The following is a 70,600-nucleotide window of genomic DNA, read 5'->3' on the forward strand; positions in this document are numbered from 1 at the left end:
AGGGATACATGATACCAATATAAGTCACAGCATCCAAGAACAATGTCATCCTGTTCTCTCTGTTGGTTCAACTGTCACAACACATCCTCTGAATTTCAAATAAAAAAAATATTCATATCATTAAACATAATGTACACATATTATCAAGACCAAAGTAAGGACAACAGACTAGAGGACTATTTGATAGACATCTCCTGATCCATAGTTACAAGCAGAATTACAAGCTAATTAAAAGGAATATTTACAATATATTCAAATATGTATTATGAACTACTTAAAGACTTTTCAGGTACAGTTCAGTTCTTAGCATTGGATTTGAGGGAGGAGTACCCAAAAAATCATCAGTTTACTTGGGCACTCCATGTACCACTTGAACACTCTAACCTGAAAGTGTTGTGTTTGTTGAGATTGTCCATTGTTAGGAGTAAATGTAGCTATAATAGATACTCTGCAATAAATAGTGATCCTTGAGCAATACAAGTATACTGATCTGATGATACAGTAGGATCATATGATCCTGCTCCTGAATCTGCATCAAGAAGTAGAACCGTCAACTCTCTCTATATATCATTTACTGCAAGGAGGGGACATGATGATTGTCATGTAGCTAATGGCAGTATTATTATCAATACAACTGATAAGAACAGAGGTATCTTCATCCTCTTTTTATCAATAAAATATCACAAGAGAATTTATATCTAACCAAGATAAAATAAAAAAAAAAAAAGTATTAAGGGCCAGCTTGCTTAAATTAGATCTATATATTGCTATAATTCTATTATTATATTACCTTTAATAAGAGGTTATAGCATTCTACTTCAATTAGTACATATATCTATGTCAAAAATGTAGTCCCACCCACTTTATTATCTATCTTTTGTTTATTTATGTGTTAATGGTATACATTTAGTTATAACTAGTTATAACTACCTTCAACTGTTATAAGAATACTCGAGTTCTCATGTGCTGAGTTGGTATAGATTACTTTGCAGATATACGTTTCCACTGTCAGACTGAGTCACATTAGTTATATTCAATAGTAGAGGACTTGTATTTGAAGTAGTGATAATAACTCCATTACTATCTAAACACTGATAAGAGAGAAATATTACCACTAGCTTCAGATTTAACTAATAGATCATTTCCCATGTAATACTATCACTGATCCTGATGGTGTTATCACTGGAGAACCTAGTAAAGATATAATAATTTATAATAATGTTAATATTTGTATTACCTTGTGCTGTTATAATGTAGACAGCAGAGAGAGAACTAAGATGACAAACAGTGAGAGGACATATAGCTTGTTTACAGTAGAGAAAAATATGAAGTTTACAAGGACATTACGTAAGTAGTAGTTAAAATTAGTAATGATAACAGTAATATGATTACTTTTTGACAAAAAATAACTTTGGAATTGTAATCTATATAACCAATAATGGTTAAATCAACCAATTAATTTTACACTGTACTATATAATTGACAATTTATGTAATATAATAAATGACTTGGATGAGTACAGTGTGTATGTAAGATATGATGAATTCCACAGTAACATCCTTAGTCCACATTTATTTTGTCAAAGATTAAACTAAGTCTTTAAAGTTCTAATAATTAGCTACATATGAATAGTCAAATTTTATAGTATATTAATTATCAATCAAAACAATATGTTACTTCTTTTGTATCAAATAATTTTGCCACAGTAACCTTTGAATTTACACAGACTTGTATTGTATATATTGGTCAATCATTTTATAGTGAATTAAATATTTATTGTAAATTAAATAATACAGCTAGACGTATGGAATACGAACTACGACAAAAATGGGCGTCAAATTCTGCATATTCAAAATTCACGATTTTATCAGTAAGCATGACAAAATAAGTGTAACTAAGTTTAACCAAATACTAACTATTTCAAATTGTTACAAAATAACACCAAGGAAAGAAGGACAATACTGCAGAAGAAACTAATAATAATATGAAATCTAGACATATTATTTAAAATATATAGTTGAACAAATTTTTCAATTAATTCTGTTCCTCTTCTTCTCTTTGTAGTTCTTCCTTTTATTCACATCCTCAGGAAATGACTTAGTAAAGGTTGTCTCAGATAATGCACTACTTTTTATCTCTACCTCTCTAGTCTCTACAATCAAGACATCTATAGGAGAGCTTAGAGGCTTTTGTTTATAAGATTGAAGAGTTACGTTACTGTCATAACTCGATTTTCCCAAAGAATTGCCTCCAGAATTAGTTGCTCCAATATCATATCGCTTTTTGTGTTACAAGAAAATGTTGATGAAGAAAATTGACTGATATCTTTGCCTGTGACATTAAAAACCCATTGTTTCCAAGTGTTTCTTACTTCCTTTGAACGAAGACAGTGCATTATGAAAATAAAACAGACCATGAAAAGCAGTCAAGATCACAAAACAATGCAGCAAACAAGTCTCGTATTGTCTTATTGGTATGGATATCTTGAGTAGCAAACAATCCAATACCCATCCCAAACCAAACAAAACTGACAATGTTGTAACTATAATGAAGCTGTTGTAAAAGAAAGATTTTTTGCTTTTATCTTTCTTTATTTAGAAACAGACTGAAGACTCTTTCGTATAAGAGAAAACAACAATAATAAAAAACACTACCCAATTAAAAATGTAGATGATCAGAAATGGAAATTATTGTACCAATATAGTATGGTACATTGAAAGCTCGACAACTATAAAAATATAGAATGTAATCACATTTTATACAATGAACTTACAAATGATCACTCAAGTAGTTTTTGTAATTGGGAGCAAAGCAGAAACATACAATAAAGAATGGAGTAACTAGAAAATAATACATCTTGATATTAGTGAATCATATTTTGACAATGACTCACTCCAAGATAAAATGGTAGCCTTCAAAAACAAAGTGATGAATTTTCTACCAAGAACAATCACTAAATTCATGTACAGATTGATAGCCTCTGCAGCCATCACCATGAATGTCACTAGGAAAAAATACTGTAACACTGCTCCTGTAACAGCACAGAGAACTGGAACATCTCGACTGTGAACAGCAAAAATAAATGTAATGTAAAGACCCATTAAAGCAAACATAAATTAAGGAGAAGTTGTCCATGATCAGAAGTACGAATTTCCCTATAAGAACAAAGCATGACACACATATCAACAAATTTGTAGCTATAATAATATTTTACTTGTTAGAGAGATATGAGACAACAGTTATTGTCATACAAACCAGGGATACAATGATACCAATATAAGTCACAGCATCCAAGAATAATGTCAATCCTGTTCTCTCTGTTGGTTCAACTGTCACTCACAGACACATCCTGATTTTAAATAAATATTTATATCATTAAAGCAAACAATTGTTACCAATAATATAGCAAAGCTTGTGAGATGATTACATTCACAGAGAACTTCTGTTTCATTGTTGGTAATATTATGACATCCTTTACTTGACCAATCTCCATATCCATCTATTGTAACAATTAAAATTATTATATATAAATCATATTTACCATCTAAAGATTGATTCCAAAATGAACACTGAGGAGATGAACCATTTATATTCTAAAGTCGTATAAAGCAACTAATATAAACACATAGAAAGTCCTATACTCACTGGATTGATCATGAAACTAAGACCCACAGGAGGATTAAGTCCCCTGATAGTATCTGTCCCTACTACAGCAGCTGAGAAAATAATGCTGCCAACCTCTTGGAAGTTGTCCACTCTCCTCAGGAATAATGAGTCAGTGATGAATACTGAATGAGTGATTCTAGTATTATTAGTGATGTTTGGAATTCCATTTAGCAAATTTCTGGGTAGATTTATAGCTGCAGTTGATTGCTGATTAGATCCTCCAAATGTCAGATCATTCGAATTAAGGCTTTGGTTATTGTTAGAAAAGTCTCCAAAATTTACACTGAATGTTTGACCAGATTGTTTAAATTCTTCAATGTCTACTTGTTGCAAAGATACAGCAAATGATTTTTGAGAAATTACAACAGGTTCTGATGTATTAGTAAGTGGTATATTCTCCACAACTGATTCAATAGCTTCCAATATCCTACAAAATATGTACTAGTATTTACTTGAAATAACAAACTAACTTAGCTGATGTGTTAGAGGTTTCTTGACTGGTTTGTAATGTATCTTGATTGACATCTAATATATTGTCAACAACTTCTAAAAATGTTGTAGTTAACTTTAAAGGTGATATAAAAACAGGTACTGTCATGTTGATTAAAAGAATTCCTTACTGTAATATTACCAGATACACCTTCAGTAGCTGTCACCAGTACACTCACACTTGCTGTTACTTCAGTTGATCCTAAAACATCACTGTTACTTGTAAGATTCTCCAAACGTACTATTCTCTCAGCTACAGGAAGCTAAAGAGGTAAATAAATAATAACTTTATCTGTATTTGCATCCAAAGAACAAACATTTCTTAGCTGACATATTTCTCTTGCTAAGTCACTGAAATTACAAGCTGCTATATTTCCTTTAGACCATTCAGCACCTCTGGTAAAGTCTCCTCCACAATATCGACTAGCTTGTAATATTTGTCCTCCTGAACTCCCATTTCCACAAGGACAGCTCACAACAGCTTCTCCTCCAATATTAGTTTCAGGCCAGAGGAGAATAAGTTCAAGATCTTTCTTGCCAGAATGTGATGGTATAACAGTATTGTCAGGAGGACAGCCATCTAAAAAACAAAGTAATAAACACATATAACTTTAAATTTGTTTTACCAAATCTGTCTACTTCAGCTATTGAAATATTGACACTAAGTTGTCTGCCTAGCATAGCCATTTGATGTTGTACTCCATCCCTGAGCTTTTCAGAAGCTCCATTCTTTGTTAACAAAGTAATAACTATAGAAATAGTATGGACTTGTGCAGTATAACTAAATATTGTCTGATATAATATTTAGTATAAAAATTAGATATACTGACTTCAAGTTACTACCATTAAAAATTTGAATGAAGAAAAATGAGGTGTTTGAGGTATTGCTCAGTTGACTACCAGTAAGATAATTGTTACTCTAAATAATAAATAAAAATGATTATAACATTTGTGATACATCAACTACCTTGTCAATAAGATCAGAGATCCTATCAGATATACTCAAATTACTTTTCTCATAAAAGTCATCTGGTAGTTCTATTTTAGCTTCATATTGAACAACATCTGGATTAAAATAAATAGTGGACATCATAAAATAAAATATTTCATACCTGTGATATTTAGAAGTACTCTTGAAGACACTGTAAATACATTTTTACCATCTATTATACTTCTAGCTTCACAGTGGTAAAATCCTCGATCACTTAAATCCAATTCAGAAAATAACAACACAGAGGGATCACTATTGTCATTTGGAATTAACACATCATCTTTATACCATAGAATAGTAGGAATAGGAGAACCAGTAGCTTTACATGTGAGGTTAGTAGTGGAGTAGAGATTCCCTGAAGTATTTTTTAGGAGGCTGTGTAATTTGTGGTGGAACTGATACCACTACAACTGTATTGAAATATATAAACTTGATATTAACATCATTCATAACTTACCTTGTTCACAATTGATACCAGTGTATCCATCATTACAATCACATAAATATCCATTACTCAAACTATGACATTTACCATTTTTACCACATGGAGAACTCAAACAATAATTGGTTGGTGGAGCTAAAAGAAATCTTTAATAATAAATATTCAACAACAGCTAATCACTTACGTTCTATTACTTGTAATGTAAATGGTGTTGTTAATACAACTCCTAAAATTAGCTTCATTATCAGCTCGACAAGAATAGCTACCATTATCATTTCCTTTCAAGTCCATAATTTCTAGCATATTTGTACGCTGTAGAACTTCAGGGATAATGTTTGAACGAAAACCATTGGTCTGCTCGGATGATATAATTTTAAATCTACTAGTGCATTTAATAAAAGTTGACCATTTTTCCTCCATACAATAGTAGGTCGTGGAAGACCATCTGCAGTACAGTTGAACACAACATTTTGTCCTTTTATTTTTATTACAGTCCCTCCAGTATTGTTCCATAAAGCAGCTGTAACTAAATCATTAAGGATATATTGAATTAATGCTACAGTTTTAGACTTACCATATACATCCAGAACAATTGTTGCTTCACTAATGCCTGCTTCATTTTGCGCTAACATTTTATACAATCCTCTATTACTCAACTGAACATTGGAGATTATTAGAGAAAGACGATCTTCAGAGAGAAGCTCAGAGTTTAACGGAATTAAGTAACTCAGAATCCAATAGTTTGACTTGCCATTGTATGTTATCTATTTTCACTTTTTGGGAAATCATCAGTGATAGTAAATGAAATAGTAACAGATTCATTAAGTAATCCAATGACTTTATTTGACACTGGTTGTACAGTAGGTGGTACTAAATAAAGAAAAGATGATGTCATTATTTATTATCAAAAATAATATATAGTACCTTGAACTGTTATAAAGCTTGTTGTATTCTTTTGATTGGATTAAGTTTGGTATACCATTAGATGCATTACAAATATAGTTCCCTTCATCTGTTTTTTCTATATACTTATTTATCTTCAATGTAGACACAACTGTAGTATCATTGATAGAACTAGTTATAGTTATTTTGTTGGTTCTATTATCAGTTTCTTCCTTATCAGCATTGTTCTGAGATCTTGACCATGTCACTTGAGGAAACAGGTTGACCAGAAAGGTACAAGACAATTGGACAGTGTCTGATTGATTTTTAGTGATGTTCACAAAGCCCTTTTCAAGAGATGGAGGACCTAATTTATAACAAATAATAACATTGTTTGTATAACAAAACTTTAGACTTACTTAAAATATATACCCTTCCAGATGAGATGATGGATTTCACTTCAACTAAATCATTACTTGCATTGCAGTGATATATTCCTGAGTCATTATGAGAAATATCACTCAATATGAGGTAGCTTGTAACTTGATGAGCTGTCACATTATCATTAATAATAGTAATACGGCCAGGGAATATGATGATATTGGGTATTCAGTATTCTTTCTCCAGGTCACACTAGGTCTAGGAACACCGTAAGCAGTACAATTGATACTCACATTCCCACCATGAATACCAATGTTCTCATTGGTATAACATTAATAAGAAATGGAGATACTATTAAAAATAGATATTATAAATTTTATGCATTTAAAATGTAAAGTTACCTTGAACTTTTAACTCAATTGTCCCACTTACAGATCTGTATACATTAGATGCAGTACAATCATAATCTCCAGTATCATTAAGTCTACATTCAGTATTGTTAAGACTCCATTTGTAATAATATACTTAACGTATATATTTGTTATATTACTACCCACGAAATATCCAGTGTACAGTAGGAGGAGGGTTACCACTAGCACTACAGTTTAGAACAACAGTGTCATCATTCATTACTGCTAACAAAGGTGTTTTGGATTAATAGTAAGATCTTTAAAACAAAAATAATAAATAACAATCATAATGAACATTACCTATTGATGGTGATGGAGTTATAACTATAAAAAAAAAAGAAACAGCTCATAAAAAGAAAATTCAATATTTTAATTTTGATGAGTTGAAGACATTATAGATCTTTCTTAAATAAAGAATGGCTAGTAGAAAGTATTAAACATACTACTCACTGGAGTACCTAGTAAAGACATCATAACATAACAATATTCATTATGACTGCTCAAATTAAGATTAGGGAATATAACTTATTAAAAATTCCTAGATTTGTATTTTCCATAACATGTGCTCACTTTAGTAACTTATCAGTAACAAACTCAAAAAACAAAGTGTATGTAGTAATAATAAACAACTTACCAGTACAATTAGTACCCATATATCCAGTACCACTGCAATTACCTGTGTAATATTATGGCAGATAACAATATACAATGATCCGACCATTTTGACAAGGTATAATCTCGTTGACAGATATCAGTCAGAGTCACATTCCATTACATGTAGCATTAGCAACCTTCACCAGACCCCAGGTATAGTTACAGACATATATAGTATAGAATCAATGTATTATTTAGATATAAATTACTTACCACATGTAAAGTTAGTATTGACACTGGCAACGTAGTTTAGTTGGACATGATGTAGTACACATATTCTCAAGACCAAAGTAAGGACAACAGACTATGGATTATTTGATAAAAATCTTCCTGACCAAAGTTACAAGCAGAATTACAAGCTATATCAAAAGGAATATTCCAATATATTTAAATATATATTATTACTTACATAAACAATGGTTAGAATCAAGCACCAATAGTTCAGGTACACATTAAAACATTCATTCTTAACATTGGATTTGCGGGAGGAGTACCAAAACCATCATTAGGTTTACTGCACTACATGTACCACTTGAACACTGTAACTGAAAGTGTTCTGTTTGTGAAGATTGGTCCATTGTTAGGAGGTAATGTAGCTCTATAATAGATACTCTACGATATGTATCTCTAGTTGAATCCTTGAGCAAGACAATTATACTGATGTGATGATACTGTAGGATCGATATTGTCCTTGGCGGATTTTCCAGAGGCCTGAGCCCAGTGCATCGATGTGAGCCTGAGCCCAGTGGATCGCGGAGCCTGAGCCCAGTGCATAAGGGGGCAACAGATAGATGTCTATCAATCCACTCTCTATATACATCTATTTTAGGGAGAGGACAAGATGGTTTGTCCAGTAGCTAATGGCGGCATTACTATTAGTACAACTGATAAGAACAGAGGTATTCTTCATCACTCTGCTTGAATAGGTAGAGGCACTTCAGTAAAGAACCTTGCTGAAAAGTTATTATCTTAATTAATTAATTTAGTTATTAAAATAACTAACTGTGTGATACAACAACTTGATTTATATCTTACTTTGCTTGTAGAAATTTGCTTATTTATGGATGAATATGATTTGGGTCTTTTGGGCTCTCCAACGAGAGAAGTCACTATTTGAATGTGACCACTAGTGTAAATCTCTCGCGCGGAGTAATGGTGAAATTCAACAAATGATTCAATGAAACTGAGCCTGATTTCTTCCTCTCACCAACAGTCAACCTGTGAGAAAAGAAAATACATATATAATAAAATTCAAAGATGATCAACTATTATTCACTGACCGAGATAAAATCATGCACATAAATAAAAACGGGTGTAAACTTGACTGTCATTAATTATTAACTTATTCATATGACACAGTTCTCTGATTATTACGAAGTGATACACATAAATACAGTTACAAACGACCATGCTACACTGAGTGCATTTTAAATCCCTCCAAGACAAAGTTTGTCATGTCATCATGTTTCAACAACAAGAGCCTATCATTACAACTACACCACTCCTTCTGAAGAAGGGCAATTTTATGCAACATTATAACAATTCAATAGTTATAAATTACGAAACTGTTATTGTTAATTTATTATTGAAATTTTTTATATATGTGATAAATTTTTAGGTAAAGAGAAGGAAAATGGATTAGAAATGAATGTTGAGCAGAAAAACCTAGTTACTATAATAGCTTTATATTATTAATAAATACCCATAGCAACAATATAAAATGAGGGATAGTTCCCTCATTGCTTGCTTCTAATCCACTCCTTTAACTACATCTAGATGACATTTGAAAACTTATTTAATAATATCTACCTTGTTCTATATTCCTGTAGGTGCACTACACTCTATTTATACATTATTAATATTATTATATAAAATATTGTGTTAACTTACCATACAATGCTTGAGAATCAACACCACGATTTTCAGGTACACATGCAAAACAATCTCTTCTTTCCATTGGATTTGAGGGGAGGGATACTAAAACCATCATTAGTTACTGCACTCCATGTACCAACTTGAACACTGTAACTGAAGTGTTGTGTTTGTTGAGATTGTCCATGTTGTTAGGAGGTAAATGTAGCAATAAAGATACTCTATGATATGTATCTCTAGTTGATCCTTGAGCAACGACAAGTATTCTGATGTTTTGATGATTAGTAGGGATCAAATGATCTCGACCCTCCTGAATCTATATCAAGAAGTAGAAATGTCAACTCCTTCTCTCTATATCATTTACTGTACATAGAAAGCGGACATTGACTAAGTAGCTAATGGTAGTATGAGGACTATCAGTACAACTGTACGTGTTATGAATGGAGGTATCTTTACCACTCTACTTCAATGAAAAGCACTTAAGTTTAAGTAAAGATCTCATTGAAAACTTATTAATATAACTAAAACTGCTGTTATAGCAAGTAGATATGGTCATTTGCAAAATACTATATAGTTACTTATTAATTCTTTAAATTAATAATATAGATCTATATGGAATTGTCTGTCACGTCAGTCTGAGGGACAGACATCACCTTTGCTGCCAAAAGGGTCTAAAGGATCAATTTTAATATGACGTGCTAGAATGGTCCTGCACTAAGATCAACTTTTGGGTTAGAACCACTTTTGTCATGACATGTTTCATAATCAATACTTACTAACTCATAATTCTCACAAAGTTCAAAATTCTTAGCCACTGGCTATAATAAACATATCTATAGTTTTCATTCATTCAGTTTTTTTAGTAAGATTTAGTAATCACTTCAGTCATCATTCATGAAGATCAATCTTTAAAGTCTGAAAACTCACTCTTACAATATCAAATGTAACAATGAGGTTAGCAAGTTAATATGTCCCTTTGCTACAAAATACAAATCAAAACAAAACAATAACTATAACTATATATAATATATAAAAGTACTACTGAAATATAACAAAGCTTAAAACTTTACAACTAATAATCAACATGTTGTTACAAGCTAGCTAAGCCATTTAGTTATGGACTAATTTTTTCAAATAATTTTTGTCCTCCTCTTCTCTGCGCAGTTTTTTCTTTTTCATCCACTTCAATCATCAGGAAAGGACTTAGTAAATGTTGTCACACCAAATGCATCACTTTCTATCTTCACTTCTCTATTCTCTATAGTCCAAGCTCATCTACGAAGTACTCTGAGCTGTTTGTTCACAAGATTTGAAGAGTTTCACTTTCTCCAGATCTTGATTGTTTCTTTAAGGTTGTATCATCATAAGTAGATTTTCCTGAAGAAAAAGATTTAAGAGGTACTCCAGAATTATCTGTTCCACTATGATATCGTTTCTGGTGTTTACGAGGAAGTTTGATGAAGAAATTGACTGACTATCTTTGCCTGTGACATTAAAAACCCATTGTTCCAAGTGTTTCTTACTTCCTTTGAACGAAGACAGTGCATTATGAAAATGAACAAACCATTGAAAAGCCAGTCAAGATCACAAACAATGCAGCACACAAGTCTTGTACTGTCTTATTGGTATGGGATGTCTTGAGTAGCAAACAGCCCAATACCCCATCCCAAACCAAACAAAATTGACAATGTTGTAACTATACTAAGCTGGTTGATAAAAGAAGATTTTTTTGTCTTTGTCTTTCTGTGATTTAGAATCAGACTGAAGACTCTTTCGTATAAGAGAACAACAATAATAAAAAACACTACCAATAAAAATGTAGATGATCAGAAATGGAATTATTGTACCAAATAGTATGGTACATTAAAAGCACGACAACTATAAAATTAATAGAATGTAATCACATTTTATAACAATGAACTTACAAATGAGCACTCAAGTAGTTTTTGTAATTGGGAGGCAAAGCAGACAATACAATAAAGATGGAGTAACTAGAAGATATACATCTTGATATTAATGAATCATTTGATGATGACTCACTCCAAGATAAAATGGTAGCCTTCAAAACAAAGCGATTAATTTTTCTACAAGAACAATCACTAAATTCATGTACAGGTTGATAGCCCTCTGCAGCCATTACCATGAATGTCACCAGGAAAAATATTGTAACACTGCTCCTGTAACAGCACAGAGACCTGGAACATCTCGACTGTGAACAGCAAAAATAAATTTAATTAAAAGACCATTAAAGCAAACATAATTACTGAGAAGTTGTCCATGATCAGAAGTACGAAGTGTTCCTATAAGAAACAAAGCATTGGACACACATATCAACAAATTTGTAGCTATAATAAATATTTTACTTGTTAGAGAGATATGAGACAACAGTTATTGTCATATACAAACCAGGGATACAATGATACCAATATAAGTCACGTATCCAAGAACAATGTCAATCCTGTTCTCTCTGTTGGTTCAATTGTCACAGACACATCCTAATTTCAAAGAAATATTTATATCATTAAACGAACAAATTGTTACCAATAATATAGCAAAGCCTTGTAGATGATTACATTCACAGAGAACTTCCTTTTCATTGTTGGTAAATTATGACACCCCTTACTTGACCAATCTCCAAATCCATCTATTGTAACAATTAAAATTATATATATAAATTATATTTACCATCTAAAGATTGATTCCAAAATGAACACTGAGGAGATGAACCATTTATATTCTAAAGTTAAGAAAGCAACTAATAAACACATAGAAAGTCCTATACTCACTGGATGATCAGAAAAACTAAGACCCCAGAGAGGATATTCCCTAATGGTTATCTGTCCCTACTACAGCAGCTGATAAAATAATGCTGCCACCTCTTGAAGTTATCCACTCTCCTCAGGAATAAGGAGTCAGGATGAATACTGCAATGAGTGATTCTAGTATTATTGTGATTTTGGAAGTCCATTTAGTAAATTTTGGGTAGATTGATAGCGCAGTTGATTGCTGATTAGATCCTCCAAATGTCAGATCATTGGAATTAAGGCTTTTGTTTTATTATTAGAAAAGTCTCCAAAATTTACACTGAATGTTTGACCAGATGTGTTTAAATTCTTCAATGTTCTACGATGTGCACAGATACAACAAAAGACTTCAGAAAATTATAACAGGCTCTGGTATTGGTAAGCGGTAATATTCTCAACAACTGATTCAATAGCTTCCAATATCCTACAAAATATATACTAGTATTTAATTGAAATAACAAACTAACTTAGCTTGATGGTCTTAGGGTTTCTTGACTAGTTTGTAATGTATCTTGATGTGACATCTAATATATTGTCCACTACTTCCAAAATGTTGTAGTTAACTATAAATGTGATAACAAAAATACATCAATAATTTGTTACTGTGAGATTTCCTGATACTCCCTCTGTGGCAGTTAAGAGTACGCTAACACTGCTTGTTACTTCAGTTTTCCTAAGAGGGTTGTTGTTACTTGTAAGTCTCTTTAGCCCTACCACTCTATCGAGACAGGAAAGCTGTGAAAAAAGTTAGTATATTTTTAATTTGATATTAATGGACAAGGAACAAACATTTCTCAGCTGACATATTTCTCTTGCTAAGTCACTGAAATTACAAGCTACTATATTTCCTTTAGACCATTCAGCACCTCTGGTAAAGTCTCCCTCACAATATCGACTAGCGTGTATATTTGTCCTCCTGAACTCCATTTCCACAGGACAGCTCACAACAGCTTTCTCCTCAATATTAGTTTCAGGGCCAGAAAAGAATAAGTTCAAGATCTTTCTTGCCAGAATGGATGGTATGATAGTTTTGTCAGGAGGACAGCCATCTTAAAGGAAACACAAATAATCAAAAAATATAATTAAAATTTGTTTTTACCAAATCTGTCTACATTCAGCTACTGAAATATTGACACTAGTTGTCTGCTAGCATAGCCATTTGAGGTTTGTACTCCAACCCTGAGTTGTTGTTCAGATGCTCCACTCTTTGTTACCAAAGTATACAATAGGAATAGTATGGACTTGTGCAGTATAACTAAATATTGTCTGTATAGAATTTATAGAAAAGCAAATGGATGGACTGACCTAAAGTCTATACTAGCATTCAAAATTTGAATGAAGAAAAATGAGGTGTTTGAGGTATTGCTCATTGACTACCAGTAGAGAATGTATTACTCTAAATAATAAATAAAATGATATCAACATTTGTAATACATCAACTACCTTGTCAATAAGATCAGAGATCCTATCAGATATACTCAAATTCCTTTTCTCATAAAAAGTTCATCTGGTAGTTCTATTTAGCTTCATACTGAACAAACATCTGATTAAAATAAATAGTGGACATCATAAAATAAATATTTCATACATGTTGATATTAGAAGTAACTCTTGAAGACACTGTAAATACATTTTTTCCATTAATTATACTTCTAGCTTTCAACGTGTGGTAAAATCCTCATCACTTCAAATCCAATTCAAGAATAACAACACAGAGGGATCACTATTGTCATTGGGAATTACACACATCATCTTTATAACATAGAATAGTAGGAATAGGAGATCCAGTAGCTTTACATGTGAGGTTAGTAGTGGAGTAGAGATTCCCTGAAGTATTTTTAGGAGGTTGTGTAATTTGTGGTGGAACTGATACCACTACAACTGTATTGAAAAATATAAACTTTATATTACAATCATTTATAACTTGCCTTGTTCACAATTGATACCCGTGTATCCATATTACAATCACATAAATATCCATTACTCAAACTACGACATTTACCATTTTTACCACATGGAGAACTCAAACACTAATTGGTTGGTGGAGCTAAAAGAATCTTTAATAATAAATATTTAACAACAGCTAATCACTTACATTCTATTACTTGTATGTAAATGGTGTTGTTAATACAACTCCGCTAAATTAGCTTCATTATCAGCTCGACAAGAATAGCTACCATTATCATTTCCTTTCAAATCCATAATTTCTAGCAAACTGTATGTTTGTAGAACTTCAGGAATAATGTTTGAACGACGAAAACCATTGGTTGCTCTGATGATATAATTTTTAATCTAGTAGTGTTCAATAAAAGTTGACCATTTTTCCTCCAACAATAGTAGGTCGTGGAAGACCATCAGCAGTACAGTTTAACACAACATTTTGTCCTTTTTATTTTTATTACAGTCCCTCATAGTATTGTTCCATAAAGCAGTTGTAACTAAAATCATTGAGAATATATTAAATTAATGCTAGACTTACCATATTACCATCCAAACAACTGTTGCTTCACTAATGCCTGCTTCATTTTGTGCTAACATTTTTATACAATCCTCTATTAATGAACTGAACATTGGAGATTGCAAGAGAAAGACGATCCGATGAAGTAGAGTTAATGAGAATAAATGTCTCATTACCCAATGGCTTGAATTGCCATTGTATGTTATATTACTTTCACTTTTGGAAATCATCATCAGTGAATGTAAATGAAATAGTAACAGATTCATTAAAGTAATCCAATGACTCTGTTAGATACTGGTTTGTACAGTAGGTGGTACTAAATAAAGAAAAGATGTCATTATTTTATCAAAAATAATATATAGAACCTTGAACTGTTATAAAGGCTTTGTTGTATTCTTGTGATTGGATCAAGTTTGGTATGCCATTAGATGCATTACAAATATAGTTCCCTTCATCTGTTTTTTCTACCATCATTTATCTTCAATGTAGACACAACTGTAGTATCATTGATAGAACTAGTGACAGTTATTTTGTTGGTTTCTATTATCAAGTTCTTCCTTGTCAACATTGTTCTGAGATCTTGACCATGTCACTTGAGGAACAGGTGACCAGAAAAGGTACAAGACAATTGGACAATGTCTGATTGATTTTTAGTGATGTTCACAAAGCCCTTTACAAGAGATGGAGGACCTAATTTATAATAAAAAAATAACATTGTTGCATAAAAAATCTTTAGAATGTCAAATGTCTTATTTGATTGAACATTAATAAAAAATGGAGGTACTGTTAAATATAAAGCTTATAAATTTTAGGCTTTTAAAGTTTGGAGTTACCTTAACCTTTAACTCAATTGTGCCCTCACAGATCTGTATACGTTAGATGCAGTACAATGATATAATTTCCAGCATCATTAAGTCCAATATTCAGTATTGTTAAGACTCCATTAGTAATAATATACTTAACAGTATCATTTGTTATGTTACTACCATGAAATATCCAGTGTACAGTAGGAGGAGGGTTACCCACTAGCACTACAGTTAAAAAAACAGCAGTATCACCATTTATTACTGCTAGCAAAGGTGTGGATTAATAGTGAGAATCTTTGAAAGAAAAATAAATAAATAAACATAATAAAATAGAAAAAATAACTTTTCCCTAGCACAAGGGATCAATGGATTGATAGAACTATATACAACAATAATCAGTGAACAATATAACATTACCAGGTGATGGAGAAGGAGATGGAGATATAGCTACAAAAAAAAGAATCAGTAAATGGAATTAATAATCAATTAGTATACCTTTTGAAGAGGTGGTAGGAAAAACTGATGCTGTCATGATATCACTAACATTGTATACACTGTATTTGTAAAGGAAGAAAAGACTATATACAAAGATTTAAGATTGGTCTATTATTACCTTGAACTGATGACAATGTGACATATGTAGAAGATATTATTATTGTTGAGCTATCTTTAATTGATGTAAGTATAACTGAAGTAGCATTGTCACCTCCTCTGTTTTTAACTGTTAGTGAAGATGATGGTTCTAACAATTCTGATGATAATGATGTAGAATATCTATTTAGTTAGTGAAGATCGACACAGAGAAGTTGTTGTCACAGTTTTGATAGTAAAGTAGATGTAGAATTAACAGTTAGGTGAAGAAGATGGCTCTGATGACAAATTAAGGAAGTGGTACTGACAGTAGCTGTTGGGATTAATGTTTTGATAGGTGATGGAATATATGTTGAAAAGATACTCTCAGTAGTACCTATTGAAGAAGATGGTGCTGGAGTACTCATGATAATGGCAGATGATGAAGTAGTGGTAGTATTTCGTGAAGAAGATGACTCTAACAATGTAGAAGATAGTGAAATACTTTTTTTTTGAAGAGATAGTATCCACAAACATTAGTGAAGATGGCTCAAGAGAAGTCACTAATAGAGTTGATGAAGTAATAACAACAGTAGTTAAGGAAGAAGATAGCTCTGATGATAATTTAAGAGGGTGTATCAACAGTAGATGACAACTTCAACATTTAGTTGATGATGAAATGATATATGATGAATATGCACTAACAAGTGAAGAAGACGACTCTGACATAATGTCAAGGAAGTAGTGACAAAACTAATGAAGAAGATATAACAAAAGTCTCTAATACAGCATGATGTTAACATGGAGGTTGAATTAATAGTTAGATGAGGTTCTAACAACTCAGATAGTGATGATGAGGCTGTTAAAACATTAGCTAGTGAAGAAGAAGGCATGGGTAACCGGGGAAGATATTAATGGAACTGATGATAAAATAAATGTGTGCTATTGACAGTAGTTGATAATGGTGGAAGATATGTTGAAGAGGTAGAAGAAGGCATGTAAGAAATCTCTGATATAGCTGGCGATAAGGGTAGAAGTTGTATCAACAGCAGCAGGTTTTTATTGAAGATGGCTCTGATGTTAAAGTGGTAACTTTAACAGTAGTCGATGAGCCAATGATTCAGGTAATGGCAGAAAAAATATGATGAAGAGGCCATAGCTAGATGAAGAAGATGACAAAGGAAGTTGTCATTACATCTGATGATGGTATAGTGGTTTTATCAACAGTAGTTACTAATGAAGGAGATGGTAAAGTATACACTGAAGTAGTTGATGATTTTAGTGAAGACATTGCAAATGTTAATGCAACAGTTGTGTCAAAAGTCACCTCAGCATTGAAGTAACAGATGATGCAGTCAAAACTGTTGTTTATTGACTCTATAGGTATGATTATATAAAGAAGGAGGTCAGTAAATATTGCAGTAGTGTTATATGTTATCTACGCTTACTTTCTTTTTATATCAACAGGAGGAGATGGGTTATATCTGAAAAAAACAAAGTCTAATGAATAAAAATAACACACCTTCATTATACCTTCATATCCATAGGGAATCATGTTCCGTCCTCCAGTATAGTATAACCAAGAAAAAAAGATGAACCAAATATCAGTGGACAGAGTCTGCCATTTGGACCTTGATAATGACATTGTTAATAATCACTTGAAAGAGAAATAACCAGCTAATACATAACCAACTACCCTACTGCATCATCACTATTAATTCTAGTCCATGTTTCAGAACCAAGTGATACACTATTTAATAGTACTTGAAAGAGAAGAATCAAAGTTTGATGAAATAACAGCCAAATTCATGTATTTGTAGATGACAACAATGTGATAGCAGGAAAATACTGTACTAGCCACATAATGTTGGAAAGGAGAAACAATCACTACACCAGGATCACTAGAAATAAAACCTCCACCAGGATTAAACCTTGGCCCAAAGAAACTGTGCTACAAGAATTGGATTATTTGCATAAAATATGACAAAATCTTTCGACCAGTGATCAGTTGTGATGCTGTACCATCTTCCTGTAGTGATGATATCTCATATGTGATGTTTGATTTGACAAGATATATTGATGTGGTATTATGTTGTGAACTGACAAACTTCAAAAGATAGCTTGGCTTAGAAAAGGACTTACAAGGAAGGAATTACCCCAAGATGCTGATGGAGGTATTGCTCAACAAGAAAGTCGCAGGCAATGTTCCTGGAGTCGGTACTTCACCACATGTGTGTCCTTAAGTAGACAGCAATTGGTTTGTTTGAATGACTTTTGAGCCTGTTTAAATTATTTGGCGATTCAATTAAAAGTGTTTGAAGATAACTCAGTTGAATAGTTATAGAATTTCCACTTGTTATTGTCGTATCAATACCAGTGGGGCTCAGATCATGAGGGACAATTATATTAACTGTAGGAGTTTTTATAGTGATAATAGTATCATTGTTAGCAGATACAAGGAGAAGAGTACTAAATGAACCAACAGTATTACTACCAGTGGAAATAGCATAGTAAATGTATTCATTCACTGGATATCTCCACATAGGATAAACTCTGATAGACACCTGCTGTTCTACCACCACCACCGTCATAACCGTCACCAGCAACAAAGACTGATATTTTGCTACGTGATCCTGTAGACACTATGATACCTTTCTCTCGTCTGTCCTACTATCAACAAAATTACTTAAATCCAAATTGACAGTTTTTGGTATATTAGAAGTAACTGAGCCACTGATATAGTTCCTGCTAAGTTTTTGATTGTAAAAGTGACTGGTTCGTTTTCCACAGTAGTAATAATAAGTGAAAGACTCTTTTTGTCTTTAAAAGGTAATGCTCCAATAATATGAGAACTTGCTGATGTACTCCAGCCATCTAAAAATTGAAGACAACATATGTAATGATTGATATATTACACGACAATACCTCCAACTATTATGACAATACTTGAGTTATCAGTTGCTGAGTTAGCATAGATCACTTTGCAGATATATGTTCCACTGTCAGACTGAGTCACACTAGTTTAAATTCAATAGTAGAGGACTTGTATTTGAAGTAGTGATAACAACTCCATTACTATCTACCACTGATAGGAGAGAATATTACCACTAGCTTCACATTTAACTAATAGATCATTGCCATGTAATACTATCACTGATCCTAATGGTGTTATCAGTGGACGACCTAGTACAAAAATGATAATTCATTTATATAATAATAATACTATCACAACATTTCTAGAGATCACATGATCTATGTAGGCTAGTACATGAATTTATTTACAATATAATTTTATGAATATTACTGTCAGATTGGAATATGATGTCAAACATTACCAATTGATGGTGATGGTGATGGAGTTATAACTATAAAGAAAAATAGCATTAAATTAATAATGGTTTCATTATACCTTCGTATCCATAGGGAATCATGTTCAGTCCTCCAGTATATGTATAACCAAGAAAAAAAGATGAAACCAAATATCAGTGGACAGAGTCTGCCATTTGGATCTTGATAACTTACATTGTTAATATTACTGAAAGAGAATAACCAGTTAATACATAACCAACCTACACTACTGCCATCATCACTATTAATTCTAGTCCATGTTTCAGAACCAAGTGATACACCATTTAATAGTACTTGGGAAGAATTGAAGTTTTGATGAAAAATAACAGCCAAATTCATGTATTTTGTAGACGACAACAAAGTGATAGCAGGAAATACAGTACTAGTCACATAATGTTGGAAAGGAGGAACAATCACTACACCAGGATCACTAGAAATAAAACCTCCACACAGGATTAAACCCTGGCCCAAAGAAAACTGTGCTACAAGAATAGGATATTATTTGCATAAATATGACAAATCTTTCGACCAGTGATCAGTTGTGATGCTGTACCATCTTCCTGTAGTGATGATATCTCATATGTGATGTTTGATTGACAAGATATATTGATGTTGGTATTATGTTGTGAACTGACAAACTTCAACAGATAGCTTGACTTAGAAAAAGGACTTACAAGGAAGGAATTACCCCAAGATGCTGATGGAGGTATTTGCTCAACAAGAAAGTCGCAGGCAAATGTTCCTGGAGTCGGTGCTTCACCACATGTGTGTCCTGAGTAGACAGCAATTGGTTTGTTTGAAATGACTTTTGAACCTGTTAAATTATTTGGCGAGTCAATTAAAAGTGTTTGAAGATAACCCAGTTGAATAGTTATAGAGGATTTTTCCACTTGTTATTGTCGTATCAATACCAGTGGGGCTCAGATCATGAGGGACAATTATATTAACTGTAGGAGTTTAGTTTATAGTGATAATAGTATCGTTGTTAGCAGATACAAGGAGAAGAGTACTAAATGAAACCAACAGTATTACTACCAGTGGAAATAGCATAGTAAATGTATTCATTCACTGGATATCTCCACATAGGATAACTCTGATAGACACCTGCTGTTCTACCACCACCACCGTCATAACCGTCACCAGCAACAAAGACTGATATTTTGCTACGTGATCCTGTAGACACTATGATACCTTTCTCTCGGTCTGTCCTACTATCAACAAAAATTACTTAAATCCAAATTGACAGTTTTGGGTATATTAGAAGTAACTGAGCCACTTGATATAGTTCCTGCTAAGTTTTTGATTGTAAAAGTGACTGGTTCGTTTTCCACAGTAGTAATAATAAGTGAAAGACTCTTTTTGTCTTTAAAAGGTAATGCTCCATAATATGAGAACTTGCTGATGTACTCCAGCCATCTAAATTGAAGACAACATATGTAATGATTGATATATTACACGACAATACCTCCAACTATTATGACAATACTTGAGTTATCAGTTGCTGAGTTAGCATAGATTACTTTGCAGATATATGTTTCCACTGTCAGACTGAGTCACACTAGTTAATTCAATAGTAGAGGACTTGTATTTGAAGTAGTGATAACAACTCCATACTATCTAACCACTGATAGGAGAGAATATTACCACTAGCTTCACATTTTAACTAATAGATCATTGCCATATAATACTATCACTGATCCTGATGGTGTTATCACTGGAGGACCTAGTAAAGATATAGTACAGTTATAATAATGTTAATATTTGTATTACCTTGTGATGTTACTAATGTAGACAGCAAGAGAGAATTAAGATGACAATAGAGAGAGACATCACTGTTACAATGTAATAACACAATTGTTTTTTTATAAATCCAAACAAGGTATGAATATTATTATTATTACGTTAATATCTATTATTGTGAATGGACGAATAATTATAAATATGATGCATGATGACTTGAAGATTAAAGGGATAAATTAAAACTGAAACAATTATTCTTTTTTGTAACAATATCATTAAAAATAAAATTAATAAGAGTTAGTAAACACAAGATTGTATAAAGTTCACTTAGAATGGACTATCAGTCATATTTGGAGAGGGCGGACTAACTGGTGTAGGACTGCGGACACTTTTAAATTTATCAATAAGTTTCTTATTGAAAAAAGGCATCAGATCTGGTTCACATTGTTTTCCTCTCTTCCATCCTCCATTAGGGGTACCTCCTGGTGATCTAAGAGATAAGTAGTCATAAACAAAAAACTAATTTCATCTATCAATCCATTCGGTTCTCTATCTGTCCATCATTCCATCTATCTATCCATCTATCTATTACTTCCATTGATGTAAATTTAGTAATACAGTAATGGGTTAATAACATCAACAAATCTCTATTATAGAAAATATCCCAACTACATTCTCTAAACAGTCATGTTATCTTTACAAGTAAACAACAATAGCTCCTACATATTAAGCTAAGTGTGTCCATTAGTAACAGGACTAGATTTATGGCACCTGTTCTTCGCTTGTTTTGTCGCAGACGATTACGTGGACCTGAGCTGGCTAATTGCCTAATGAGCTCTTGATAATGATTATGACTAAAATATAAATAAAAACAGAGTATTAATAATAATAATAATAATAATAATAATAATAAAGGATATATTACTGACTTGTGGGAATTTTCTGACATGATAAGATGAATTTTAGATTTTGTGTTAAGAGTCTTCCTCTAACAAATTATGAATGATGTAATTTAAATAATTAATTAAAAGAGGAAAATATTTAATTAAATAAAATAATTATTTTAAAATAATATCTATTATCCAAATAATATAAAAGTAATATAATTATATTGCAATTATATTATCAAGGAATTTGGGGGTATATGTACATAATGGACAGTCCCTGAAAGATTGTTATAATTATTATAGTTGTTAAAATATAAGAATTAAAATCTATTATGCTTTGATGCTTAGTAACCACAACTGTTTACACACTGTTACATTTAATCAAAACTATTAATTTAAAAACTCCCCCATAAAAGTAGTATGTCATTAATGGAGATTGAAATGACAAACAAGTGTGTCATTGATGAACTCACAGTTAAGGAGATGCATGTAATGGGACGTGGTTAAAGGATGCAGGTGGATTAACAGGAGGGGGTGGAGGGGGAGGAGAGGAGGGAGAGGAGCTAGAAGAGGAGATGACATGGATGATTCTAGGAGAGCTCTTTTCCGTTTCTCAGCTAGACGAGCTGAAAATCGTCGTCCTTCAAGCATATAAAGTAGATAACATATGGACATAGTGTTAATGACATGTGTCTTTTTATTGACATGTACATGTAAATAATACCCATATATGTACTGATGACATATATGTACATGTACCTTGTTGAGAGTATGTGAAGACATTCATTATGTCACTTTTAACTTTATCTAACTCCTTGTTGCATTCTTCTTTACTGGGGTGTTAAAAAACTACTGTCCTCACCAGCAAAATAACTGATCAATTTAAACCTATCAATAACATACATTCCAATTAATACCCATTTCTCTGTGTACATACTTTAACATACGATACCAGTCCTGTGCTTTCTGCTTCCTCCTTCTTACGTCTTTTTACAACTTTATAATATTCATCAGGATTTTCATTGAGATGAGCGATCAACTCTGGCCAGAGCTTCCTGGGTACAAGCTGACGTCTCTTCTTCGTATTCTTCCTCAGTTAACCGACTACAATACGTAGATCTTAGAGGATGGGCTCATCATATTCATCCAAAGTACCAGCCATCTTGAATATTTGAAACTTCCCGTAACCACGCTTATGTCATGTGAAGGTCATGTGATAGTCACATTTAGAATATGTCGGACAAGTGTCCTTGTCCTTATTAAGCGTCTTGTGTCGTACCAGCTGTAACTGCAGTTATCTTCCCTCGGGGAACTGAATCATTCGCTTTACTTTATCTCTGTGGACTTGCAAGTCTCAGGGCACATTAAAAGTGAGAAATCTCCTGGAATTTCAAGTATTTGATTGAGATTCCATATTGCCACTGGATTGTGTAACAATTTTCAAATTGCAGACTCGACCTTACTAGTTATTCTCTTGATATATTCGCCTCTTATCACCCACTAACTGAAGAAATTCCTGACAATTTAGTATCATTGATTTGTAACTTAACGTTAAACATTTAGAAAAAATAGAGATTTTACTAATCATCTGTTCGTAAGAACAATTCAAAATTTCTTTGCTTTCAAACTCTCGTCATTCCAATCAACTTACTACAGAGAACGTTATAATTTTTTCGTCGTCTTTATCAAATAGTAGCAATCATGGCTCTCCTGTTTTAACCTCGAAATGCATCTACAAGCAATCGGAGTTGGCAAGCAACCAAGAGGAAGCTGCCCGCTCTCTTACAAGGAAACAAGACTTTCAACCGAAACGACTCACAAACTGAAATGTCTGGACGGAAGGATCGTGGTGGGATGGTATTAGAAGTTCCACATCATTTCTCAACAGGTGATCCATTGTCACCTTCATCAGGGAAAACAACTTAAAAGCAAAGGTCAGTCTTGTTTAAGTACAAGTTTATAAGCTAGGCAATAATAAAACAGTATGAAAACATATTACATTGATCTCTAGTACCTATTACTGTAACACTAATACTACAGTTATTCACTTGACATCATAAACTAACTTTGTTAAGTGTGTTTTGGGAATACATGTTCTTGTATCGTTAGCATTAGTGGATTTTAAACTATACCTTTATTAATAACTAGTAGGAAATTACTATTAAATTTCCTTTACCTATTGTTATTATATTAGACTACAGAGGGTATAGGTAATAAACAATTGGAAAAGAGATCGACTACATTGCCTCAGCAGAGTTCATCTCATTACACATCTCCAAGAAGTGGTAAATACTCAAAATCCACTTACTCTGAAGGACGGCGTCCATCAAATCAACGACCACCAGTTGTCTCAAAGGAGAGATTTTGATGATGATTTACTACATAGAAAAAGAAGTAAGTAAAATGATAATATGTTGGAATAGGGTCTGGAGCATCTGCTCTAGTTAAGGGTCTGGCCAGGGCTAGCAATGGAAATAATGATATTTTAAAAAGTATCGTAGTGTTACTACATAATCAAATTATGTAGTAATAATATATTATACTAGTTTTTTGTAAATTATAACAATTTAAATTATTTTAATATTATGTATTGCACTCCTTCAGAAGGAGTGGCTGTAGTTGTAATGAAAGCTCTTGTTTTGAAGTTTTGAAACATGATGATGTGATAACTTTTTGGTCTTGAGGAATTTAAAATGCACTCAGTGTGGTCATTGTAACAGTATATGTCTATCAAATGGTAATGAATAGACTAAAGAGAGAACTATATAATATGAATAATTTTAAAATTAATAAGATTCATGAGTTGCTTTTACGTGCATGGTTTTATCTCATCAGTGAATAGTAGTTAATTACCTTTGAATTTTATTATATATGTATCTTTTTCTCTCACAGTTGACTGTTAGTGAGAGGAAGAGATCAGGCTCAATTTTCATTGAATCACTTTTGTTGAATTTCACCATTACTCCACGCGAGAGATACACTAGTGGTCACATTGGTGGTAGTTCGAATGGTGACTTCTCTCGTCGGAGAGGAAAGAAACATCATGATTTCAATAAAGAACAATTTTTACAAGCCAAGTAAGACATAAAGTTTTAATATAGGACAACTTGTATTAAGGATGCCCTCTATATCAGGACACTTGTTGTAATCTTATATCTAGTATAGGTACTTGTACATGTTCCTCTTACATGTATGTACACTTTTTTTAGCTGTCAGTTTATTGTAAGAGAGGGAGCTGGAGACTACAGTGTCTATTGTAATGATCCTGATCTATTGGGTTGACTGGGAATGCATTGAACAAGTTGTAAGTAATTATATGACGTATTAACTCTCTCTTTACTTTAAATTATAGCGACTGTTCTGTCATGAGATCCCATCTTGTCCTATTGTTTATATGCTCCCTCTGCTGGTATGTTGTGGTGGTCTGAAATGAAGCATAGTTTAAATATTTCTCTCTATTAGCTAAAATCACTCGTTGTGGACATGTGTACTGTTCATCGTGTATTTTACACTACCTAGCCTTAGTAAGTACCACTGTTACTTGTTATGTCATTTCTCTCTCTGTCTTTCCATTTCTGCCTCTCTCTCTCTCTCTCACACACACACACACACACACACACATACTCAGAGTGACAAAAAGTGGCGCAAATGTCCCATTTGTTATGAATCTATTTATAAGAAAGACTTGAAAAGGTAATGAGAACATATGATACAAATAGTTAAACACAGTCTATTATTAATATTGTTATAGTGTTACAACTATGGCTACTAGACTTTATGATGACAAAGATATCATCACCATGAAGCTAATGGTACGATACAAGGTAAGCCATGCCTCCTAATCACATGACATTTCAAAACTCATACAGGATGCTACTTTTGCCTTGCCTAAGACTGAATGGACTGAGGAGACTGGAAGTCTTATACCACCTTTAAATGGTATTATACAAACTCAACAACTTGGTTACTATAGTTGTATATAGGTGGAGAATACTGCCACTTTGCAAAGCTTTTGTCTGCTTTCTCCATCTCAGATAAAGACAGATATTATTGATAGAGAACGCACTCTACTGCTTCAACAACTTGCTCAACTCTCACCTGATGAAGTACATTTAAATGTACACCATCTTCGTTGATATATTTAATGTTATTTTATAGGAATCGAGAGATGTTTTGTAGAGGCTGCTCTGGAAGACTTGAAGACTAGAGAAGATAATATACAACAAAATGAAACAATCAAACAAGGAGATGAAGGTAACTTGTACATGTAACGGGATTCAAGTCCAACTAATTAAAGGGTTATACTCATTAACTAATGTCGTTAATAGTGATGTACCCTTATAGAATTGCCCCAACTATTACAATCTTTGCACCTTTTATTCACACCATTACTCATATAATATAGAATGGGTGATTATTCCGGGTGCTATATCAAATCACAGTGATGATATAAAGAGGGCTATAATCTTTGTATATTTTAGTATATCCCTGTATTCCTTTGCTGAGACATTGTATATCCTTTAGTTACTGAGTCACCATCCCAAGATGAAGTCTCACCCTCATCTAATTATAAAGTCTGAGTGTCTGTGATGACTCATACATATCGGGAGAGTTTCAACCTACTTTCTCTGAAGATGAAGATGAGAGTGTTTTTAAGAGTAAGCCGGATGTAAGTAAAGTTGTTTATTGTATTACTAGTGAACTATGTTGTATAATATTTAGTCTTCACTGTTGTCAGTTGATGTCCCAGTTTATCGCCATGTCAACAGTTTGAGTAGTATTTCATCTGAAGGGGAAATAGAAGAGAATGAAAGTGATTGTCTAATCTCCCTCTCCCTTTCTGCATCTAAACGTATTGTTATATACATAATATCACTTACTATGTGTTATATAACAAGCATTAGATGCTAAAGTAATAAATGTAGGTGACAATAGAGTTTGATGTCCTCTAACATATGGACTCTATACGAGCTTACAGACACCATACTTAATTCTATGTGGCATATTTCTATGAAATGAACCTTTTAACATATTGCACTTATTTATTATTATGTTCATCTCTTATAGTGTTATTTCAGTATCAGGCTCACCTCAATATACTACAGAATATGTCCATTTCTATCAATGTAAGATCACTTACTTTAGTAGAGAAATATCATATTGTCCACTATAGCTTCCGATGGACAGCATCTATATCTACACCCTATCAACACTAAATGCTTATTAAAGGTATGATCACAAACTTCTAGAAATCGATATCATTAATATTTTTATAAAGGAGTATGGGTCTTGGGATAACTGTCCCAGTACTATTACCCGCACGTATTGTGGAGATAGAGCACTATTCAATGACAGAGGTTAGTATATGGCCTTCTATCTACATGTATAATTGTTATTCCATTGATCTCTAGGATGAGAGAAGACGACATCGATTTCTTGGACATTTGCCATTAACTTGTGAATTTGGTCTCTGTGAATTGGATTTAACACCACCTGATATTTCTTATCAAACTCTGGAAGATTTGCCGTAAATTCAATGTAGTATTCTCAGTACATAATTTGTTGTTTTATTTTTGATACCTTAAGATCAACTGCAGAAACGTAAACAAAAGCGACAGAAGAAAAGAAGAGAAGAGAAACGAAGGGAAAAGAAAGCTGATAGACAGGATTACTGTAAGTCTCTATAAAACAAACATTCTAGCAGTCATTTCTCTTACTGTATAGTGTCTGCAGATTCTATCTCACTGCCTCCCAATCCAGCAGACATTAGTCCCTGAACATCTTCATAACTTTCCTCTCCATGGCATCCCTCACCTCCTTTGCCATCTCCTCTAAGACCTCTCAATCCAAATGCCAAGAGCTTTGTCCCTGATAAGACAACCAGTTAAAGACGATGGAGTGAGAAAGAGAACAATAGATACAATGTCTCCAAGTGCAAGTCCATCTTTTGCTCAAGCTCTGGTCTCAGGAGAGAAAAAGACGCCTGTTTCTAAGCCATCTCGTAGTATTAGAAGCACAGGTTTGTTTTGTGTGAGGTATTTATTTATGTTACTAATGACTTAACTATAGGGCTTGTGAAATCACCCCCAGTCTTTTTGCCAGGAGACGACAAAGAGGATGAGAACTATAAGTGCCTTCATTTCAAGATGCTTTTTCTGATGCTTTCCATACAGCTTCTCAATCTGTAAAAGCTGCCACTCAAAGTAAGTGATAAACTACACACAGTTTGATAAAATATTTGTTTTAATACCATTAGATCCTGGAGGTAAACCTGGAGGAAGTAAACAGCAAAGAAAGGTTGCAAAAAATTGGTATTGTTTTCCACTGGAGGTCAGCGCAGGATATGACAAAATTCCCACTTTTGAAACGCCCCCAAAAAAACTAAATAAATAAATACAACCTATAGAAAATAATGCCTTCCACAGTTAGACTATTATTAAAAAAGATAGCATGTAATTCTCTATGTATAATATGGCCGTAGTATCATCAAAACACAGCTCATCATTTGATTAAAGGTATAGTACAAAGAACAATATATTCTAATTCCTCATATTGTTAGTTTTATTATCTTTGTTTTAATTTTAGTATTTGTTAGCCTACTTAATTGAACACCTTTAAATGATAAAGTAGGATTTTAAATTTCTTTTGTTTTTTTTCCGTATAATCAATAAACAATTACTTCAATACAATTTCCATAAAACTTAATCGTTGATCTTTAGAACCACAGATCATTAAATTTGTATAAAATCTGGTGCTTTTTGATGAAGTGAATGTTACACTCTGAACTGTAGCAGTATGAAAATTGAGTGCTGCTAATGGTTTCCCTTTCTTTACAGCCAAATACCCTATCCTAAAGAACAGAGACAATTTTAAATTGAAGTAGTTCTCAAAAGAATGCTTTTCATTTGCACCTGTCTACCCAACCAGGGAAGAAAATAATAATACAGGCTCCTTAGTTTGTCTTTACTATATACAAATTTTAAAACTATATGATTAGTTGGGTGCTGCTGAGTTATTTTATTTTCTTACCGTCCGTCCCATCCTCCTGAGCACATAATGCGACCATCATGTCTAATGCTGACTGAAGCTACACCACTATTCCTCAAAGCAACACTATATTTTGTTTGAAGTATCCTCTGAAAAAATGATGATTGTTATAATTGCTTTAGCATACTTCTTGACTGAGTTGAAATGTTTCAAGTGTTTTTAAGGTGATCCACATACACCATGATTTCTTTCATTATCATAATCCAAACACATTACTGAAGTACTACTTCATTACAAAATCTTGTTAATCTATGACAGACCTGGCTCTGAGAACATTTTTAGAGAGCTTAATTCCTTGTCTGGCATTCTCACATCCCAACTACAAGACTACCATCTTCACATCCTGCTAACACTTGTACTGTTTAGTGGAAGTGTTGATAATACTTCTGACACACATCACCATTCCTTTATGGAAAACATACAACATGTTTCAATTATTAAAAAAATTGAAATATCGAAACCTTTAGTCTTTGGCTCTTTAACAGAAAGAGATCCATTTGTTGACCAGTTGAAATGTTAAAAATGTTTACCTATATAATATAAAGAATTATTAATGATGTCATTCCTATATATACCTTCCCATGTTCATTATCAGCAAGTGCTATAGTGGATGTGCCTATAATGATAGTGTAAAGTACTCATTACAAAATAGCAACAACTTATGAGTACTCACCATCTTGTGATGTGTTAGCAGAGTGAAATTACAGAAACTAGGATCTGGCGTTTCAAAATGATTCTTTGCTGCTTCAGTCTTGACATCCCAAACAGTCACTTTTCCTTGCCTACCTAGCCTATATAATGTTGTGTACATATTCCATGTAAATGTATTGTGACTTACGATATGATGTCCTTAGTGCCGATGTCATCTGGAACTGCTTCGACAGCAACTATACCAATGTCACAATTTTGTTTCCAAATTTCACGTTTCATCTCTAAGTCCCAGACTCCAAGAACACCACTTGATGTTCTGAAAATTAGAGATCATTTTGCATTGATGATTTTATGATGTAATTTACCCCATCAAAACAGTGTTTGCCACTGTCGAGATCAGCATATTGGACACAAGATATTTCTCCTGCACATGGGCGTATAGTGAAAATGGGGTCAGGAGAAGGAGGAGATTGGAAAGAGGATTAGATGAAGTGGATTGAGCCATTTAACATTACATGATGTAGGTGTGTCTAAAGTTAAATAAATTCATTGCTTGCGATCTCGCGTATCTGTCTAGCACGCTATGGTGCGATAGCTCAGCTGATTCTTTTAACCATAAAAATTTAACTTATTATATTACTGTTTGTACAATATTGTTATATGCGGTTTTATGTACAGACATTCCTATGATTATGAGCTGACAAAACACAGCAGATAATCACCGTGAAGATTGGCAACCATGTTACTTCTTGGTTGGACTCTGTTGGTAGCAATTACTCTTTCATTAATAGGTGCTTTACTATTTTATAAAAGAAGATACCAAAAAGTAAAAAAAGAGGTATAAAACTCTTGTAACTATGATTTAATGAAGATAATATTATTCCTATCTATCATAAAATAGTACCATCACGTCATTCCTGCTCCAGACCACTATGATATAGTTACAGAGATAGCAATAGTTGGAGCTGGTATTCTTGGCTCATCTCTGGCAGCTACATTAGCCAGAGATGACGAAAGTGACATACTTGAAAGAGACCTCTCAGAACCTGACAGAATTGTAGGAGAGCTATTGCAACCAGGAGGATTTAGAGCATTAAAGAAACTTGGACTAGATGGTATGTATTGATAGTTGAACCAAAATGCCCTAACAGGCCTATTAAATGATCAACCAACAACTTCTAAAATGTATTCCAATTGAATTCAGAATTAATATTGTGCCTTTGTGTATCTGAACTAAAGTAGGCCTTGATCCATCTCATAGTTAATACTTTTCTTCTACTAAATTATTTTCATTATTAATTTATTGACAGACTCCCTTGAGGGAACTGACTACCATATTGTACATGGCTATGTGGTACATGATAATTACTCCAATACACATGTACAATTAAGTTACCCAATAAATGCGGAGAAACAAATTGAAACAGGACGATCTTTCCATCATGGTCGATTTGTAATGGGGGCTAAGAAAACAAGCAAAGAATGAAACCAAGTAAGGCAGGCGGACATTGATACAATGTGTCATTGTTCTCAAGTGTCACAGTGGTTGAAGGAACGTGTGCCATTTATTAGAAGACACAATGGTGTCATTAATGGAGTTCAATACAAGACAAAGAGAATGGATTAACAAAAGTTAGAAATACTTGTTAATAATATATTTGTTCATATAAATATCTTCTCACTATAACAGACAGTGAAGGCAGATCTTACTGTTGTTGCTGATGGTTGCTTTTCCAAATTTCGTAAAGATCTCGTTACTCCATCAGTGTCAGTGTGGTCCCAATTTTGTTGGAGTCATTATGCATAATGTCCCACAGTTTGCACCTGGTCATGCTGAGATTGTTTTAGGAAATAGTGGTCCTATTTTAATATATCAAATATCTAGTACCTGTACTCGAATCCTAGTTGACGTTCCTAGTAAATTTGCCCTCTAACCTCAAGGATTATATGGTGGAAAAAGTTGCTCCACAACTACCAGGTTGATTGTTTTATTCATGAAAATATTATATATATATATATATATATATATATATATATATATATATATATATGCTCCTAATATAGACTACATTTGTGGACCATTTTTAAAAGCAGTGGAAAATGATCGTCTACGCAGCATGCCAAATAGTTTTCTGCCTCCACTACCTAATCTGAACCAGGTTATTGTAATGCTGTCTCTTTAATCATTGTTACTTTTTGGTCTTTAGGTGTTATTATACTAGGTGATGCTTTTAATATGAGACACCCACTTACTGGAGCTGGGATGAGTGTAGCTCTAAATGATGTTCTTCTCCTTCGTCAAATATTTCGTAATATATCACATCTTACTGATCAGTCAGTTATTAGAATATACGCACCTTCTTTGTTTCATATATGTGTCTTTTTATGATCTAGTGATCAGTTTCAAAATGCTTTCAATAGCTTTCAGATTAAGAGGAAATGTTCTCATTCTTTTGTGATAAATATATTAGCACAGGCACTCTATGCTTTGTTTGCTTCTCCTGAAGGTAAGTCTGATTTACTAGATGTCACTGTATTGCTTATTGTCAAAGCTCTGATGTAAATGATACAATGTGTTGTATTGTAGGTCATATGAATGATTTGAGACAGGCTTGTTTTGAATATTTCAAGTTAGGAGGTTTGGCTGTCTCAGGGCCAGTGGGTCCCTATCTGCGTGAGTAGCAAATATGTCTTGATCCTTTGAAGTATATCATTATGTTTGCAGATTGAAACTTACCCATCTGTACTTCTTGGACATTTCTATGTTGTTGCTTTCTTTGCAATATACCGTACATCAAAAAACACCTTCTGTCATTTCGACCTGATAAAGCATTATATAAATCAATGATGATATTTATATCTGCTAGTAGATTAATACTTCCTTTAATATTCTCAGAAGTAAATCATTTATATACTTTTAACAGATAATTATTATTATTCTTTTTTTATTAATATTCATTATCTAAAATTACTATGACAACGATTCATAAATAACAATCATAGCACACTCATGGATCAAGGAGACGTGAGAATAGAGAACCTTAGTCTCGAGCAATTAAGACCACCATCACTGAAACTACTGACCAACCTTGCTCAAGACATTTGCTGTCACCAGTAAGGCAGGGGAAACTACCTCCTTTGTGTAATGATAGTGGCCAGCCACATCATCCTGCAGTCGGAGTAACCTTGCTGCAACAGAGCAAAGAAGATGTTGAAGAAGCTATGAAGCATTTACTTACTGAGGTATCTCCATTGTTTACAATCACGAATTATGCTATCTTGTAGGCTCAATCAGTAGAAGGTCAAATTCAGAGAGGAATTTGAGACACCTATGGCAGAGAAGTAAGCTACAGTGTGCTCTTCTATCAATCACTATGTAGACTGTTAGCTCAGAGATATTAGTATCATATATTTTATACTACAGTGCAAGATTTTTAGAACATCGTACTAGTGAAATGGAAACACAATTGGCTGGTTTAAAGGGAGAATTAGATGAAGCTAAAGGCAGAATTACTCATCTTACAAACCAGGAGGCTGTCCTTGTACAACAAAATGCTAAAACTAGCATGCAATTGTCTAAAGAAGAGAAGAAAAGGTCAGTTCAGTTGCAATTATTGATTGTGATTTGTAAGGATTGTTGTAGAAAAGAGTTGGAAAGTGTTATGACAGATTTGAGAGGTCAGCTTGAGAACAGCGAGGGAGAACTGACCAAATTGAAGTGTCATATTAAAGAGAGGAAAAGGCACAAAAGACAGAAATTGAAAAGCTACAATGAATTACAGGAAAAATCAAGTACATTAAAAGAATACCAAACAAAAGTGAGTGAATAATGAACTCAACTGTTTATTAATGTTAGAGGGGCTTCAGTTGTTGACCCAGCTCTGCCTCTTCTCTCTTAGTGTTTTTTGTAAACATTGTTAACAGTACCATCAATTCCCATTTCACTTTCATCATAGATTAGTAAATTAACCGATAAGATTAATCATTTATCAAAAGATTTAACCAGTGAAAAAACAGCCTCTGAAAAACATCACAACAACAACAACAGATCAACTATCACAACAAACCTCAGAAAAATCGTAAACTTGCTCTTGAAAATATCCAAACTAAAGGTGATATAAACTCATCAAGATATCAATGTTAAACTAGTTGTATATAATAGGGTCAATTAGCATCTACTAATGCTACACTAGCTAATGTTAAGGAAGAGAGAAAGAAGCTTGAAAACAGAGTTAAAAGCTCAGCAACAAGATCACGAACTGACTCTAACTCGCTTGACCAAAAAACACACAACAATAGTACAAGAAATGGAGAGCCAAGTCAGTGAAATATGTACTGCTATATAATAATTGAGGTCTCTAATATAGATTGCTTCATTAAAAAAAGAGCTTGAAGATTTGAAAAGCAAATATATTTAGAAACAGGTATGAAAAGTTTTTTTAAAAATGGTTTTTGACTATCACAATACAAATAGAGTCACTTAAAAAGCAACTCATGGAGACATGTAAAGCATTAGCAGATGCTGTAGCTAAAACAGACCAAAATGATGACTATATTGAAGCTAGAATAAAATTTCTTCAACATCAGGTAACCAGTAATGTATAATATCTATTAACTGACAATGTATTGTTGTGATGGTCACAGAATAGACAAGAAAAATGAAACTTAAATCCCCCCACAAAATCATCTTGACATCTTAGATAATTTACAAAACTTAATGTAATAATTATTGTTATTGATAGAAATTTTAAACTGATTTTTCAATACACACAATGAAATTAAAATAAATAGAGTTGTTGATAAAAAAAAAACAAAATGGATTACACACTTAATTTTACATGTACACACAAATATCTTGTTTTATTGCTCCAGATCAGCATAATTCCCTGGACTCAAAATACGGTGAGGTATATCATCACCATTTATTGTCGAATGGAGCAAAGATAGTCTTTCACCTTTGTTGTGGTGGTGTCTTTGGAAAGAGTAGCAATTCTTCATGTATACTGTTAACAAATATATTACATATAATGTCACACATAGTACTGGTAAATATGCTATGATTCCAGCCAATAATGTTGGAGGGCTGTAAGAGCTACCACTCTTTGGTACAGTATAGTAAACAGAGAAGACAACATTGAACAGCATAGTAGCCAATATGAAGCAGTCTATTATATTATATATATTTTTTTTGTATGGTCTAACTACAGCTACAATGAGCCAAACTGCAACAACCAGTACAATGTCAATGAATCGTTCTTTAAGTGTGTCTTCAGATAAAAAGGTCAGGATGACTATGAGAATTCGTAAAATAAAAATATAATCCAGCAAACCATCGACAATCTAGTGTGTGGCCTTGTACCATCTTTGAAAGCTCCATGAAAATTGTCCATTAGAGCTATAACACACTGCTTTCTCATTCTCAACTTTTCTAACACCTTTTGAAACATGGAGAATTGATATAACAAGAAAAACAGTGGTGGAGGTATAACAAAAGAAACAAAATTAGCAGAGCCATAATAAAGAAAGGTTGATGCTCTTTACTTAAGAAAGGAATTGACGGATCAATAAGAAGTGAAGGACCAATAGATACACCTTTACTGTTAAAAGGATATATAGGAATAAGCAAATAGATAGTCACACAAACCAGCTTAGCATAGGCAATAATCAAGAAAGCAGCAAATACATCAACAACAGAGCGTTGACTATTCCAGCTACGTCTTAACTTAGCAAAGCATCTTTTAAAAGGCGTCCACAATAAGACTACTAAACAGCAGTTTCTAGCATGAAGCTCAATGACACATGCACACACAGCTATGAACAGAATAGGATAAAGAACTGTAACATATTGTAATGAAAATACATGGATGATTTTCAATTTAGGATGAATGCAAATGTTTGAAAAGGGCAAAATTTGAAAGTCAAGATTCCACATGCTAAAAGGAAATATTAATAAATCATCAAGTGTCTCCTTATTCCCAAGGGAATCTTTAAAGACTTGTTCAAAATGAGGGAAAGTGCTTGGTAATGTTAGCGTTTGACAGTACATATGTAAGTTCCAATGGAACCGTGAGTTATATGATATTGAACACCAAAAGAACTAAAAAAAAGAGAGTTAGTATTCCAAAATTAGCTGCTAAATACTTGATCCATCCATTCTGAGTAGGACATGGAATACATTCGTATAGAGTTGATGTGATATCAATACCATATCCTTCTCGGCATTCTCCACAGAAGTAACCTTTTCTGTTGGACTTGTCACAGAATAGCAATTGAAGCCCAGACAAATTTTGTGGAATGATATTGTTATAATAGTAATTAAAGTTGGCTGCTGCATAAAGGCTGACACTAACCACAAACTCTTTGGATACATTATTAAAAGTCATGACAAGTGATGAAAGCAGCTTTGCCTGCATGTTATCAAGACATACCAAGTATCCTTTAAAATTGTTTATACATTGGCACTGAAGTGCTCTTATTGGTGAATCAATTAAAGTTTCTTCAAATCCAGGAGGACAAGGCAGGAATGTCACATTTATATGGACAGGTATTACTTGTGGAGCCTGAGTTTCAACTTGTAATATTATGGGATATGTTTTGTTTTTGAAGTTGGCACATTTATATATGATTACCTTGTTATCGGAAATGTAACGAGAGCTTGGATCAAGAACTGCTCTAGTGTCTTGAAGAGAAGCAATTAATGGTGTTGTGTTAGTTTATATTTCTGTCAAAACCATCATGTATGACAATTGGCAACAATACTTCCTTCCTGGATAGACAAAAATTTCCAAATTGCTGTTATTCAAGTTACATGTCTTATATTAGCAGGTCCAGTCATGATTTCATCCTTACAAGAGCTTTGATTGTATACCCAAGCATCAGTACAGAAAAAAGATTCGTTTTGTGACATGCATTGAGAGATGGAGTCTGCATAGATGGGTTTTTTCTGATGCCTTGCAAGATTGTTTGAAGAGTAAACATTAAAAGTAAATGAAACTGATGTTATCAACAATGAAACAATCACTGTGGTGATAATACTGCAAGTTTTGTTCCCCAATGTAGTAGCAAAACAGCACCACACCTTATTGTAAGCAAAATTTTCAATAAAAAAACAGTTCAGCATTGTTATAGATGACAACATATCCTGTATTGAAAAGGGCAATTGCGCCACCACTGTGCCCGACATTTTTAGTGAAGTTCACATTGAAGTTGGGTTGAAGTAGACAGATGTAGCTGAGATAGCCAATGCTGTCCCATTATTTCTGTAAAATATGACAGTGCCTTCAAAGGTAACTGGTACACCTCGAGTGTATACTGCTCCCCAACTCAAGACAGACAGCATTTCTTGAGGTGCCACATTGCTGCAAAAAGTCGTGTTGATAATTTTCAAACTTAGACTTGTATCATGTGTTAAAAACTTTTCAATAGTGACATGAATGGCTGAGCCACTTTTTGCTATGTTTTCAGTAAAATTACTGTTCTTAACTATAACTTTGTCAGAGTTTTTAACATACCCTGCATGGCCTGAAATAGATAAACCTCCTCCAGTTGTGGCTATATTTTTTGTAAAAGAGACATTATCAAAAATAACTGTGTTGTTTGTGTGTTCAATGCCACCCTCATTAAATACAACCATTGCTCCACCTCCTGTGCTTCCTTGCTGTAAAAATGTTTTTTTCTATTTATCTGGGCATCAAAATTTGCCTCTGAAATCACAGCAAAATTATCTTTTGCATGACCTTCATATCTTAAAAATAACCCACCTCCATAATAAGCACCATTGGATGAAAAATTTACTCGATTAACACTTATTTGGACAAATTTGCTCCGTACTGTTATGTGTATACCGCCACCACCACTAGTACTGGTACTAGCACTATAGTTACACTTAGGTATCCAAATCTGATTGTGGACCAACGTACAATCTTCAATCATAATTGTTAATGTGTTGTTTGTATAACAATAAATATACCACCAACATTACTAATATTACAGTTAGAATTGTTATAAAAAGAAGAGTTCTTATTTCTAATATGCCAGATACATTGAAGAAACTCACTCCAATGATTGTGAATTGCTAATTTGAATGTGTTTGAGAAGGACATTAGAGCAATTAACAAAATGTAAGCTACTAAGCTGGAAAATATTTTTGCCATTGTCAAAAATATAAAGAAAATTAGTACAATTGGAAAAATTGAGGTTTGCTAATGTTATATTACTGGAGTTTGCAAAAAATTAAACCATTTGCAACCACACAAGAAATCTTAGTAGCAAATCCATTTGTGCTATTCCCAATGACAGCAAAATTATGGAGATTATATAGAAAATTATAGGATTGTGTACTAGTAGCATTAGGATGCTGATCCTCGGTAACAATAACACTTACATTTGTTGAGCTGCCATTCTTGGCACATTCGAGTCCAGTAACAATATCTACACAAGATCGCTTACTACCAGAGCAACAGCAGGAACTATTTCTCACTCCACCCTTGCTCGAAATAACTATGGAACAATGCGCCTCTGGAAACTCTGGAAAACACATCGCAACCATCAAAATAGATAACTTGAAGTACTGCATAGAATGCATCTTTTGCCTGCAGGATGATGGACAGGTCGTCATAGGAGAATAATATCTACTTATCATTCATTTGTTTTATTTTATGCTCAGTCCGATGATTTTATCAAAGTTTCAGTATAGAGAGTTCGTTAACACATCATTTGAGTATGCGGAGTAATTAAAATTTTATCTCCCTTCATTTCCATACAAATTTCAGAAGGTTTCCGTTTACGTCCGTGTTCTTTCTACCCACGTGGAATTGGTAGGCATGTCTAAACGTTATCGCAAGGTAGATGTTCTAGGAGAAGGTCAATTGCTACAGTATACAAGGCAGAGGATACTGAACAAGACAATCGTATTGTGGCTGTAAAGAAGATCAAGTTAGGGCAACGAAAGGAGGCTAGAGATGGAATTAATCGTACTGCTTTACGAGAGATCAAGCTACTTCAAGTACAGACAATGTAACACAATGTTTGTACTGTCCAGTTCATCGTTACATTAGATAGCACATTGAATAGATGATTTATCTCAATCCCTCTCTCCTTACTTCTTCTCTCTTTCTCTTTGTAGGAACTTCATCATCCTAATGTAATTGGATTACTCGATGTATTTGGACACAAGTCAAACATTAGTTTGATTTTTGATTATATGGATGCTGATCTTGAGATGATTATTAAGGATAGAATGATATTACTACCACCAGACATATTAAAGCTTATGTACTAATGATGCTTCAGGTATACTTTCATACCCATACTTTGGTGATCACTGGAATGAGTATGAGACTGTTTAACATAATGCCATTTTTCTTTCAGGGTTTAGAATATCTTCATGCTCACTGGGTACTTCATCGAGATTTAAAACCTAATAATCTTCTTATTAACAAGAACGGTATCCTTAAAATTACAGATTTTGGTCTTGCCAAGTCGTTTGGTAGTCCCAATCGTATTATGACCCATCAAGTAGTTACTCGTTGGTATAGAAGTCCTGAGTTATTATTTGGTGCAAGACTATATAGTACTAGTATTGATCAATGGGCTGTTGGATGTATTTTAGCGGAACTGATGCTTCGACTCCCCTTTCTTCCTGGGGAATCTGACCTGGACAGTTGACGAAGATTTTTGAAGTCTGTGGTACACTACTGAGGAGGCGTGGCCAGGAGTGAAGAGTCTTCCAGATTATGTTGAATTTAAACCACTACCTGGACAACCTTTTAAGGACATATTTCAGCTGCCGGTGACGATTTATTGGAATTATTAGAGTCTTGTCTTATCTTGGATCCGTCTAAAAGGTAAGAACTGTAAGTTGAAAATCTCATAGAATCTTTTGTGTGTTGTTTGTAAGTCCTATGTTTAGCTGGATATTTAGCTATAGTTCTGTGTATCAAAAATTACAAATGGCTCTACAAATGTTGTTTTCCATTTTATGAGTTGTCTTAATAGCTATTATTTTACTTGTTTCACTGAACTATTAACATTAAGAACATCGTATCATATCTTATTGCTGTTTTGGGTTTTAGGTATACTGCTACACAAGCGCTTAAATCAAGTTATTTCAGTAATCCACCTGCACCTACTCCTGGTTCAAAACTCCCCATGCCAAGATCTCGAAAGAAGTGGAATACGATATCAACAGAGAAATTATGGCCGCTAGAAAGAGAGGATTAGAAGATAGTAATGACGGTCCTTTAGTAGCGAAGCGTTTACAATTTTGAATTTAATTTATTGTTTTTTTTAACTATTTAAGCAAATAAATATATATATGAGTTTTACTTAATCTCCAGTACAATAGCTGGTTAAAATTAATAAGTGTTTTAAAGTCATTTAATAGTTATCTTCCTGTACTGGTTGACTGTTCTCTATCCTCTTGAAAGAATTTGTCAAGTGTTGGACAAAATCTTCATCACTGCATTGTTCTATATCCTAATAAAATAAAGATATATTTGTATATGACCAAGTGTGTGAATACAATAGACTTATTATAATAAACAATATATGTACCAAGTGTGTGAATACAATAGACTTATTATAATAAACAATATATGTACCAAGTGTGTGAATACAATAGACTTATTATAATAAACAATATATGTACCAAGTGTGTGAATACAATAGACTTATTATAATAAACAATATATGTACCAAGTGTGTGAATACAATAGACTTATTATAATAAACAATATATGACCAAGTGTGTGAATACAATAGACTTATTATAATAAACAATATATGACAAGTGTGTGAATACAATAGACTTATTATAATAAACAATATATGTACCAAGTGTGTGAATACAATAGACTTATTATAATAAACAATATATGACCAAGTGTGTGAATACAATAGACTTATTATAATAAACAATATATGTACCAAGTGTGTGAATACAATAGACTTATTATAATAAACAATATATGTACCAAGTGTGTGAATACAATAGACTTATTATAATAAAACAATATATGTACCAAGTGTGTGAATACAATAGACTTATTATAATAAACAATATATGTACAAGTGTGTGAATACAATAGACTTATTATAATAAACAATATATGACCAAGTGTGTGAATACAATAGACTTATTATAATAAACAATATATGTACCAAGTGTGTGAATACAATAGACTTATTATAATAAACAATATATGTACCAAGTGTGTGAATACAATAGACTTATTATAATAAACAATATATGTACCAAGTGTGTGAATACAATAGACTTATTATAATAAACAATATATGTACCAAGTGTGTGAATACAATAGACTTATTATAATAAACAATATATGTACCAAGTGTGTGAATACAATAGACTTATTATAATAAACAATATATGTACCAAGTGTGTGAATACAATAGACTTATTATAATAAACAATATATGTACCAAGTGTGTGAATACAATAGACTTATTATAATAAACAATATATGTACAAGTGTGTGAATACAATAGACTTATTATAATAAACAATATATGTACCAAGTGTGTGAATACAATAGACTTATTATAATAAACAATATATGTACCAAGTGTGTGAATACAATAGACTTATTATAATAAACAATATATGTACCAAGTGTGTGAATACAATAGACTTATTATAATAAACAATATATGTACCAAGTGAGTGAATACAATAGACTTATTATAATAAACAATATATGTACCAAGTGTGTGAATACAATAGACTTATTATAATAAACAATATATGTACCAAGTGTGTGAATACAATAGACTTATTATAATAAACAATATATGTACCAAGTGAGTGAATACAATAGACTTATTATAATAAACAATATATGTACCAAGTGAGTGAATACAATAGACTTATTATAATAAACAATATATGTACCAAGTGAGTGAATACAATAGACTTATTATAATAAACAATATATGTACCAGTGTGTGAATACAATAGACTTATTATAATAAACAATATATGTACCAAGTGAGTGAATACAATAGACTTATTATAATAAACAATATATGTACCAAGTGTGTGAATACAATAGACTTATTATAATAAACAATATATGTACCAAGTGAGTGAATACAATAGATTATTATAATAAACATATATGTACCAAGTGTGTGAATACAATAGACTTATTATAATAAACAATATATGTACCAAGTGTGTGAATACAATAGACTTATTATAATAAACAATATATGTACCAAGTGAGTGAATACAATAGACTTATTATAATAAACAATATATGTACCAAGTGTGTGAATACAATAGACTTATTATAATAAACAATATATGTACCAAGTGTGTGAATACAATAGACTTATTATAATAAACAATATATGTACCAAGTGTGTGAATACAATAGACTTATTATAATAAACAATATATGTACCAAGTGAGTGAATACAATATAATAAACAATATATGTACCAAGTGAGTGAATACAATAGACTTATTATAATAAACAATATATGTACCAAAAATGGAATGGAAATAGTTTTTTTTCTGCTGGTTCATCAATTTTAGCTATTTTCTCTCTTAACAATTCTAAATGTCTGTGATGGTACTTGTACTAAACAACTAAGTGAATCAATAATACTGACTTTGTTCTGAGAGACAGTTTGATTCTAGTACTTTTGTTTTCTTGACAAGATCAGTACATTCATCAAGTTTCTCTCTCTAGAATAATTGATGAAAAAGACATAACATTTACAAATGATAACATACAAGTTCTTCTTTCAAGGAAGAATAACTGTCCAGTCGGTTAGTGGTCGGAGCAGATACATCTTTCAAAGTGACGTTTACTCTAACATGGATGTTTATAAATGGATGTATGGGTACTTGATAATGGATACATGAAATAATACGAAAATGGACAGATGATTTTTCAAAAAGTAGTAACAATTACTTACTGATTTGTCAAAGATTTTAAAACACCCTCAATTTTCTTTCTCTGAGATCCTCTTAATTTGTATAGACTTGGTCTATCAGACAAATGAGGAAGAGAATATTATAAATTTACTTACTTTAAATTACGTTCCATTACTTCTTGAAGTAACTGACAAGCTGGTAGAGAAACCGGCTGCCATGTTGTGGCCATATCTTTACTTGAAATATATATATCAGTGGTCTTTGTGTTCTTCAGTTGAAATGTGTCTAATTTTAATATCAGTCAATTCAGCTACTGATGCTAAAGTGTCTACTTCTGACTTGCTTGCTTTTCTTTGTATTTTCTTTTTCTTTGTTGGCGCTGGGTGGTTATCATTATCATCAAATCAACACATAAGTCGTCATGGAAACGTTTTAATGTTCTTGCTTGTTTGGATTTGATTTTTGGATCACATGACTGTCATGTGATTGCATGCACTTATCATTACTATCAATTGTCTTGCTGCTTGTTCATTTCCTAAATAATTGAATTGTGATCCAATTTTATGCCATTGTGGAAGAAGAATCTGAACATAATACTTTAGATCTGCCCTTAGGGCTTGCATTTTTCTCTTTTACAGCCTTTTTCTTTGATTTATTGGAAAAGTAATCCTCTTCCTTCTTCTACACCTGCCATATATAACTAGATCTAATGGCAGGTGGAGCTAATATCCACGTGGTGTCAGGAATAACCTGCATATTTAATTATTAGTAGTAAATGTCTTTCTTTAAATATCTTTTAATTGACTAAAAAGATTTGTCTATCTTTACTAATACACTACTCTAAAGTCGTGTCCAGAAGGTGTGAAGAAGTAAATCTTTATCACTGCAGTAAGCACTTTTATTCAAATATTTGACAAAATATTTACTAGATTATATACGTCATATTTTCAGTCTGGGGACCATTTTTGGAATTATGGGACCATTTTTAGTAGGTAAAAAATGTATGGGGGATCATTTTGTCTCTCCAAAAGTGGTCATAGGACTATTTTATTTTTACTATGACAGAAATAGTCACTAATTTGCATTGTATTATCTATAGAAATTCAGAACGTTTCCGTATACTTTTGTATACTGGTGACACTCCTTGCCTCCAAAGATGTCTGAGTATATTAGGAAAAATTCTGATCAGGACAAATTGCTATTGAGAAAGATAAATTGCAAGAATATGAAAAGATACGTTGTCTTAATTTAATGGGAGAGTGAGGATGTGTTACTGTAAGTGAATGATGCATGATAACATTGCAACTTAATAGTCTCGTCCCCAAATATCAGGGAGTCTGGGAATGAGACTAAAGCTACAAGTCTTTTTTGGCAGTTAGTATTATGTTTGTCTTATAATTACAGCTGCTTTTTATCAATTTCATCAATACTACATTCATGGTAAATTTGACCACTGTAAAGAATACAAGAATAGAGTTAAAAATTGCATCAAATGGAGGACATTTCAATCAGTGGACGCCAAGGTATTCAATTACTTATCACTTACAACTATTATATTATAAATTAAATTTCATTATGACTAGTACATCTCATGACCAACATCTGTTCATATCTGTTATAACAACATACTTGTAAAACTAAATGTATATGTTGTAATATGCTAAGAGTATTCCTGCGACCCTAGCAATTAATGAATAATTAATTTTATAATTAATAGGAGAAACTAATAAAAAGTCTAGAGACTGAAAAGATAAACATGCATACTCCTAAACCAGTTTGGAAAATACGTGATTCACCTCCAAAAGATTGGTAACTAGGGAGTGACTAATAAGTAAATTAATTAAGGAGGTAACATTACAGATAGTGTCCAATTCATACACAAATTAATGTTCTAAAAATGTTAACAGTGAGTGAATAAATTCATCAAAACTTTTTTTAAAATAATGTTTCATAATAACAATCAATAACAAACAATAGCAATAATTAATTATTATTATTTATTTATTATTAATAATTATTATTTATTTAATTTAATCATTTATTTATTTTTTTAACGATTATTAAGATTGTGACCTATTTTCCACATTTATTTTATACCAAATAATCATAAATTATGAATTATTTTAACAATTAATAATTATAATTAAATAATGTACATTTATAAATAACAATAATAAATGATTTTTGGTTGTCTTTAACAATTAAATAATTTTCCTAGTGGTTGTCCTAGTTTATTTTTTGACCTGGCTTGACAACAAACTCAAAATTGTCTGGTGCCTCAAAAATGAGAACTATTGATGACCCCATATTGAAAATACCAATATGATCACCTTTTTTCAAAGTATTATCATTTAAGATTTATCAGTAAAAGAACCAAATTTAAATCGTCCTTTTGATTAGTTTTTAATTCCTAAAAAAATTAATTCAGTCATGTCAAATTAATCAACTTTTATATACCTTATCTAGAGTCAGAAAAATGGAGCCTACATTGTAAGCACCGACAGCAGCAAATGTAAAATAGCCATGTGCCCATTTTCCTGAGAGTATGACCCTCTCATTAAGGCCAAATAATCCTGGCATAGTTTTGGCTGCCCAGGGAGCTACTGTCAATAATTCACCTGGAGGACAGTAGAAACGATATATTTTCATTACAATGTGAATTAAAAGAATGTGTCTTTATCTTGGATAATTACTACAAGATAAATTAATAGAGAAACTATCTTTGTTATAATAGTAGAAATGAGGTGGTAGTGTTTATCTTGTAGTGGTTTTTTAAGCTAACAACAACATAAAAAGGTCATACCTGGTAAGTGTCTGATTGTGACAGCTGTCCACTGAGCAGGTGAACGGAAGTAGTGACAGTCTCCAGGTCCTAAGTATAGTACAATATGAAATAGTCGTTTCTGTTCTGTGGGATGACTAGAATCAGCTGGGTCTGATGATGTCTTTTGTAATAATCCAGGACCAGAAATGCATCCAATGAGTAATGCACACCTTTGACCTGTTCTATTACATTATCATCTATTGAACCAAAATGAAGTATTGTTCCATCTGATGGCGACACCTATAAATATACATCAGTTAGTAATATACTGTCTAATAATTTCTAGTTTGCTCACTAATTGGTGAGTTTCATCAATGACACGAACACTGTCTTTCAATTTACGAGTGAAAAAATCCCCAAAACTAACATACTCCTTCAAATTTTGTCTCTCTGCTTCCTCCATATTACATCTGAACACTACTTTGTACAAACCAAGTAATGGCAGTCTTGACCACGGGGGTAGTTCTATACTCATTAGATTCCCCATACTCTGGACAAGATTCGAGACGGTATCATTAAGAATGCAAGAAGCTGAGATAAAAATATAAGTCAACTAGATGTTACATAATGCAGACCTGCCATGTCATGGGTTGAGGTGATGCTGGATTGGGTTTCTTCTCAAGGTCTGTATGAAGGTCAAACCAGCCACACCCAGTAATATTGGTAATAAATATAATTTTAGACGAGATCTAGGTTTGGTGCAGACAACTGGTGGGTGGAACAACGACGCCATTGAATGGTGGTCTGCAGTGATCTCTGTCTGTAGTTAGGTGATAGACTGTATAACTATAGGATTATATACCTACCTAACAATAAATGGCATAAGGTCTAATAATATATATATTACAACTGTTTCGAAAACCATGTCTCCAAATGTTTACTAGTAATAAATATTGCCTCATCTTTTCTTTATCGAAATTTTATTAATAGATATTTGGGCGTGGTCTCTACATAACAGCATGATAATTAATACTAGGAGTTATGATTAGTGGTTCACATTTTATCACATGTATAAGAATATAGCTACTGTACGTCTTCAGTAAGAGTACTTTGCAACATGGAGATCTTGTCCTGCGGCGCCTAAACCACCTTCTTCTCTCCCTCGTATTTCCCCTGAGCTGCCAGCCAATTACATTTGGCACGATATATGAGGACATCTTGTGCAGCTTTAACATTTTCTGACTTTCCTTTCCAAGTTTGAAGAACGCTAGCTTGTAGAGCTCGTCCCATACGAGAAAACTCAAAGCCCACGGTTTGGTGGCTGTACCTGTGATGGCATCCAAGTGGGACTGTAGCAACGACTTCAGATGACCTCCAGAGAGGAAGGTCACAATGGTACAGCAACAGGAAGAGTACGTTGGAAGACGGTGACAGTTGCTTCAGCTACTTGTCAGGTGTATATTTGGTGGGGCAATCATGTACGGGAGAACCATATTAGGTTTGAGGAGGAGTGCCCTCCAAGTACACGTTATGATCATGAAGAGCTTTATAAACAGCTGCTAAGGTGCGTTGAGAGGCATCAATGCAGGCACTAAGCTCATGAGTACCATCTGTAAGAATCTCTGGCTCAACAATAGGCACAATGCTGTTCATCTGGAAAGTGCTTGCATAACGAGCAAGAACATTAGCATTCTCCATGATAGCTAGCTGGGAAGGAAGTCCATCACCAATTTTAAGCACACAGCGCCATTTAGCAAATCGGGCACCATTCTCGTAATAGTTCTTCATTCGTTTACCAAATCATCAAGACCTTGAGTTGTTGTTTCATCATTTGTACCAAGTAAGGGTACGACACCTTTGTCAGCTGATACCAGGAATAACTCCTGCATCTTTGATCACATCAACAAAACGTCGGCATCATCGGTTTTCTGCAGAAGGTCTCATCATAGAGAATAACTCCACTAATGTAATTCCCCATACTTTAGGCGCAGTAAAAAGCAGCTGCCTGTAAAGACGACGGTTCTCCTCGTTATTTTCCACGTTAATAGGGGCAAATCGTTTGCCAATGGTACCTGTACTTTCGTCAGCTGCTAGGATCCCTTTACCAGACGCTACGATCGCCTTAGCATTTGCGGCTAGCTCCTTTTCTGCTCTTCTGTTAGATAAGGCATGACGCTTTCTGATGCTGGTTTGGGTAGGTAGAAGAAGTCTGTGACCCTTGTGAAATATCTGAGTTAATCTAACGGATATGAACTCCGAACCGTTGTCAAGCAACACGTGGAGGTATGACTGAGGTTGGCAAACAGTCAATCACGTGATGACACTTGGACTACATCTTAAATACTAAATTCTGTAGTAGTAGACGTCAAAATGATACTATAAATAATTATAGTGGTACAAACAATATGGGGACAACATAAATAGTAGAGTAATTTACTCTATTAGCTATAGTAAGCCCCTCGATGACAACTGTAATAAAAATTAATAATTTTACGAAGAGGTGTGGCTACTTTTATTAATTTCGCGGTAAATTATGAAAAATGTCTGTTCAAGACAAGAAGTCTCTTTACAGATCAGCTGTTCCCATACACAAATTACAAAGGTAACATAATCATTGTCTGAATTCCACCTTATTTTTAATATCTAGTAGATCTTATTTTGATCAAGGATCAAAGAAGGGGATGTGGCCAGCCCAAGGAGGTAACTTACTAACAAACAATTAGTAAACCATCCTTTTCCATTAGAGTTCCGCCTCTCCATCTCCCATTGCACCCACACCATCACCTCTCCGGCCCTCACTATCGCTTTCTCTCTCAGATGTTGAAGCTCACCTGTCACTGATGAAGATACTTTAGCTCAACAACCTGTAAGATAATGGAAGATACTAATCATGGCCCCAGACAAAACTCAGAGTCTATAGGTTTGGCTGGGGCTGAGACTAGTAAGATCTGGTGGCAGTCTTTTATTAATATATATTTTAGTTTAGTCCTAATGTACAAACATCAGGAAACACTGTGCTGGTTATTAGTGCTCTTGATTCAGTAGTAAAAGTCACAATCAACGGAGTTACAGTATGTTTAGTGTGCTATTATGTAAATCACATGATATTCGTGTGATTGACTATCTAGGTGTCTACTGTTCATGCTCAGTCTCCAGTTCGTGTTGTATGTCATAAGTCTCCACAAGCTCCTCCCACCTCTGAATTACGTCGTTTTAGTTCTGATTTTGTTGGCATAAATCAAAAACCTCCTGATGATCATGTGACTCTTCCAGCTATTGTGATGGATAAGGAAAAGGTGAAGGAGAAATCACCTTCAGCAAGCACTTAGTCTATCATATCTCTTACTAGAAAACCAGGTAGAGAAGGGGATTTAATAATCTAACCCTATTATTAGTAGATTCTAATGAGAGTTCTTCAACAGCAGTGGAACTGATGATTCAAAGGAAGAAATTACACAGAAAGAAGTACAAGAGTTTGTAGGTTTGGAGAATGAGGAACAAGGCAAAGGGTGATCCACATATTGTGAGCAATGATACAGTATCAGCAACAAAGTCTCATGCTGATTCTAAAGGTATGGAAAAATTTGGTTTGAATCTTAATTATCATTTGTTTGTTTTAGTTCATTTTCAGACTATATCTTTTGTTTCTGAACATAAAGAGAACAAACAACAAAATCGAAGAAGAAAGGTCGCTACTGATCAGAGAGACTAGTCCAGTCAACTCTTTATTTTCTTTAGGAAGTGTCAGGACATTCCTTCAAGGTATATGTCAGCTGCAAGTAATTTTAAAAAGCTCCAGATATTCCAAGTTCAAGAAAACAGCTGCTAAGCATCTACTAAAGTAAAACGGGAAAGAAATCTCAATATTATACAACCAGTTGCATATTAGGCTTCATTTGCTAAAGGGGACTCTTTAAGAAACCACTGTATCATTCCCGTTCAAAACCAGTCTCAATCTCAGTATAATCTCTCATTTAATCCTTCAGTTGGAGCAACCACCTCTACTCCAGCTCAGAGACCAGTAACAAGTGGTATAAAAGTTAAAAGAAAAAATGACAATGCATCTGGTAGTTTTATGAGTACTTTCATTGGATAGAGGTATAGCCACTTGATGTAAATTTAAGAGGATAAACTTGTTTATCTTTGGGATTTTGAAAACAGAGTGTGTATTAATATATTTATGAATAGAATAAAAAGTAAAATTATTATTACTAAAAGTAATAATAATTAATAGTTAGTTAAATATTAATGTAGAGGGTCTCTTTAATTCATAGTGTTCTTGAGAAGGTGTGTAGTTTAAGGTTTTATTAGCTAACATGTACACACAGACAGACATTACAGGTATATTTCTTTGTATAGAAGTTAATCCTAAAAAAGCAACTAAGTCAGTAGTTACAACTGGTTCAACAAAGGTAAAGATATCAATGACTGAGTTCTTTATATTCTCTCTTTCTCTCACACACACGCACGCAGCCACCTGTGAAGAGACAAACATACCAATTCAAGTGATATTTGCTCTAAACAATCTCTTCTAGATATCAGACTGCTTCAAATGACTTTTCTTAATGTCAAAGTAAGATGAAATGTGTTTCCTTTTCAAGTATGTTATTTTCTTGATCTTAAAGACATACAAGGCCTTAAAAGAGCAAGAAAAACAGGCACAATCTCAACTCTATGCTCTTTTGAAGCTTGTGAAAACAAAGAAGAGAACTTGCTGAATTAAAAAAAGCAATTGAATATAAAAAGAGGACTGAAGCACTAAATATAGCATTGAAAACACAAGTTAGTTAGTTAGTTAGTTAGTTAGTTAGCAATAAAAGTATTTAAATATATCTAAAGATAATTAAGATTATCTTAAAGTGTCTATACTGTCTGCGAGACTGCGACACTTAAATTTTGTTTTAAACCATTACTCAGGTTACTGGACTGGAACCAGTTTGCAATCTCCTTTCTCAGACTCAGCCTCAACATTCAGTTCTGTCTAGGTTCTGGATGCTACACGTCATTGAAACTACCCGTCAAAGAAGCAATCGTACCAAGTGAAGGTTTGTTTAAAATACTTTCTAAAAAATCCATCTTGTATTTATTTATTAGAAAGACCTCATAGTGCACTGGTTAGTGCGGAACAAATAACAGGGAAATGTATTAAGTTGTGTTAGAAATTACCACACCTGATGTAACAACACTTGCTAATACTTTGAGTCCCTTGTTAAGACAGTTGAGAAAGAATTTGTTGAAGTCAATAGGTAAGAGGTTATACTAGTATAATACATATATCAGCCAATCTATGTGTACTATACTATTGTGTGTGCATATGATCAAAGTTAATAAAAAATTCAGGTGTTCATAGTCTATTAGAAAAAAATAACTAGTGATGATTAATTTTATAGAGTTCTTTTCTATTGTTAATGTTTAAGAAGTAATGAAACCTTTTCTATAATGGATACTCTGAAAAACTGACCTTAATATAGAGGTGTCCTCCTCACATACAGTAATTGAATATAAAGATGGAGAGAGATTACTAGAGTATCTAGTATTTTATGAACATAGCAACATCTTTAATAATTAGTTAGGCTATGTTTGTAAATGTTTAAAGGTTAAAGGTCACTGAATCATTTTATTACAGATTATGGACTGAAATACAAGATGTCACTAAGACACAAATCTATGAGACTAGCTTACATTATGAAGAACAAACACAGACTAGATGGAATGGCAGAGCCCTAATAAATCTTGCTAATACTTATAAGTAACTGCTCTCCTGATTTTTATTTAACCTATATGTTTTTTATTCATCTGTAAAAATATAATAAAAGATTATTACGATATTTTTGTCATCTGTGTTGTAGTGTATGCCATATTTATTTAAAAGAGGTTGTGCCTGTTCAATAATTCTGTTACAGCTTGTTTGTTTTCTGAACTAAAATGGATCAAAATTCAGGTGTTGTTTACGTTTAAAGAATACCCTTTCTTATTGTTTAAGGACACAATTCATCATCTCCTGACTGCTCGGGATCTCTAAGAATTCCAGCATCCTTGAGAGCTCTGTTGTCAAATTACTTCGAAGATTCTCAAACTGAACAACAATGTGTGGTAGATGAGATTCTTTAAGCCAAACATTTAAGAGAAACCAACCAAGACATTCCTTTGTACTTCTCAACATACCAATCCATATGGGATTACCTATAGAGGGATAAAACTAGATCAGTAAATTGTCAATTCAAATGTGGTAAGTACCTACACTGCATATCGTCTTGCTTACCTATAAAAGCAGATTCTTTGGCTATTCCAAGATGGCCTTCATATTCGGAGTTTTTATTCCATCGTCTGTTCCATCACTGACGAGAGCATCAAAAGGATTTCTCACAATAACAATAGCTTTATCAAAAGAAGTTGTTTTAAAGTTTGCGCCATTTCAGGAGGTAGGTTTGCGGTATCTGGATGATGTGTTTTGACAATCAATACATTGCTACTGACAATGTATTCTCCAGGAAAGACTGCTTTCAATGTTTCATCACAATATACTGAGCCTCCTGTGTACACTCCTGTTGCTTGTTCTAGCAAATGTCTGACCCAAGTGTTACTGATCCTTGAAAGCTAGCCAAAGCCAACAATTGGACTGATCTTTTTAGAAATGTCATTTGTTTGTGACATGACATTCTTGTGTTTTATTTTTAAGTAAACTTGCTTTTTCTTGACGGTAAACATTTGTAGAATCTAGACAACGAGAGATTATCTAAATAAGTTAACCCTTTGACTTAGTCATTTGGCCTATTACAGTTTTTTTGTTCTTCAGAGAGTTTAGTGGTACCAGCCCCTTATGTGGAGGTAGTGTAGTGTTTGCACTGATGTATCTATTGTTATCGCATTGACATTGTCTAAAGCAGTTGTTCAATATAATATTGGGTGTTAGTGTCATAGGAATACCACCTTCTATGTAGCACAACCATGATGGTAATAACAGCACTGGTTAGCGATATTGCAAAAGAGAATGGAGTGTCTTGCTACATTGGACCATTATAAAAACTGTAGAATAATAAATTCCATTAAAACTTGTATCTTGTCCACCCCTTTCTTAGCAGTTGTAAACATAATTGCTAAACTTTTACATTACACAAACAGATCATACAGAATATTAGAATACTTCTTTTGTATAAAGAAACTGAGAACTGTTTTTTTTTCTAACCCCACCTTAAAGTAGTCTCGTCATAGACTCCGTTGTACGATTAACTGGGTGGAGTATTTATAATGATACACGTTTATTGTAATTGATATTAAAAGTTCAATCCTTCTTTATCTATTCGCCAGTCCTCACTACAAAAGTCTAAATTGACCTTTATGTATCCAGACCTTAACGGTAAAGTGAAAGATGAGCTGGATGTAGGAACCAATCCGAGTCCCCCCCCGATCTGTGTTTCTCGCAAGTTCTCTGTGGATGATGTAGGATTTTTTGAAGGAACGGAGAAACTTTTAGAAGTTTGGTTCAGTTTTTCAGACACTGAAGGGACTTATATCACAGAGGACTGAGAGAAATACCAAAGTAATAGTTGTTAATGTTTAAATTGCTTTATGTTATCTCATGCAGGTCATTGTGGGTTGAGCTGTTGCAACTAGCTCAATGTCAGATTTTGAGCAAGTGTAGTAATGAAACAATGGATGCTTATTTGCTCAGGTATAGCTTGTAAATCTTGATTCCCATATTTTCATTCCTATACCTATAGTGAAAAGCAGTATGTATATATCAAAGAACAGGTTCATATTGAAGACCTGTGGTACGACTAATTTGATGAGTACTGTTCAGCCGCTTTTGATATTGTGAAGAAAGAGTTTGCCGATGTTGAGATAAGAGTAAATATTTTATTTAGGACTAACTTGTTGTTTATCCTCTTGTGCGATGTCTGTAGGATTTTTTCTATTCACATCGAAATTTTTTAAAGCCAGATCTACAAGTTCTCCTCATCACAGTTTCACAGATGAGGTATTCTTTATTAAATTTTATTTATAATAACTATTGATAACTGTTTTCCAGAGCAAGTATTTGGACACAATTTCAAAGGCAATATGATTCTCTATGCTTGTTCATTCATCCATTTGTTTATTTATGTATCTATCTGTTACATTTAGTTATTCATCCATTTAATCAGAAAGTTGTCCATTTTTGTAGATGGAGCTGCATATGTCTTAGGCCGACTCAATGGAAATTGCTGGTTAAATTAATAATACAAGTATTTATTATTATCCTTTTTTTATAATAATAGGTATTTGTATCTTGTTGAATGCATACAGTCTCCATTACCAAGCCTGACCAAACTCTGGAAGTAAGTTATTATCTAAGTTACTATGTACAATGATGTGGTATGTTACTCAGATTCTTATGACAAATATGGGACCCTGATTTTATGGGACAGTTTTCTAAAGCAGCTTTCACTTCAGTGATGAACTCACTAAGGTATGTGGAATGAGTCTCAACTTTATTACTTACTTAGTTTATTTAGCTATCGGTCTCAGTGACTTGCTCCCAGGTTCTATTTTAGATGCTCATGTTTTCGATCCTTGTGGGTACTCATTGAATGCTATTGTTAAGGTTAGGCCAAAACACACTACCAAACATGTTTGTTTCTAGGCAACTAAAGGTTGTCTCTATGTGACATAGTTTACTCTTTAGGATGATGTCTACTTCACTGTTCATGTGACTCCACAACAAGAATGTTCCTACGTCTCTTTTGAAACTAACTTTCATATCTGAGTCATACACTAATCTAATTACTAAGTTGTTGAAAATTTTCCAACCAGGAAGCTTTACTCTCACGCTGTTTTGCCATAAGGTATTAAATGATATTACTGTTTTTCCTTTGATCTCTCCCTCTCTCTCCCTCTCCCTCCCCCCCCCCTCTCTCCCTCCTCCCTCTCTCAGACTGCTAAGTGTGGTTCATCATATACAGCCATTAAAGGACGAAAATCTTTCCTAACTATATATGCCAAGATAAACAGCTATCAATATTTACTTTGTATGATCTTACATTTGTACGCTATGTACATAATTCACTCAATACTACTGCTAAAGACATTGCCTTTCTGTAGTAATTTTTTATACGGATGTCAATCTAAAATAAATTTATTTTACAATATTTGAGAGGTGTGGTTGTAAGCCAGGATCTCTACCGTTTTGCAGGTTAGTAGGCCAAATGATTGTATACTACATACATATATTAGTATGTTATTATTTATTGTTTAGTATTTTAAATATATATAGGTATTTGTTAAGAACAATGAAGTCTCTACAATTGATCACTATTGTTCTACTCCTATTAATTTTCATGGCATTTATAAGTAATAGTCTTGATGTTTACATAGACAAGACCAATGGTAAAGACAGCAATGAATGTCAGAATGGTGGTAAGACTAGACCTTGTCAGACACTAGGTTTTGCACTTCATGTCCTAAACAGTCATTCAATAAATGTGACATTTCCATGTTGCACCTGCTAAATACGCCCTCACTCAAGATCCTATGATCACTGTCATTAAATTGCCCAGGATGTGCACTTTTGTGGAAGTCCCAATGGCAGTGTCATGTGTCAGTGTGACACTGATGCTGGCCTGGCATTTTTTTATTCTATTAACATTTCCATTGAGCACATGACCTTCATGCAATGTGGTGCAATACTGAGTGCTATAAAAAACTGACAATATTTCTAGCTTTGATATTCATGGTAGTCACCACATGGAATATCGCTCAGCTATTTCCTTTCATTACTGTACAAATATCTTTCTTAATAATATCACAGTCTTGTTATCAAATGGACTTGGTCTAGATATTGAAAATTCCAATGGTACAGTAACAGTTCAATATTCTAGTTTTTCAGATAACAAAGTTATTGATAAGGATTTATTAAACACTTTACCTGGTGGTGGTGGTGGTGTAGCCATTACAATGTATGAAAGTATTGGGAGTCATTATAGTCTTTATTACAATCAGTTCCTAAGCAACCAGGCCTCTTTAGGAAAATACTATCGAACTTACAATATGAGTAATGTTAATCTTTTGAATGGTAATGGAGGAGGACTGGCTATTCTGTTTCACGGGGACAACTCAGGCAAATTCTTTTTAATATTTATAATTGTAGTTTCTATAACAACTCTGCTTGGTTTGGGTCTGGTCTCATGATTCAATTTGCTGATGAGTCTCACAAAAATAATGTCACTGTTACATCTTGTATATTTCAGTCAAACAAGTGTTTTGGTGTTGTCTCTCCAGGGCCCCCAAACTCCAAAGGTGGTGGTGCTCGTGTTGACTTCATACACAGCCATCAATGTCTCACAGGAAGAGATGAATACTGTCTTGTTCAACGATTGTACATTTTATAATAATTCTGCCATTGCTGGGTGGTGCTTTGTCAGTAGTTTTTTCAGAGGTAAAGGAATCCAAGGATTATAACCAACTCCCCATTTTCAACATTTCAAATTGTACATTCCATGCTAATACTGCAACAGGTGCTGGCTCTGCATATATATTTCAATATGGTCTGAATCTTTGAATGGATATCTACCAACAGTAGTCATTTATAGGAGTTGGTTACAGAAAACCATGTTTGTAGTGACTCACAATGCTACTGGTATTGGTAGTGTTTATTCAAACAGAGTACCAGTATTTATTGAGTGGTTTAATATTTTTCATTAGTAATGATGGAACAGCTCTAGTTGTATCAGGAACCAGTTAGGAATAAGTCCATCAGCTCATTTGCATTTCTTTGAAAACACTGGGCATAATGGTGGTGCAATTGCATTGATAAACAAAGCTTGGATGACTCTTGAGAAAGGGAATTACATTACATTTGATTCAACAAGCTCATATTCATGGTGGTGCAATTTATGTTGAAAATGATGGCTACCTTCAGCCAGAATACTCAGAATCTTGCTTTATCCGATACAGAGATAGATTTACGCATCCTAAGGACTGGAATGCAACAATTATCTTCTTTAAAACACAGCAGCTGACACACCTAACTCTATCTACACCCCATCTTTATTGTCATGTGTTTTGGGCTGAATCACAGAACAGTACTCTTCAAGAAGATATTAAGGCCACATTGTGTTGGAACTGGCAGTATGAGAATAGCACATGTTCTGATCAAATTAGAACAGCTGGTTCCTACTATAGTTTTAAAGAGAATGTAATTGTCCCATCCTCGTCATCTTTACTTCAAATGTCTGTTTTATCCTGGAAGAGAAGCTGTAATTCCTATAAAATTCTATGATGATAAAAACAATACTATTAGTTCAGTTTTTAGTGCTCAGATTCTGGAGATTCTACATTTGTTAGTGAATATGTTTCTAATGGGTCTAATCACTATATATGGACAACCAGGCCATTCTGCTCGCTTGTTTCTGGACACTCTTTCTCCACGCATAATTCAAACAGAGATAAATGTAACATTTTGGTCTTGTCCTCCTGGATTTGAGGCAAGGAAATACAAAAGAATATCATGTCGTTGTAGTAACAATTATGACTTAACAGTCATATGTCATTCTGACAATTTTCACCTCCTACATAAAATGGGGGCTATTTCATGACCTTGAATGAAGAGACAACCAGACATTGGTAGCACCTTGGGTAGTTTATTCAAAACTTGTTTTTTCATTCCCAATCTACCAGGATATTCTCAGCTTCCTCGATATCTTGAAAATCTTAACAACAACACTTGTGGAAATCTTGGAAGGATGGGGGTTTCTCTGTGGAGAATGCCTTCCTAACAAGAGTGCTCCAGTTTATTCTTATACATACCAATGTGTTTCCTGTGGTGATGATGAAGTGGCTATTAACTGGCTTTACTTCATTCTCTTGACATTTGTTCCCATAACAATCTTTTTGCAATTGTTGTTCTATTCAACATCAGCACAACATCAGGACCTGCAAATGCCTTCATTTTCTTTGCTCAACTTATAGCTAAACCCAATTACTGTCACTAGAACTACTAATCAACTTTATACTGTTTTAAATGGCCATCATGATTACATTCCTAAGATAGTTCAAGTTATTCTGATAATACCTTATGGAATTTGGAATCTTGATTTTTTTCAATTTATTGTTTCACCATTTTGTATTGCACCTAGAATGAAGGCCATGCATGCTTATGCTCTCAACTACACTACTGCTTTTTACCCTCTGGTTCTCATTTTATTTTGTTTTATATTTATTGAACTACATGCACGTGGTTGCAGAGTAGTGGTCTGTTTGTGGAAACCATTCTCCTGCTGTGTTAAAAGGATACGTAACAATTGGGACCTTCGAGCCTCAGTAATTGATGCATTTGCAACATTTCTTCTTCTCTCATATACAAAATTCTGTCTTCTTACGTCTTATTTACTTGTACCTGTTTGGACTTTTGATGCTGAGGGTAAGAGAGTTGGCAATTATAGGCTGTTCTTTGATCCCTCGGTGACCTATATGGGTAATGAACACAAGCCCTTCTTCATACTGGGTTTATAGTGTTTAATATTTGTTATCCTTCCACCTCCCATTTTTCTCCTTCTCTATCCAACAAAAATGTTTCAAAAGTTACTAAATGTGCCTTAAAATACAAGGAACTGCTTTGCACATGTGTATGGAGACTTTTTCAAGGATGCTATAAAGATGGAGTTTCATTTGGGACAAGGATTGTCGTTATTTTGCATCATTTTATTTTATTTTTCGGATTTTAGCATTTAATTCATTGGTACTGTCTTATGACATATTAATTCAAAGACTTCTCCAGATTATTCTAGCAGCTGTCTTCATTTTGCTCTTCAGTCTTGTTAGACCATATAAGGATGATTTTTATAACAAGCTTGATTCCTTCATACTTACTGTACTAATGGTGATAATTGCTATCGGGACATATAATGCAGCTGTGACCTAGCACCTTTATCTACTTAAATATCATACTTGTGGTTGCCATGGCAATACCACTAGTATACATGATTGGTTATGTTACAAAGAATATCATTGTCTGGATGAAGTATTTCTGTCGAACTGGCTCTGTGGAGTACCGGCCGAGACTAAGGTCTCAATTCATAGTCAGTATGTTGATGTAGTTGGACTAACAGATAGTGCAGGATCATTTCCAGATCGCATTATTAATCCTGAAGATTACTTGGAAAGAGATGCATTGAGAACTACCAGTGAAGTTTGCCTTAAACTACGGCAGTACAAACAATTCTAATTAATAGTTAATAAGTATTTATAATCTACAAAATTTAATTATGTCCGTGTTGTTTATTACATAAAGTTGTGTATTGTGGTATCAAGGGATGTGGTGTCAAAGAAGCCGTGCTTTATAAAGTTTCGCTGTCAACAACTGCATAAATGTGACAAACAGTACACACATCTATCAGAACTTTGTCTCACGTTCGAAGATGGTTGTCTCTTCTATCTCATATTTCTTTATCTCGCTAGCTGTCCAGTTTCTTTGCGGATCAACTACAGGTAAGTTCAGTGAACTGTACATATGATCAAGCCGTTTTGTTCACATTCTTACCTTTTGCAGAAGAGACTCTTTTTCTATCTGCCTTTTTTTAACTCTTGGACCATCTGCTCAACAATTGAACAGCTCAAATACAGTAGATGACGGCTCTTCACCAGTCATCAATTTGCCAACGACATTGCTTATGGGAGAATCTAATCAGACAATAGCTTATGTAAGTCAAGACAAGAGAAGTCTAGTGATTGGTAGTAAACCAGACTATATTCTTTAGAGCTCTACACTTTGAGGATTATGTAAATTACAATGTTCCATTATAATTATTTGTAGGTAAATACAAACGGGTTTGTTAGTTTTGGCACAAAGATTCCTAATCAAAGTTTTGCCTGCCTGTTCATCCGATCAAATCCACCAACGCAATTCTCATTGCCCCCTACTGGGACGATATCGATTTGTCCCAGTCCGGACATGTCTTGTATGACATCATCAATGATCCCACGGACAATCTTATTCAAAAAGTTAATACCTTCCTATCGGGTAATCAGAGTCTGGAAAACTTGATACTCGATGGATGTTGGTTGTACAATGGAAAGACGTCTGTCCATATCTTTCTACCTGCATTAGTACTAATGTAAGTATATGTAGTAAAAACATTAGTATCTAATGTTGTGTATGTTTGTAAGTAATTTGAGAAGTGCTTGTTAATTGAATTCTGATAGTATTAAACATTTGTATCTTATATTGCTAACAGGTTTTTGTTATAATAATCAACTATTATAATATATTCTTCATATCACAGACGTTTCAAACAGTGATTGCAAACTAATGGATTTATCACTGTTGCTATCATGACGTATCAGTGTGGTTCTATTCAGTGGAAGAGAAGAGGAGCTGTCATTGGCTATCACATCAGTGATATTTATACAGAGGAACTTTTCTATACTGATCAGGAGAAAATTGTTGATGTTGATTGTCTGAACAGCCCTACTAGTAACTGGACTAACTTGATATACTATATTAATGCAGGTTAATGTCTAAACATAGTTTGTGGCATTGTTATGATAATTATCCCACCATTTTAAGTTTTCCTATTTAGCATTGGTTGTGTAAATATTGTTAATAAGATTATTATAACACTTGTCCATTACTGAACCTCAGTATGAAAATTTCTCTCTCTCTCTCTCTCTCTCTCTCTCTCTCTCCTCTCTCTCTCTCTCTCTCTCTCTCTCTCTCTCATCTCTCACTGATACACAGTGTCACCTAAAATATACTCATCATCCAGTGACCAACTAGTTCCCATCACAGCAACAGTCAACCTGACATGTAAAGCTCATGGTCAACCTCTTCCTATAATATTTTGGTATAAAAAACAACCAACTTTTGTCCAAATCACTTATTACTAATTCATCAATGAAACACTATTACAACAACCAGTACACTGATGTTAACGAATGTGTCAAGTTCTAATGTTGGAAGTTATATATGTCAAGTCAACAACTCTCTGGGGCTCTCATTCTAAAGAAATAACTCTGACTATTTCAAGTAATGAGAGAGAGAGTGTGTGTGTGTGTGTGTGTGTGTGTGTGTGTGTGTGTGTGTGTGTGTGTGTGTGTGTGTGTGTGTGTGTGTGTGTGTGTGTGTGTCATACACCTTGTAATACTATATTTTCGTATTTTTAGGTGTCGCTAAAGTTACTCGTATATCTACTTCCAACACTATTCCAGAAGGAGGTCATACTACTTTTTTCTGTAAAGCAGATGGCAACCCTTGCCTAATGTAACATGGAAAGGACCTCATGGCATCATATCCTCTAATCATTCACGTTTTACCATCAAATTACATACTTTTAAATCATATGTATTATCTTTTTTATCAATATTTGGTGCTCTTAATACTGACACTGGCATGTATTATTGTATAGCAAGTAATTCTCCTTATGGTAATGGTGGTCCGCTTGCTAGTGATCAACGTGAAGTCAGTCTTTCTGTGTTAGGTAAGATCTAATTTGTTGCTAATTTGACTCTGACTCTCTCACTCTCTCAGGGAGCCCTGTTCTGACCACTCCATTCACTAGTCTTAGTGTAGCAATTGGAGAAATAGTTACATTGACTTTTAAAAGTCCTTCTGTCTGTTCCTTCATCTGGAATAACATGGATATTTACTAGTGGTAACACAAGTCAAAATATTATTTGTAATGACATCAATTTTTGCTATTTTTCAGAAGATAGGTAGGTGTTATATATTTTTTAATTATTATACTATAATATAATTTTAAATTACACAGACTATCTCTTACACTTGTTAATGTAACTGTGGCATGGGAAGGTCAATATAATATAATGCTGTTAATAACTATGGACAAAGTTCTAATTCTATTTCACTGCACATCCAAGGTAATGCAAGGTGTACCAGGTTTATTTATAATTGCTTTTTTTTCTCCAGCTCCAGCTGTCATAACATCAACTTCACCTCAAAATGTGTCCTCTGTTGTTAATAGAAACATCTCAATGAATTGTGAGTCACATGGACTGCCACGCCCTGTTCTTTCTTGGTACAAAGATGAAAAGAAATTACTGATGATGGAATCAAAATTTGCCATGGTAACCACAACGGAACAACTTGCATCTGGGTGTTTATCGAGTGATGTCTGTACTTACAATTCAAGATATTTTATATGTTGATAAAGGAACATATGTTTGTATTACATCTAATGAGGTTGATGATGGAGTCGTTCAGAGTGGTATTAATATGACTAAATTCTTTTTAGCAGTTCAGAGTGAGTTATGAAATGAAGTATGTATGAGTCTGAGCCTAGTACAACATGTATGAGTCTGAGTTTAGTACAACATGTATGAGTCTGAGCCTAGTACAACAAGTATGTGTCTGAGCCTAGTACAACATGTATGAGTCTGAGTTTGGTACAACATGTATGAGTCTGAGTCTAGTACAACATGTATGTGTCTGAGCCTAGTACAACATGTATGTGTCTGAGCCTAGTACAACATGTATGAGTCTGAGCCTAGTACAACATGTATGTGTCTGAGCCTAGTACAACATGTATGAGTCTGAGCCTAGTACAACATGTATGAGTCTGAGCCTAGTACAACATGTATGTGTCTGAGCCTAGTACAACATGTATGAGTCTGAGCCTAGTACAACATGTATGAGTCTGAGCCTAGTACAACATGTATGGTTCTAAACAGTTACAGTATATTTTAGTATGAAGTCATTACAAATTCTCTGAAAAGTTTACATATGATATTATGTTTAAACGATCCCTTTAAAGATTTATGCATTTTTGTTTATAGTAACACGTATTAATAAATTAATTATAATATATAATGAGGTCACATGATGAGATCAATCAGTCGGAACATCAAAGAATTTCTCCATTGTACTTTGACTCAAATTTCATGCGAACTAATTTCTCTTTTCAGCGTATCCTGAAGTCTTACTCAATCATTCCACTCCTTCTACCTACACGACAAAAGACACAGTCACACTGCATTGTCTAGCTACTGGGTTTCCACTCCAAAGATTGAGTGGTTCAAAGACAGGATTCTTCTCTTCCAAGAATACGAGGTCATTTCAGAGACCCAAACAGAATCTTTTCTAGTCATTGAAACACCTCAAGTCATTGATTCTGGTGACTATACCTGTCGTGTTACTACTCAATTGGTAGATAGTTTTTTTACCAATTCAACAAGATCTATAACTATTTATGGTATGGTCATAATCGTCATGATGATGTTTATTTTATCTGATAAATTATGAATGTGAATTGAAGGAGTTTCCTTATTTATATTCTTTAATTTGGTATGCTTTCCTTTCAATATAGAGCTGGCTTCTTTCCTACAACGACCACACTCTATTACTATTAATGAATCAACTACCATTGTACTCAATGCTCTGTACTTGGTTATCCGATCCCAAGTGTCTTGTGGAGAAAAGTTGGAGATGATTTCCATTCTCTGTCTGTTACTCAGTATGATATGATGTATCCAAATGGTACTTATGTTGTGATATCTTCACTAACAATATCCAATGCTACTTATTATAACAATGGAGAATACTATTGCTCTATCAAAAATACTATTTTAGGAACAGACATTATACTTGCAATGAAGAATGCATCGTTTGCTGTGCTGTGCAGAGTAAGTAGTTTTTTATATAATGTACATTACTTTGTGTTTGTTTGTTTAGCGTTGCCTGTGGTTACTTTTACTGATGACATCTTTGTGATAAAGTTGGAGCAAATTTATCAATTCAAGTAAACATCACTCACGATCTTCCTGCTGTGTGCCATCTGGAATTCGTTGGTTTTACAAAAACGTTGAGCTTATCTTTCTTAATAATGACAAATATAGTGTCACAAATGACAGACAAACATTGACTGTACACACATTGCAATTTACTGATGAAGGAAGTTACACTGTTGTTGTTACCAACATAGTAGGTAGTGTTGTGTCTACAATACAAGTTGATGTACAAGGTGAGGGACAGAGTGAATTCTTGTAACAATGAGGCGTAATTTGTATTCTATAATTAATTAAATTAAGTCTTCTCTTCAATTAGCTGGTCCTGTAATTACTCATGGTCCGTTATCTAAAAACAACTTTGGCTCACTCAAGCATTTCCTTCTCATGTTCAGTGTCCTCTGATCCAATATTCAATGCTCATTGGACACATAACGATGCCATAATCTTACATAATGATCAAAAATATTTATTTCAGTCATCACATAACTGACCACACTGGTTATCATGGATACGACACTAGACGATGCAGGAGAATACAAATGTTGTTGTGTCTAATGTTCATGACAAGGAAATTGCCAGTGCCCTCTTACGAGTCCAAGGTACCATCTCAATCTCTTACTTAACAAACAACACCACCAATGTGTTATGAGGGAGGTTTGAGGTTAATAATAAGCTATAGTAGATTTTTGAGGGAGGTTTGAGGTTAATAATAAGTTATAGTAGATTTTTTTTTGAGGGAGGTTTGAGGTTAATAATAAGCTACAGTGGATTGTTTGAGGGAGGTTTGAGGTTTAATAATAATGTATTTAAAAGCTGTAGTGAATTTTTGAGGGAGGTTTGAGGTTTAGTAATAACATGTATAGTGGAGATACCAAACTAGTAATACATAATATTAAATAAAGGTTACTTTCCATTTAACTCTAGTAATTTGATTAGACATAGCAGCTGGTACCCATACATTACAATCACATTGATTTAGCCAATATACTAATAGTACTTACAAATCTGATTACACATAATTTGTATTTTATTAAGGTTTCTTCAGTAATATCATTACTTTCACATTTCCATTACCTCAGTTCCTCCAGTGATATCAAGTGGACCTACGGACATTACAGTGGAATTAACTCGCTTAGCTATCTTTACTTGTAATGCAACTGGGTTCCCATTACCAGTTATACAATGGTGGAAATTTGACGGTTCAACTATCCAACAATTAACTGACAATATTCACATCAGTAATGACACTATCGCAGGTTATACTTACAGTGAAATCCATTTCTTGAGATCCTCATTTTCTGATGATGGACAATATTTTTGTTCTGCAAAGAACATGTTAGCATTGCATTTGACAGTGAATTCGACTCTAGCTACACTCACAGTCTTCAGTAAGTAATATTACTTACACTAATTGAAATAACAAGGAAAGAATAGTTTTTAAGTTAAAAATTTTGATTTTTAGTTCTTGCACACTTCTGAATCCTGTGGTTAATAACTTTGTAAATGTATATGTTCATGTACACAAGTGTGCGTTTACATGTATTGTATATATACATGTACATGTGTTTATCACATGTATTCTATATATAAGCATATGTTTTGACCACATGTGTATATATTGCCCAACAGAATTCTTACAATGTTAGTTCGGTTATATAAGAACTGAAAACTCTCTAATAATCAATTTAGTTAATTAGTAGTTACCATACTTAGTGGTGGGGAGTCAGACATATCTCCTTATATTAAGGAGATAGTAACACTTATATACACATAAGAGTGTGCGTGTGTGTCCTTGTTTTTAATTTTGAATTTATTTAATATAATCTTTGATAAATAATGAAATTACATCATGCCAAAGTCGATTAAAAACAGTTATTACTACTTTGTGACAAATGAAGTGTAATTATCAACAAACACGATTATTTTGTTATTTATAGTATTTTATTTGTTTTTCAGTGTCTCCTAACATAAACGGTCACTCAAAGGATACCAAAGCCCTCGCTGGTACAACTGTTACCTTTCCCTGCACGGTCCTTGCTAAATCAGCTCACACACTTCAATGGAACCACAATGAGATATTAATTACAAATGATACTAAATACACTATTAGTAATGATGGTACTTTAACAGTTAACAATGTAGAATTGAGTGATATTGGACGATATTCTTGTAATGTCACTAACAAGTATGGCTCTATCTCTGTAACAGCTCTTTTAGATATCCAAGGTAATAAATAATGTAGTTATGTCATTAATAGTTTCATTCTTTTTTATTAGTTCCATCAACTTTTACATACCATCCTAATGGGACAGCCTCCATTGCTGGTAGTACTATAACAATGTCATGCGTTGCCAATGGCCACCCAACACCTGTGATTACGTGGCTTAAAAATTTGTTACCACTTGCCCTTAACAACATTACTATTTTGCCAAGACACATTCCACTGAAGATAAGACAAGTAGTTCTTTGACTTTATTTAATATACAACTCAGTGATGCTGGGAATTATAGTTGTGTCAGTAGTAACCATCTGGTGACAACTGTCAAGGTATTATCGGAGGACTCATCTTTGTCAGTTCTATGTAAGTGTATCCATTGTTTAAGGAAGATGCATATTTGGGTAATGAGGTTTTCTATAAATAGTATTTTGAAAGGTGTCATGATATATTCTTGTCACTGCTACTGTTTCATAACTTAATATGATTAAACAAGCACACCCTGACACTATTATCTTTTGATGTGGTTATTTTATACTGTTATGCATATGACAGTTAATACAAGTGGCTTCAAGGGAATTCTTAGATCAGTTAGTGATAAATTTCTTAAAAATGTACTAGATTGGGCGTGGATTTTCTTCCTCCCATCACCTCTCTTTATCTCTCTCTAGATCCAGCTACTGTTAATACTACATTACCAAATGTTATTACTGTCAACAAGTCATCAAATATCACATTAAAATGCAATGGAAACTGGACTACCACTTCCCAAATTGTTATGGTATAGAAATGGTATTCAAAATTATTGACAATATTAGAGAGGTTGTGACTGCCATCAATGGTGAACTAATTCGCACATCTTTCCTTGTGCTCAGTGATGTTGATATTACAACAAGTGGAACGTATTCATGTCGTGGTGTAAACAACGTGACAAATTTAATAGGTGTACTTGATGTAGTATCAATTCAAGTTATAGTTCAAGGTACATTAGTAATTGTTATTATAATGACATATCTGGGGATTATGTTACACTGACAGTAGTGGAAGGAAGCCTATAGTATTACTTAAAGTAACACTATAGTATGTTTATTATCTAATATTTCTTTCCTTTGTTTGTAGTTTCACCTCTTTGATGTCACCTACTGATAGTGTCATCAAAGCCATACACTCGAGAGACTCACAAACCCAAAAAGAAGTGGTTATCAACTTCAATATTACCAGGGGTTACCCATTGCTCCAGTTGGAAAATGTACATTGGAGTTTTCAACCATTTGGTACTGATACACAAAATGACCATTGTGCCATCAGATCATTACCAGACACTTGTTGGTATTAATGGTTCCTATGTTCGTCTGGTCATCAAGAATGTTTTGTATTTGATAGCGGGAGGTACTATGTTATAGTAAGCAATGGAGCTGGTAGCAATTCTAGTTACATTGATGTTAATGTTTCAGGTGTGTTAAGACTGTGTTAGTGTTGTACATGTATGTATTGGACTAGATGTTGAATTTTGTGTTAATGTTATGTTTAAGACTGTCATTATTAGTTTTTAGATATATAGCACAATTGCTCAATATTGTGCTATGAGATATTTAAGTCTGAGTAATATTAATATAAATCAATACTGTGTCAAGATGATAAATAAGATAATGTTAATAATATAAATCAATACTGTGTCAAGATGATAAATAAGATAATGATAAGATGAAAGAATCAATACAATGTTAAAATTATCAATAAGTAAATGATAAGATGAATCAATTCTGTTAAATGTAATCTATTTTTTATAGTTGAAGCTGATATTAAAGCAGTTGACTCACTCCATTTATCAACACAAGACCGTCACTCAATTAATATGTCATGTATTGCTGACGGAATACCTGCCCATCTAAAATATACTGGTTCCGTAACAAAAACTCTCCTGGACCCCACACTATTCAGAAAAATTCAAATTATCTCAACTAAAGTACCAGGTTTTAGAACCAACATTTCACATGACATACAAGGTCTGAGGAGTACTTTAATAATATCAGAACCCCTATACTCTATTGATAATGGAGATTATGTCTGCATTGCTAACAATATGATTGGAACTATAGCTCGGATTACTGATCCATACAAACTAAATATTATCCAATGTAAGTTTATTACACATTATTGCTGTTGTTAGACACTCTACTTTACTTATAAGATGAAAAAATGATTTGATATTCAACAGAGAGATGGAATTTCTGTCAAATTTTGTTAGCAAAACATTTAAAGATGAGGAATGTGTTGGTTTTTAGTGTAGACATTTTATAGTTAGACATTTGTAGTAAATTTATTGAAATGATCAGACCTTGAAAAATATCTGTTACTCCATTACTTGATATAATCATGTGGTTACTCATACAAGTGTCGTGTTATTGTTTTGTTAGTTGACATAACAATTAGTTATGTCATTACTACAACTGGACATTTAATGGCTCGTTAATTTAATGATGTGTTACTCCATTATACATGTAGTTGACATTCTTTGTTTGTAAAGTTGTTTTTACATCATTTCACCACAAATTCTGAGAATTATGAAATGATACAATAACTATTGTTTTAATCTATTTATGAATAAATTTATTAGTATTATTTATTAATTAATTTACCTCTTTAACAATTTGTTTGTTAATTTTCTTCCTTCAGCTCCTCAGTCAAATTTTTGCTTCAATCAGCCTTGTCAAAATGGAGGCACTTGTATAAAAAAGATGGTTATTGTAATTGTGCATCAAATTTTGCTGGACAATTCTGTGAAATAGGTACCTCAATAATCCATACATAGTAATAATACATAGTCATACTGTAGTTGGTAGTAATCACTTGTTTAAAACAGGAACTTAGTTAAACTGACGCATCACTGATTATGTCAACAATGTCCAAACCAAATACTTTTTAATGCTTTTTTGTCATACTTTTTTTAATGAAGATCACCTTGATGACTACCATTGTCTTTTTCAGTTGTGAATACTAAACTCCACCCACAATTACTAGTCCACCTCAAAACATCACCGCAGAACTGAACAGTCGTGTTATACTTGTCTGTCAAGTGTCGGGTAACCCTCAACCTCGTGTTACATGGTACAAAGATGATGTCATCATTGCAGACAGAGATGCCAATGAGTATAGTTTTTTACTATTGAGGAGTTAAGCTTAAAGAAACGAGATTTTATCACTGTGTTGCTACCAATGTTATCGATGGTAGAGTTTCATCGTGTTGTCTCTCTAGCAGCTGTTGTCAATATCAAAGGTATGATAATAAATATAAGTAGTTAAATAACCAGTAGTTAATTAACTAGTCTAACTGACTCAAATTTCTAGGTATCATACAATATAAAGCATCACTTCGAGTTTCAGAGGATAATGCTAAAGATTTAGATGATGCATCTTTACAGGATGTCATAAGGTTATCACAAGAATTGGTAGACGAGGTCAACAACTTTGTAGCTGGTCGAATTTTAAATGACGCTTCAGACACTTCATTGTTCTTTATAGAACTACTACAATCAGAAAGATACAAGTAAGGATGATAGCTAATACTAATAGATTAATACATTAATACATTAAAGGATTGATTATAATTTCTGTATTATCAATAATATGCTAATAATCTCCTTCAACTCTCTGTAAAATAACAAAATCTTTAGCCTCTGTACTTAGAACAAGTTTTTTATATTGTAATTAAAACAATAGGATATTGATATGATAACAATAAAAACAATATGATAACAATAGCGTTATTGGTTTCATTTCCTCTTTGTTTTATTTTATTTTATCTGTTTAGTTCTACGTGTCAAATCTATTCCAGTAATTATTACAATCATTACAAAGGAAGGAGGTAGTTGGGCACTATTGAGAACCAGTACAACATGACTTCAACGGCTTGGACACAGTCAAATATTATATCAAGATTTTAATCAGATTGGTGAGTCAACTTGACAATACAATAATTAGCATATTTTCTTTAGATCTTTATCACTTATATTTAAAATTTTAAAAGTTTATTTGACTATTACTGATAGTACATTAACTAAATAACATAATTATAACTACAGCTCAAAAAAAGCTGCAATAATGTACAGCACTACAGCTGCAATCAATGTAATTATCATTTAAATAGATGGGTGTTACTCAGAGACCATCACCATTAAATCTCCTAGCGGTAACAGTCAATTAGATATTGAGTTAACATGGCCAGAAACCAATATTGGTGAAGAAGCAGTTGTACCATGCCCTGTAAAGGTGTAGATCTTGGTGGTGGAAACTTTGGCTGCAAGACGGTACTGTGGAGGAAATTTTTCTTATGGTGGTCAGTGGGAGAAGGGAGGATAGCTCCCTGTAATTTTAGTGATTTATCGAGGAAATCTGTAAAATTAGCTGAGTGAGAAATTGTTGATTAGATAGTATAGTCTGTTTTAATTTTTTTCTGCCTGTTAAATTTGGGTGCTTTAAAAAAATTTTTTGTATATTTTAGTTGGATGCTCCTGAAAGATTGCAAAAGTTAACTGAAGTCACTAACAGCACTGGTAATTTTGAAGCTACTGAAGTATCTATTATAGCATCAGTATTGATCTCATCTCAAGGATGATGTGATTGGGGATAAAAATGTAAGAAAAAAAAAAACAATCAATTTGATAATAAAGATATAATGTTTTCTATTGTACTGATGATGGGTGCTCTTTTTTTATTAATATTTAAGTGAAACAACTTCCAAGTAGTTAATAATATTGTCGGTGTTGGTGAGGGAATTCTACGACAGAGTCTAGAGCAATCTAATACCCAGCTAGGGTAAGTATTTTTTAGCTTAGCTAATTGTTGATTTTCTCTCTCTCTTCTCTCTTCTCTCTATCTCCGCTTGTACTCTTTCCAGACTTC

At 33.4% G+C, this 70,600-nt stretch overlaps 1 protein-coding gene and 2 pseudogenes across 1 annotated transcript; 2 read left to right on the top strand and 1 right to left on the bottom strand.

Moving 5' to 3' along the window:
- The first annotated feature begins 20,466 nt into the window (after positions 1-20,466).
- LOC121391435 (squalene monooxygenase-like) lies at positions 20,467-32,779 on the top strand. Its single transcript, XM_041523074.1, is given in 13 exon segments — positions 20,467-20,562; positions 22,909-23,055; positions 25,292-25,409; positions 26,558-26,653; positions 27,986-28,072; positions 31,024-31,212; positions 31,792-31,877; positions 31,879-32,016; positions 32,018-32,075; positions 32,162-32,255; positions 32,303-32,431; positions 32,492-32,604; positions 32,685-32,779. Coding segments are annotated over 13 exon segments (1,446 nt in total).
- A 328-nt stretch (positions 32,780-33,107) lies between these two features.
- On the top strand, positions 33,108-40,318 carry LOC121391436 (annotated as a pseudogene).
- A 6,543-nt stretch (positions 40,319-46,861) lies between these two features.
- Positions 46,862-48,546, bottom strand: LOC121391437 (annotated as a pseudogene).
- Positions 48,547-70,600: the final 22,054 nt, after the last annotated feature.

Source organism: Gigantopelta aegis, unplaced genomic scaffold (assembly GCF_016097555.1).
Source record: "Gigantopelta aegis isolate Gae_Host unplaced genomic scaffold, Gae_host_genome ctg2414_pilon_pilon, whole genome shotgun sequence".
Taxonomy (NCBI): Eukaryota; Metazoa; Mollusca; class Gastropoda; order Neomphalida; family Peltospiridae; genus Gigantopelta; species Gigantopelta aegis.